The 71541-nt window shown below is 33.8% G+C and overlaps 6 protein-coding genes across 8 annotated transcripts; 1 reads left to right on the forward strand and 5 right to left on the reverse strand.

Annotated features, from left to right (window-relative positions):
* Positions 1-11762: 11762 nt before the first annotated feature.
* On the reverse strand, positions 11763-12624 carry LOC117908145 (tabersonine 16-hydroxylase 2-like). Its single transcript, XM_034821809.1, has 3 exons — positions 12493-12624; positions 12258-12432; positions 11763-12070 (listed from the first exon to the last, which is right to left on the reverse strand). The coding sequence occupies exons 1-3, from the start codon at positions 12622-12624 to the stop codon at positions 11763-11765; spliced, it is 615 nt and encodes a 204-aa protein (XP_034677700.1).
* Positions 12625-16690: 4066 nt separating this feature from the next.
* LOC117909369 (serine acetyltransferase 1, chloroplastic) lies at positions 16691-18140 on the reverse strand. The gene has a single exon (XM_034823387.1). It carries the CDS (start codon positions 18036-18038, stop codon positions 16905-16907), a length of 1134 nt encoding a protein of 377 aa, XP_034679278.1. The 5' UTR covers positions 18039-18140; the 3' UTR covers positions 16691-16904.
* Positions 18141-26630: 8490 nt separating this feature from the next.
* On the reverse strand, positions 26631-30604 carry LOC117908389 (30S ribosomal protein S10, chloroplastic). Its single transcript, XM_034821965.1, has 3 exons — positions 30308-30604; positions 30075-30134; positions 26631-27199 (listed from the first exon to the last, which is right to left on the reverse strand). The coding sequence occupies exons 1-3, from the start codon at positions 30554-30556 to the stop codon at positions 26888-26890; spliced, it is 621 nt and encodes a 206-aa protein (XP_034677856.1). The 5' UTR covers positions 30557-30604; the 3' UTR covers positions 26631-26887.
* Positions 30605-36648: 6044 nt separating this feature from the next.
* Positions 36649-38598, forward strand: LOC117908988 (pectinesterase QRT1). The gene is made up of 5 exons (XM_034822867.1): positions 36649-37161; positions 37329-37524; positions 37629-37832; positions 37946-38181; positions 38255-38598. Exons 1-5 carry the CDS (start codon positions 36866-36868, stop codon positions 38400-38402), a joined length of 1080 nt encoding a protein of 359 aa, XP_034678758.1. The 5' UTR covers positions 36649-36865; the 3' UTR covers positions 38403-38598.
* A 190-nt stretch (positions 38599-38788) lies between these two features.
* LOC117908987 lies at positions 38789-45040 on the reverse strand. The gene is made up of 6 exons (XM_034822866.1): positions 43813-45040; positions 43076-43170; positions 42879-43001; positions 40991-41815; positions 39836-40052; positions 38789-39723 (listed from the first exon to the last, which is right to left on the reverse strand). Exons 1-6 carry the CDS (start codon positions 44105-44107, stop codon positions 39197-39199), a joined length of 2082 nt encoding a protein of 693 aa, XP_034678757.1. The 5' UTR covers positions 44108-45040; the 3' UTR covers positions 38789-39196.
* A 2206-nt stretch (positions 45041-47246) lies between these two features.
* On the reverse strand, positions 47247-58770 carry LOC117909559 (DNA-dependent metalloprotease WSS1). 3 transcript variants are annotated; one of them, XR_004650392.1, is made up of 6 exons: positions 58372-58766; positions 55158-55353; positions 49239-49671; positions 48944-49068; positions 47618-48285; positions 47247-47521 (listed from the first exon to the last, which is right to left on the reverse strand). XR_004650392.1 is itself a non-coding variant. In XM_034823604.1 (5 exons), exons 1-5 carry the CDS (start codon positions 58524-58526, stop codon positions 48094-48096), a joined length of 1101 nt encoding a protein of 366 aa, XP_034679495.1. In that variant the 5' UTR covers positions 58527-58766; the 3' UTR covers positions 47247-48093. The 3 variants fall into 3 exon arrangements, 2 of the variants coding, with proteins under 2 accessions (XP_034679495.1, XP_034679496.1); XM_034823604.1 differs by having other exon boundaries at positions 47247-48285; XM_034823605.1 differs by lacking the exons at positions 47247-47521; positions 47618-48285 and adding an exon at positions 48305-48477 and having other exon boundaries at positions 58372-58770.
* Between the last annotated feature and the right edge of the window lie 12771 nt (positions 58771-71541).

The following is a 71541-nucleotide window of genomic DNA, read 5'->3' on the forward strand; positions in this document are numbered from 1 at the left end:
CACACCATTCGCACACCTGAAGGGGGTGTGCGAAATTTTCGCACACCATTCGTACACCTAGAGCATTTGTCTTCCGAAGGCCATAACTTCCTCGTTTCAGCTCCAAATCGTACACGGTTTGAAGCGTTGGATTCTTGACTTCTTGAGCTTTGAAATGATATATAGAATGTAAAAAATGGACTTCAGGAAGTGCTCCAAAAGTGCTAAAGAAGACTGCAGCTGCTGTCCTCTGATTTCCCCCTTGCTTCTCTTTGCTTTTCTTTGCTTTTCTTTGCTTCTCTTTGCTTTTCTTTGCTTTTCTTTGCTTCTCTTTGCTTTTCTTTGCTTTTCTTTGTTTTTCTTCTTTAGTTGGCTTGTCTTAATGATCCAAAAAGATGTCAAAACACTAAAACTAGCCACAAATATGATTAGAAGTCATTGCTAGGTCCTTAACATGCCAATTGGAATAAAGATGAAGAATTACTACACAAAAGTGCTTAAAACATAATGACTTAAAGGTGTAAAATAGCACTTTTTGGGTAGTAATCACTCCCCCCAACTGACACATTGCTAGTCCCTAAGCAATGAAGGAGAGAAAAAGAAAGAAAAATAGATAAAAATAATTCACAAAATCATGTTGATCACTCCAAAAAATAATCAAGTGGCATGATTGGATCAAACTCTCACATGGCAAGTCAAGGATATAAAACTCAATCATCACTAAGAGTCATCAAATAACTTACCTATCACAACATGCAAAGAGCGGGCATTATGCAAATTTGAGTATCAAAATAATTTCCACTCCCAAAGGACCAACTCTTAATCTTCCACAAAAATCTATGTGTTAAGGTGCTTAGTTTCCAATTATAATATGTCAAACTATATTCTCCCCCCAACTAAGGTTTTTCTCTAACTTTAGCAACACTACTCATATATAAAAGGCTAAGAACGCACCCATTTTTCTTCTTTTTTTTTTCTTTTTTTTTTTAGCAATATACTCCACCCATCCACTCATGTAACGAGCATTGAGGTCGGTGAACTCCCAACCAGTAAAGGCTTAGGGCACCAGGCTTTAAAGATTTTCACCATATACCCCTCGGACCTTGCTCGGGTTTCAAAGAAAGTGAAGCAAAAATTATTTTCATAAGACACATTGGCCTTTTATAAGGTGTCCCAACACTAATAGAATGAGGTCAATGGCACCAAGTCGAAAATTTCCTAAGTTTAGGGGGTGAGAAAGTTTTTCATCTTATAACTGGAATCTAATGTGTTAAGTGTGTGAAAAGATTAGAGTGGAAGACTTAAGATTGAAAACAAAAGGAGCTTCAACAATTTATCAACTTTAATAAGCATAATACAAACTCTGAGACTATGGCAATAAGATAAGAATTTAATTTCTCCCATTTACTTTTGAGAATTTATCTTTGAGAAAACAAAGAGAGTTTGCAAAAAATTTTGTTAGCAAAATAATTTAACCAAAAATTCAACAAATTACTTCCTCAATTCTCCCCCCAACTAGGATGAACATTGTCCCCAATGTTCCAAAAACAAGCGATAATATAAGGGAGGAAGTGATACCTCCTGATAGTAAGGGACTCTGAATGAACAGGAGAAACCACATGTTGCATAAGAAAAGAAAAATCATAAGATTGATGAATAGAGGAAATAAAATGGAATAGCTAAAATACGCAAAAAGAGAAGATGTCTATATAAACTGAGAGAGTACAATATACAAAATAAACATGGAATACATCCAATCCCAGTATAAAAGTGGTCCAAAAAATATAAAACATCTAAAAACGTAGCATATAGATACAAAAAAGGAGAGAAATGATCATATGATCAAGTAGTAGGCTCCTCTGGTGGATAGGAGGGGTCCTCTGCTGCAACTGTAGAAGGAACCGCTACAGGTGGAGCTGGTGGTGAAAGACCGAGGTGCTGCTGAATCTCACGGAGAATGAGAGTCTGCTGGTCCTGCTGAAGCTGGAAGTGGTCCATGCGCTCCATAATGGCCGTCTGAGTAGTGGTCAAAGTCTGGAAAGAAGCGAGCAAGGCACGATACTCTACACCAGGGATAGTAATGGGCGGCTCTGATGTAGGAGGGACAGCAGGTGGGGCATCAGATGATGCGGCCTCTGGTACTGGCTGTGGAGGATCTGAAGTGGACGGAGTAGGAGGGACTTCCCTTGGCTCGGGAAGTTCTGGGGACTGGCGATGGAGCCATATCTGAGCCCATTGGTCAAGAGAGAAGCTCTCTCGACAATGGCGGCGGGTCTCAGAGTGAGGGTCTACAGGAAAACCCATATGCGCCAAAACATGGCATAGCAGCCGAGGGAAAAGTAAAGGAATGGAGTCTGCCCTCGCAAGACGCCGCGTATGCACCTTCTCCTCAAAATAGAGGAGAGCGGCCATAATCAAATGATGAGGGCCAAAGTAGTAGCCCTCATAGATACGGAATAATGCCTCCATAATGGCCCCTCGCCTCTGCACTTTATGCTGAAGAGGAAAAAGATTGGCGCGAAGCACCACATCAACTAGGAGCATCTCTGGGGGAAGCTCTCTCCTCAAAATGGTCCTTTGAGAAGATGTCCCTCGAGATAGGATACAAACCATGTCCCACTCAGAAAGTGGGGCCCAGCGTCTAAATGCAGCGGGATCTGCTGGTGCATAAGGGATATGGAAAGCATCGGCAATCTGTCTAGCCCCCAAAATACCCTAGCGTCCATCAATGGTAAAAAGGATCGAGGCTAGTACCGGGACGCCACAAGTAGTCATAGACTGGTAAAAGTCTAAAGCTACTCGAGGATAAAAGAACTGGGGCAGAGTCATAAGATATATAGCATGTAAAAAATGGACTTCGGGAAGTGCTCCAAAAGTGCCAAAGAAGACTGCAGTTGCTGTCCTCTGATTTCCTCCTTGCTTCTCTTTGCTTTTCTTTGCTTTTCTTTGCTTTTCTTCTTTGGTTGGCTTGTCTTAATGATCCAAAAAGATGTCAAAACACTAAAACTAACCACAAATATGATTAGAAGTCATTGCTAGGTCCTTAACATGCCAATTGGAATAAAGATGAAGAATTACTACACAAAAGTGCTTAAAACATAATGACTTAAAGGTGTAAAATAGCACTTTTTGGATAGTAATCAATAAAGTATTACTCTTTTTCACTTTGGAGGTGAAAGATAACTCTATGGAAAAGCTATGAAAACCCTAAGTCTTAAGAAAATATTTATAGAGTTGCCCACTAACGGCTTAGGCCACTTAACCTAGCCTAAAATAGATCCTAATTAATTAATTAACCCAATAGGGCCTCTAATTAATCAGTTAGTTCAACCCAAAGACCTTGTTCACTTACCCCTATGCAACCTTCTGTAATTACCAAAATGTACTTATACATTAAAGTGAACCTAGAGTCAATCCAACCCTCATAAATCATGACAACAAAGTACATAAGCTTGAGTAGGGACCACTAGGATAAGAGTACTAGCTCCCTTAAAATCCAATTTTAAAGTTGATTCATCATCTCACGACAAAGAATCAACTAAACTCTAGTATCTTATATCCTATGTAAATAATGAGACACCATATGCTTGGGTCTATGACCTGTTATCCATTTTGTTCAATCTCCTCATGAACTGGTGTCTATAGTCTAGTAAGGTGAAAAGTATCAACTTTTCAATACTACCTCTGCTATCCTTGAATTATAGATCATTCTACTATGTGTACAACTAAAATGTCTTAGCTTTCCAAGAGCTAATGTCAAGATCCACTTAAAGAACTACTATGGTCATAGTTTTCATGAACACATCTCCTTAGGATCACCCAATGGGACACTCTATCTCAATCCCATGAGATATTGTGGTGCCTTAATTGAGAATACATATTTCTATAATCTTTTATCGATTCATATGGAATATATGCTCAGTTTACGATCTCACTCATAGGTCAAAGTCATTGTTAACTTTAGCACAAGCTCAATATTCTCTCAAAGTTGAAAAACAACACAATGAAGCAGTTTAATGAGGTCATGACCATTTAATAGCCTTAAGTCATGACTCATCGTAGGTCATGTCCAATGTGTAACCATACACACTAATGCACTCACCATGGGATACTCATCCCAATAGTTAAGTCTAACCATCCCTCTAATTAGAAGGTGGTGCTACAACCTATAATAGGTTGTCTAGACCCATAAATTGGTTTTAAACAAGTCATCTATTTATAAGGAACTCATGACTTGGATTTTTTGTGTAACTCCTAATACAGCCAAATCACAATGCAAAAGATGATAGGTGAGAATGTTTATAAAGTGTAATGCATGGAATAAGAATAAATAAAAGTGAAATTAGAATATCATTAAATAAATAATGAATTCCAAATTTGTTACATCATGTCATACTTTCAAGGGCTCTAAGTAACAATATCGCTTAAATGAAATCTTTTTCCTTAGATGTCTAAAAAAGTAGTATTGAGAAAAGGTAACTCCAAACCTAAAGAGTAACAAACCCTTCTTAGAGTCTTGTGATAAAAAATAAAAATTGTTTGTTGGGATAACTCTCAAAGAGCCAATTTTTGTGTGTTTGAGGCATATATGACAGGCTCACTCCTTGAGCTTGCCTTAAAAAAATTCATTTTATTGTGAGAATTTTATAGGACTAAGGACTCTTTGCACACTTTCCAACACTTCATGAGCAGATAATAGATAAGTAAGGGATGCTATCACCAATGGCATACTAAGTAAGAGCTTGAAATTGTGCACTAAGTAGGGATTAACAAGAATAGTGCACCCTGAGGGCAGTAAGCCATAGTGAACACTTGGAGAAGTGCTCTAATAGCACAACGTTAAGTGGTGGTGTGGATTGCACACTTAAGGGGGTGTGGATTGCACACTTAAGGGAGCACTATTTTTCTTGCTTAAGGCACCCTTCTCAAATTATGCTAGGGTCTAATAATGCACTTTCCTTATACCATCCAACAGTGGAGCACTTCCTATTGCATACCAAAGGAATTTCCATCAAATTGTACACCACTCAAGCATATCGAGAAGTAAGCACATTTTATCCCAACTTGCACAGTGTTTAAAGAACCAACAACTCATAAGTGTGTTATTCATTCCACAATAAATCAACCACACATCAAACATCATTGTACAATTTTTTCAAGCAATAAATCAACGCACTACCTTCCTTAATAAAGCGTCTTTTTTTCTTCATCATAGAGCCCATGTTAAAGCTTAACTCGATACATTGCCTTGATCACTTCACTTGCGTACAAGTTATATCTCCCATCTTTGTGCACTCATCAGGTTGCACACCAAATATCACTCTTAAAGCTCTTAAACATTCCATCATTCGTATCATCATGTTGTCACATTGAAAAAATAAGAGGTGTAGTCACCACTCACACCAAGTTGACATCTTTTGATTAAGGCGACCACACTATTACATCACCAACATGGGGAAGAGGCGTAGCATAGAAGGGATGGCTTTGGAGCAATTATGAAGAGAGAGATTTTTTTGTTTATAAATAAAAGAATTGTAAATAGTAAAGTTCTCTTTTTCTAAAGGAGTTTTCTTAGAGATGACACCCTGCCTCTTAAATGAGAGAGACAATCTTTTCCTCTGGAGTAAAGATGTTAGGAAAATAAGTTAATTTGTTTTTATTATTGTTTTTGTTGTTTCTTTTCTTAGTGTAACTTGTTTTTAATTTTAGTAAAGTTCACATTTCAATTTTTATGTTTCTATCTTTTAGTTTATGTTTCTTTCCTATTTTTTTTTTTTTTATGTTTCCGCTTTTGAGTTTCTAGAGATTGTGATCTCCTACCTTAGTTTGACGCACCATGGTTTAGTTATTTATGGTTGAAAAAAACCCTATCGAGGTTTGTGGTCACAATAACCAAAATAAGCCTCCATGGGCTAAAGTTAGTGGTTACGAGAACCAAAAAGAGTAACCAGAGTTAGTGGTTACAAAAACTAAAATGAGTAACCATAGTCATGAGTCTAATAGACTAGAAACAGGCTTTTTGACTTGAGAGTAAATCCATCTAAATTATCTAATTTCAAATACCAAAAAAAGCAATTAGACTAAGTTGAGCTTCCATTGAAGTGGTTGATTCTCTTATTGATTGGTGCCCTACTGTTGGTGTAAATCTCCCAGTTGATCTAGAGGCCAATAGCACTAGATTGGGACCAAGCATCTAAGTTGAGCCTGAGAAAAGAAATTTCAATGACTTTTCTTTTTAGAAGTTTGCATTTATTTTCTTTTCAATTCCTAGGTTTTCCACCACTCTTAAAAAAAATTACAAAAATATGTTTCTTCTCCTACACTCATACCCAAATGTCCTACATCTAGTACTGTTAATCCTAAACTCCCTATGAAGACAACCTAACTGTTATACAACCATTAGTTCTATTTGATTTTCTTTCGTTTAAGAACTAAGAGTGATAACGACTAATCCGGTTTAAAGTTTTGTTCCTATAAAACCTCATTGTTAAAATTAATTTTAGATTTTGTTTTAAACCAAAGAACATCAAACCATCCTACATCATGCACTTAACTAAATGCTTGTCAAAATAGCTAACATAGCACAATTTTCATATTTTTGCAGCCCTTAAGGACTTTAAACCTAAGAATGTATCATGCCCCTTCTAGATTTTCACCTAGAGCTAAGTAGACAACTACATCTTGACTAATGACAATATCCCTACATCATTCTCAATGAATAAATTATCATCCACCCACAATGCTTTTTGACACCCTCTTGAACACACAAAACCTTTTTGCTATCAAAATATCTAGTTGCATCATATAGATGTTAACATCAAGATGCCTATTCAAGAACTCCATCTTAATATCTTATTGTTATATATAATAAATAAGATACACTACAATGGATAGGAGTACTATGATGGATTTTTTAGTATGGCTATGGTGAAAAGGTTTCCCATAGTCAAAACAATGTTTTGAACTATAACCTTTAGCTACAACCTTAGTTAAATAAGTCCCAAACCTTCCATCTACTCCTTTATTCCTCTTGTAGACCAACTCACACCAATAAGTTTTATCCTTTAAGGTGCTTTTATAGGAACTTAAACTATGTTAGAATACAAAGATTCTAACCATCCTTTCATAGCTCCTTGCCAAGTATGAGCACAAACACTGCTCATTGCTTCATCAAAATTTGTAGGATACAAGTTTTCCACTATGATGAGACATTTGTGCACTAGAAGTATCAAGAATGGCATGTGTTTATACCTCTGGATCCATACTATCACGTGTAATATGGGACCTTCTAGTATTCTCCAATCTATATCACTTTTTGTAACAACCAATACCTTCTAATGATCCTAACTATAAAGTTAATAACCCCAAAATCCTTTTGGATATCCTATAAACTGATATGTCTTTGATCTTACTTACAACTAGTCTACCTTTGAGTTTAGTAAGAATGTGTGGTATTTCCATATGTGAATGTCATAAACTAAGTTTACAACATGTCCACATCTCTTTAGAAGTCAAAGATGCCAACCTAGTAATGGAGGTAAGATACAATCACCAAGGCATACTCTAAATGGATAATGGTAGTGATAAGAAACCAACCATTAATCTCACTATATTATACATTCATCAAAGTTCTATTTCTTATTTCTATTATTCCATTTTATAATGGAGTCTCTAAGGATATAATTTCATGCTCTTATTAAAAAAATCGAAGATGGTAAACACTTTGCCTCAATCTAATTGAAGTGCATTGATATGTTTACCCAATAAGTTATTTGATTTCATCTTAAATTCAATTAATTTATCTAAGGCATTGGATTTCCTATATGCTAGATGCACATATCCAAACCTAGAGTATTCATCAATTAAAGTGATGAAGTACTCATACCTTCCCATGTATGAACACTAAAAGGTTCACACGCATGAGTATGCACTAACTTCAAACATTTCTTGACTCTATGTGTTTTAGCAATAAAGGGTCTCTTGGTCATTTTACCCAATAGACAATATTTACAGGCTGGAAGATCCTTTGGAATCAAAATGTCCAAACTTAATCGGTCTTTGGATCCTGTTTAGATCAATATAACCAATACTTTAAAATCCAAATTTTTAATTAGTGGGAAGTTTTCTCATTTAGTAAGATCTTACTATTCTCATTACTTGAAAAAGTGAGAATGGAGTCTCACATAAAAGAAGTAATACCTCATACTAGCTTGTATAACTAACCTTGCAATTAAAGCTAAGATGAGTACAATCTCATCATATAACTTTTTCACTTGTTGAAAACCCTGTAGAAAACTACCAATAGTGGATCTAGAATCTATCCACCATAATTGATGAAATCCACCCCTACATTTTCAATAGTGAGAATATGATGTATATCTTCATTTCCTTAGGTAGTTTAGGCATTCTTTTTCAGTATCCCAATAAAGATTACAAATGAATCATTGCCCCTGAACTTGCTATCCCATTCCTTCTCTTGAACTTTCCTTATTTTGCATTGTTGTTCTTCTTCTTAGTAAAAGAACCTGAAAACTATGAACACCCTCCTAATCTTTGAGAATCTCCTTAGCTATCTCTAAGGAATCTAACATAGGAATGGAAATTTCATGGGTTTTTCGACTCACCCGCCCCTATTAGAACGGGTATGAGAGCATAGAAATCGAGGATGGGACGGGTTCAAATTATTTTTTAAAACTCGAATCGGGTTTGGGGTGAGATCGGGTTTAGTAATAATATGCCCCACCTCGACCCGAATATGAAATTACAAGTTTACCCCTCACCTATAAATATTTGCTTCTTTTGATCCTTTTCGGTCTTCCTCTCTCGTTTTAAGGTTCTCGTTCCTCTCTATCATTAGGGTTGTTGTTCCTCCCACTCAATATAGAAATCCATCAGATAATCCATCCGAAAATCCATTCAATAATCTCATTTCCTCCATCTCCTCTTGATTCATCCTTGTTTATCTCATATTCACAACCACTAGCAGTCTAATCAGTTTATGCTACTGCCATTTTTTCCGTTGGAATCGTTTTAGGTATTTTTTTCGAATGTTGATTTGTTTGGTTTGGGGTGTTTCTTTGTCAGTTTCTGAGCAAAAGATGAGAGATTTGTTGGTGATATTTGGGATTATCCTTCTTATTGGGATCATTGTAATTACAGCTTAATCAGAAAATTTGGAAAGTCCAAACGTACAACAGATCTGTAATCTGGTGGCAACAAGGTGTGATATTTTTGCTAATTTTTTTTTTCTCATTTCAGCATGTTGCTCATGTGGAACTTAGTAGCTGTCAAGTCCCAAACCCCAATAGTCAAGAATACATGCATACACAAGGTGCTCAGTTCAAGTTTTTTCCCCTCTTTTTGGGCAACACAAGGTGCATACACATACCCGGGTCAGGATGGGTCAGGGATGAGATTTTAATTATAACTTCAAAACGGGGATGGAAGTGCATATCCCACCCCCCTTGGCCCTGGGTTTGGGACGGGATGGGAAATAACCATATATTTTGGGACGGGAATGGGATAGGGCTGACCTGTCCCAAACCCGCCTTGTTGTCATTCCTAATCTAACAAGGCCTCTAAAATCACATGAATCTTAGTGTTCATAATCCTAAAGGAAACTCAACTAGTTGACTTGCCCTTATCACCAAATAATCTTTGCAATTTTAAAGGGAATATCATAGTCATGACAATAGACATGTGTTGTTATTCCAACACATTATGCAAAGATCCAAGTATGAGACGCTTAGTTTTCTAATCCATCTTATACCATCTTTGATCTGCCTCTCTTCCTTTCTGTTAGGCTTCTCAATATAATTTTTGCAAAATACTAAAATGTAGTTGACTCTTTGTAATGGAATGTTGAGTCAAGTTCAGAATTGGATTTTGAATGAGTCAATATTTTCATATGGGTCCAAGTGTTTCATACTTGAGCTCACATTACTTGGTGACACGTTACTTTAGGCTACATTTGGTTGGCTAGATTAGAGAAAGGATAGGATATAGATATCCTAGGATATTATTTCCATAGGATATCTTATCCTATGCTAATGTTTGGATATGTCAAGGAATTAAAGGCCAGATAAGATAACATATTCATTCTAATGTTGGGATATGTCAAGGAATTAAAGACATGATTATAAATTATATCAGTTTTAATGTTTAGTTACTTGATGTAAGGATTGAACATGAATATAATATTTTTGAAGTTTTTCAATTATATCATTTTTTTAAAAAAAAAAAAATATTTGCAATATCATCCTTCTAAATATAAATAAAAATATATATTATATTTAATAAAAAAATATATATTCAAATATGAAATTTCTCATAAAAAAAATTAATAAGTCAAGAACTACAGTTTCATTTTCTCAAAGCATAGATACTCTGTTTGCAGTATAGAAAATGATATAGAAACACATCCTTGAGAATATGGGTTACAAACACCATTTTTTTTGTTTTCTATTTACAGTATAGGAGTATATTGTAGCACATCATTCTAAATCCAAGCGAAACACCATACCTTAATTGCGGCTACCAATTGCTATTGTCGCAACTTTGACAATCTAATGGGAAGACTAAATTGGATGCATAAAGCTTAAGCACACTATATATCAAAGCCATTATATCAATGTATATCAATTGATATATCAAAGCTCAGTGTTAAATTGGCAGCCTCCCACCATCAACATCAACATTATCTCTGGCCCAAGCACATTGAGCTTTGATGGTTGTTTACATCAAAACAAAGGAATGGGAAGCAAGAATTCCATGGTTGACCCATCTTTTTTCATTCCACAAGTGATCTCGCAATTGATATTAATAAAAATAACATATCAATCAATTAATCAACCTTAATAACAATTCAATCTAAATGGTTGTTTCTTCAGCAAATGTTGTACTTAATATAAGATGAAGTTCTTCACTTGGAAAGGAGGTTCTAAAACCAGGCTGTCTTGACTTTAAATACCTATTATCTGTTAACACACCAAAGGACTAAGTTAGGCTGAGGGCCAGTAGGCATCTTGTTTATGTCTGCAAAAACCACTTTCTTCGCTCCGGATTCTTGGAATGAAAATCTCTCGGGATGATCTTTTATCATTATATATTAAATTTCCTCTACCTCCTGCACCTCTTCTGCTTTCTCGTCCACTTCTACCACCTCAACTTGAGTTAGCGCTACTTCTATTGTTTGAAGAATTCTTTTCAGCATTTTTAGAATTGAAATTCATCTTAAATTGAAAGCCACTTTCAACAGAATTTTCAGAATGTCTCAACAGTCTCTGCTCGAAGGATTTTAGAGATGCAAATAACTGAGAGAAACCATTTGTTTCTTCAATTACAGCAACAATCACATAAAATTTTTCCAGAGAACTAACCTAGATTTTCTCTGTCACTAATGTCTTCTCAGTAAGTCGTCATCTGATTTATTAACTCTAACAATTTAGAAAAGAACTCTCAATTAGAGTCTCATTCTCCTTCATCCTCATATTCTCTTGACTCCCTCCTTAGAGTTTGTAATTTCAAAAATCTTGTTTTTTGATCTCCTTGGAACTCTTGTTGAAGATGTTCCAAGCTTCCTTAGCCTTTGAAGCCTTCATGATTCTTGGAAAGATATTATCTCGTTGAATGAATAGAAAGGCTTCTGAATCCTTTTTTTCTATACTCTTTTGGTTGTTCTTTTTGAGCTAGAGTCAGGGTTCTGAACCGAATGGAATGTAATCAAAGTTAGTCCCCTTGTGATCAACTAAACTTTTAAGGAATATCTCTCTGGGTTGAAGCTGTCAGGTTGAGTTCAATGCCTCCATCTCTTCCAGTTGCCCATGCAATAACAAAGACATTGGATTTAATGGTATCTCATCACATCCATTAATCTCAAATCTCTCTCCACATTCTCTTGGAAGCAACAAAGGAGCAGGAGGGTGCAATCTTGGAGTCTCTTTGACAACTAACTTCAAGATTTTTAATTCATGAATGCCTATGTCATCAACTTCCCCTTTTGTCTCAAAGGTCTGCCTCACCTCAGCCTGGGCCTTTTTCATTATTTGAGGGTTTTTCAGCATTTCTGACATTACCCGATCTACCATTGTTCCTGAAATCAGGGTTGATGAACTCATATTAAAACAATTACTAAAGAATAGTTTTAGTACAAGCAACAGACAAGAGTTCAAGACGATAAAAATAAAGCTTTTGGAAGACGCCTTATAAGTGATCATATATATATATACACATACATACATATAAACATGCATGCAGAAACAGCAAGTACAAATACTAACCAAAAACCACTTTTATGTTGTCAGTAAGAAAAATTAATGGCGGATTGGAAGTGAAAAGCTCCTTAGCAAGATTGATTGGCGACCTTATGTTCAAAGAGATTGATCTAACAAGACCTGATACCTCTTCTTCCCTGATGGATTGGAAGAATTGGACAGATTTTGCAGTAAAAAGCTCCTATATCCAAAATTTTCAAACATGAGGCCTTTGAGAGATGATGATTTGGGTTTTGATTACCCCTTTGGCAGTTTCTGGGGAAGAAACAATAATGGTGGAAACTTCACCAAGTTGTAAGTCCATCAAAGGTCCATGTTTCTTAGCGAAGTCCCTCAGGGCATGGTGGGGTAGGTAGCCAATAAGTTGGTGCATGTTTCCTATTAGCAAGGTGTAACCTCCATGGCACAGGAGGTAAATTTGGAGCCAAATTATTGGTTTCGAATCCCTTCCGTATTTTTAGTACAAGATGAAGGAGAGGAATGTGGATTAGAGTCCTGTTATGGCTGAAGCTGCATTCATCAGCTTTTATATGCCAGTTTTAAAACCATGGAGTTTTCAAATGCAAGATTCTCTTTGTTTGTGGTTTCTAGTTACCTAGATACACAAGTAAGAGAGGGGTTCCAGTTTGATGTTATCCCCAGATATGAGAAGATAATCTGAATGCAGAAAGCCATAAAGCCAGCCTATATTGAACATTAACATGGAAAGCCTGAACTAGAGTTGGCACTAGAATTAGAGTAGCATGGATTTTAAACTGTGGTAGGATAACAGAAGGCATGAATAGGGCAAGGCAAAGAAACGTGAAGAATTTAGATGTGGAAACCTTGAGGATAAAGCTTGGAGTTGGCTCTATGATATAAAGTTGAGATAAAAGACAAATAAGCATGAAGAAGCTACAAGAATTCAAAGGATGGTGATTTACCAAATGGGTCTCACCATTTCAAGGGCCAATGGCTCCCTATCAATGAGCCAAGTCTGAGATAGAAAAAGATATCAACAGATTCAAAGCAGAGTGCTTGCATAATTTCATCTTCTTAGTTTAATATATACATTAAAAAAAAAAAAAATCACAAGCTCAGCAACAGCAAATAAGTATTACTGTCCCACATGGACATTGCATTTTAGATACATAAAATTGAACAAACAAAATAAGCATCTTGTGTCTTGTCTTTGAAGCCTTATTCAACAGGCAAAGGGCAATAAGCAATGGAAACTAAGTACAGATCTTCTTGTCTTCAAATGTTGTGCCAAAGCCCTCAATCATCTTTTACCTTGTACCCTGTGCCTTGTTTTCAATCATTCTTGGGTTTTCCAGCATTTTAGCCATTGCACATTCCACAGCTGTAGATAATGTCTCACTCCCAGCAACAAAGAGGTCCTCAAATGGGATTATGTGGTTTGAAACTTTGCATTTTACAGAAATTGAAGTATGTTTATTACTGGAGCTATAAAAACAAGATACAAGTAGAAACTAAGCATGCTAACCATGACAACTGCTGTGATGTTGTTAGTTGCGAAAATTTCTAGTGACCCCTGTTCTGAAATTTTAGAAGTGCATCTATCAAGTCTTCATCTGCTTCACCCTCACAGGTCTATGTTGTTGCATTTCTAGCTTGATGTTCATTGTTGATACTCTCAACTATTCTGCCAATTCTTTTTATGAATGTTTTCAAGTTTATATGTTCCCCCACAGACTACAAGAAGAATTTGTTGGAAGGGAACACATTGGCAATCCTAAAACCCCCTCCTGCCTCTGCAAGTCGTTGACAATTTCTCAGAATGCTTCTTAGTGCTTGCATTTCTAATGGAAAGCTGCCCTCATAAAGATGCTAAAAAAATGTCAATGAGAAAATATTCTAAGATTGATACAGTACTTGCTGCAAGAATAGGACCTCTGGGAAAAGATGAGATCCATCACCTCTTTTCCAATCTCAGGTAAAGAAATGACAGAAGTGGAAACTTAACGTTTCTCAGGCCGTGATGAAGTAGACAGCCAACAAAGTGGTGCATGTTGCCCAGGCCCAAGGGATGAATTTGGCGTCTGAATTGTTGGTTTTTGATTACTTTCCTAATTTCACTTCCATGCGGATAAAGAGCAGGAAGGTGCAAATGATAGGGAAGGAGGGCCATAGGAGCTCCATGAGGAGAATGGAGATCAGTGTGGAGAAGACTCTAATTGGCTGGCTCATTGAAGAAATTAGGCATAGGAGTTTCCCTAGATTCTGTGTCTTATAGTCTTGTTTTCTAGCTGTATGGTATCTCTCTATTATTAATAAAGAAGCCTTGGTTGATAATGTTAACCTATCTGAGATGAAGCAGTTGGAATGTCTATTATTAATAAGATATTTAAAATATAACCAACACAATAATTCTTGCTCATCCCTAAGCAACTTCAAGAAAATTGCCATTACAGCTCGATGGAGCAAAGAAAGAAAAATGGCATTTAGAGTCTATTTAGTAGTGTTTTTAAAAAAAGCACTTCTGAACTAAAAAGTATTTTTGAAGAAAAAATCATGCAATTAAAGTCCATTTGGTAGTGATTCTAGAAAGTACTTTTAATATTTTTAATACTTTAAATTTTTTATCATTCAAGTGTTAGCAATGCTAAAAACGTTTTCTAGAATCACTCTCAAACACACTTTTAGTAAAATTTATAAAACACTTTTAAAAAGTTGAAAAATCACATATAGTACTTCTTGAAGAAATATTTTTAAAGAAAACATTTCCACTGTAAAAATACTTCGAAGAATTTATCAAAAAAATAAAAATAAAAACACTATCAAACGCACTGTTAAAAGATTCACAGAAAATAATTTATCTGGATTCTGAAACTACCCCATATTTTCAGTTTTACTTATTACCTTCTATCTATATAAACTTAAATAGAAGTTAAAAAATAAAATAAAAAAATTAAAGCAAAATGACACGAAAAGGAAAAAAAAAAAAATCACCTAACAATTAATGCAACAAACAAGGAAATGGATTGCTTGAAAGTTCATAAAACAGTTCCAATGAAATAGTATTTATAACTTTGAATATTATTTAAAGTATGAATTGGAACACTGTAGTTGGACGACTTATTTTGGAAGGTTGAGCAGAGGCGCACTCTGTCCACAATGGCAACAAAAGGCTTAATTCCAGTAGATGTCTGCCTAAAATAAAGCTGCTTAAGATGCAAACAAAGATACTCAAACCTAGGGAAAAGCTTCCATATACGAACAGGCTTGGAGCGTGCTGTCTAAGTTCAGCGTATATTATCCTAGGCCTAATCTTCTTGTTTAGTATATATTTCTTTTGTTTTGTCACTTATCAAAATATATATATATATATATTTTCTTTTGTTTTGTTATGAGAAGAGGATAACTTCGCATGGACCCTGTGTTCTTTTCCTCCCATGAATGAAGTTTCGGCCTTTTATTCCAAAAGAAACCAAGAAAGGGGAGGAAAACAGACACAATTGCTCATGCCTTGTTCACATATAAAAATCCAGGGAGAATTGAGAATTCCAGTAGAAATGGTATCTTTTCATCTGCTGGAATCACTCTATTACATAAAGAAACATGCCATCATTTCCATAACTCCCATTGATGGCGATGACTTTACATCAGCAAAAGCTCTAAATCATGAACTGATGGCAATGATAAATCAAGGATTATATACCAAGTTTAGGGATATACTGATTTTTATGTTAATGAAGTCAAGTATCTCTCTATTAAGTTATTTGATGCCTCATTAGGATGACCATGAGTAGCAAACCTTTAGTACATCACTACATTGTTCCATCAATTTCTACAGCAGTTGTCCTTAACTAGAAACAGAGATTTGAATAAATTTTCTATCCCTCTTCTAAATTCATCACCAGATGTCTACTCAAGCTCTTCTTACTTAGCTGTCTATCAAGAAAAAAAGAAAAAGAAGAAAAGGAGCTCTTCTTAGTTAGCTCATCTTACATGATTTAAGAAATAAAACAAAAAATATGACAGAAGACTTCCTCAACTTCCATAATTGAATTTCCTAGAGTTCTTTTACTACCTTCCACCAAGCATTTCACTACCTTTACATCTTCTAGCTACATTTTATACCTTCTCCTAATCAACCAGATCGATTGATTCCAAAGATAGATTACAGTAACCAACCAAAGAATCCCTATAATCAAATTATGACTATAGTCTAAAATTCAACATTCAGCCATCTATCCTAATCAAAATCTTTCCAGGGTTCCTTGGACTCAAATCAGTACATTTATCCTAATACATGAATGCTTGGATCATAAGCACTACAAGGAAGAATGGTACTAACCGTTCTTAAGACAGCAAATCATGTCTTCTATGAATAAAATCTGCTTGATTTTGTTTCCACTCAATCAAACTGGCAGAGGCCCTGGAGGAAGACATAGGATATACTGAAAAAAAAAATAGAGCACAGAAAAAGGGGACGATCAATTCATAATACGAGGGAGTATATATTACTAGATGGCCATAAATAATACAGGGTTGCACTAGTGTCTAATAAAAACGAAAAACAGAACAATTCAAGATAGAAGAGCTTGCTTAGGGTACATAATCATGTCTATTAATGGGAGAACTTCAGTTCTCACTTATAAACACAAACAACAAGCTCCAATCTCAAGTAACTAACCTAAAAAATTGCCTTTAAATAACATAATCAGACCACTCAAAGATATGTGAAGTCTGGTCCATGGTGAAACTGGGAATCTTATCAAGCTTAATTGGATTCTCCTTCCCTCCAACCAACCTTGCGGGGTTCCCAACTGCAGTAGTTTTGGGAGGCACTTCCTTTAACACCACTGAACCAGCACCAACCTTGGCCCCATCCCCAATTCTAACATTTCCCAAAATACAAGTCCCAGCACCAATCAGCACCCCATCGCCAAGCTTCGGATGCCTATCACCAGACACCTTCCCAGTCCCTCCTAAGGTCACATTATGCAAAATCGACACATCATCTCCAATCACCGCCGTCTCCCCTATGACGACTCCAGTCGCGTGATCAAGCAATATTCCTCTTCCAATCTTAGCCCCAGGATGGATATCCACGGCAAAAGCTTCAGACACTCTATTCTGAATCACCAATGCCAGAATTTTTCTCCCTTGCGACCACAGCCTATGTGCCACTCTATGAGCTTGGCATGCCAAAAAGCCTTTGAAATTCACCAGACACTGCACGTAGCTTATGCAAGCTGGGTCTCTCTCCTTGACTGCCCTCAAATCATCTTTAACAGCTCCCATGATTTCCCCATCTTCAACCAACACACCCATAAAGAGATCATAAAGTGTACTGCTGGGAAGACTCGAATTGCTCAATTTGATCGAAAGATGATTGGCTAGGGCACTTTCCAATGATTTATGAGACAGAATTAAGCTGTAATAGTAGCTTGACAAGATGGGTTCTTGCTCAACATCAGACCTAGCTTCGTCTTGAATTTTCAGCCACAAATCAGCTCCACAGAGGTCGTCTTCGACTGTACTTGTGTGAATTCTTTTGCGGCCATTCTGCGACATGGGCACGCAGGAAACAAGATCAGAGAAACTGGGTCGGCATAAATTTGCGAACTTGTACATATGATCATCGAGTTGGGACCCGTTTGGCTCGCAAGAAAGTTGGTTCGTTTGGGCAGTCTCTGCTCTGGAAGTGTCAATACAAGCAGCCATGAAAAGGCGGTGTTTGGGGAGAGAGAAAGGGGTAGTACAACGATGCGGTGGTGAGAAGGGAGGTGGGTTATATCGAATAAGAGATAAGGTTCCAGATGTCGCCTGAAGTTTCATGGAAAATGAAATTTTCTCGGGAAAATCAAAATAGAATTAAGAAAGAGTGAGAAAATGGGCTTGTATCGTTTCCCCGTGTGAAGATTGGCTGGCCTCCAGGAGGAGGGCGGACATTTTTTAAGTACTCTTTGGAGTCTCCAACAATAAAATAATCATTTAATTCCTCTATCCTTTTCACTTGAAATGCGAGAAAAAGCAACAGACATCAAATTTGGAAATTGATTTAACACCTCAAAAAAAGAGAGATTTGGAAAATGTTAAAAATATATATATATTAAAATAAAATAAAATAAAATAAAATTTAAAAATTCAATTAAGATTTAAGTGAAATTTAAAAGTTTAATCTTATATTTTAAATTGGAAAAAGATATAAAGAAGTTTAATCTCATGCTTTATTGTATTAATTATAAATTTTTATTATTGGTTTAAAAAAATTAACATATTTAACAGATATTTATTTTAAAATTTAATTTTTAAATTAAAAATATTAATTAATTTTTATCAATAATCAATAAAATATTAAAAACTAATCTCATACTAATTATCAAATTGGGAAAATAAACTAAACTAATTGGTAACCAAAACACGTGTAAAACATTTTATGGGGCCAAAAAATAAAATAACATAAAAATATAACAAATTACCCAGTAATTGGTGAAGCATTTTGCCCTAACTCGGGAGACAAGGCTGGTCAATCCTCCACTCCAGCATTAAATGGACCGTACACCCACTCTCATCGGACGCTACACGTGGCAAGTACCCAGAAGATATGACCTCAACGATGACCGCACCCTCCAATTATCATAACTTTACCCCACCTGTGCCTTTCACAATGGCCGGGTGATCTACACGCATTCGCCGCCGGACGTGTCGGGCGGATAGAACCCAGGCGAAGAAGGGCAAGTTTGAAAAGGAACAAAGACGTTCGAGGTGACGCGGAGCTCAGCGGACGGCTTTTTTGGCACTTCGATCTGACGGTGCCGATAAAGTCTGACTTTGCTAGTGCAGCGCTGACCGTTGCTTTCGGAGCAAGGAGTTAGAAGTAGTTGGGATTTTTGGTCAAATTCAAATGAAGCTTAGGCTGCTTTTTGGTTTTTACCTCATGGGTTACGTCCCCCAAGGCATAACCAAAGGGCACGTGACTCACGCGCTTGTAAAAATCACACACGGAATTATATTCCTAGATTGCAATTCACATACATTTTGAATTTACGAGCCTCCCAATGTGAATAGGCTTTTTGGCCATTGTGAACAAAATAAATGCCCAAATTAATCTGCCATGGCCACGTGGACATCCTGACGTGGCAAAGTTAATACTTTACTATTAAAAAAATGGGAACACTATTATTGAAGTAACCCAAAAACACCCTTTGAGTTAGAAAGTGTTTTTCTTTGAAGGTTTTTAATGAAAGCCGTAAGTGAGCGGTGCAAGTCTACAAATGAGACTTTCCATCTTCCTTCTTTAGCACTGTTGGAGATGCCCCAAAAGATTTTCTTTCTCAAGATTGAATTATTCGTAGTATAAACAATAAAAAGCAACGTTTATTAATCAATTTCAATCCATGATGATATACGCTTCCTCTCACCCAATCCTTAGAAAATGTTAACTCTTCGCCTTCATCTTTACATTGAATGATTCATTCAATGTGCCATTTAAACACAATTAGTGAGGGTTTATCCCTTTGTAATCTATATGACTTACGTATACAAATATTCAAACTTATTAAGAGCTCGTTTGACAATTATTTTAAAAAATATTTATAACATTTTTAATATTTAAAAAATTTTATCAATTAAGTATTAGAAAAATTAAAAATATTTTTTATAATCACTATTAAACACAATATAACTAAGCTTAAAGCATATGATCAAAGCTCTAGTGGCACACATAACAATATTAAAATTGAATTCTTATTGGTTGTAATGGCAAATTGACACTATTCGAATAGAAAAGGAAGGATTTTTTTTTTAAAAGAAAATATTATAAATAATTTCTTCATATTATAAATAATTTTTCAAATTTTTAAAAGAATTTCTTAAATTTTGTAAAATAACTTAGATTTAAAAAAAAAAAATTTAAAGTTAAAACCACTTTATAGAATCACAATCAAATAGGTTCCAAGAAAACACGGTCATAGTTATGATTATATAGTTGTCTCAAAAACATGGTTATGGGTTGGAGTTTTATCTTTAAAACAAATAAAAATTTATCCCCATGATCATCTCCATCCCCATGTACAGAAATAGATTGAAAATTATTTCAGAGTTAACATAGAAATGGGTTTTAAAAGGAAAATAACTATTTTTGGTGGAAAACTCTCTAAATTTGAGAAGGTAGATCTCAAATCAGGTTTAGAATATTCGGCATTCATTTATCACGGTGATGGGGAAACAGGAGAACAGAGGAGCGACCATCACAAAAAGGCCCCAAAAGTCATGTCTCCATGACCACCCATACCCATATCTGTTATTCCCTCGGCTACTATAATCCTAGAACTCATGGCCACCCGCTCCCACAAATCATGTAGATAACATAAAGCAATTTGATCATGTCGGTAGGGTCCCCCCAACCGCCCGTTCTCGAATCTCAACCTCACTTTTGGCACTTCTTTCTCTGCTCTACCAAGTGGCCGCCTCCCCAAATGCCTGAAAGCCACATTCTATTGACCATTCACACCATACTTGAAACACCCCTAACCCTACACCTACACCTACTCCTGCACCACTTGTCCCATGAAGGGCAACTAAACCATTTCAATGCGAATCGCACACCCGCCTGCTTCAATCACCACGTTCTGGGTCTGGCTTTCTTTGCATATATGATTCCATTTTACTTTTCTAAGGGGACTTGAAGCTGGCACATACAAAATCATTCCCTTGTTACTGACTAGAGTGAATAGGATATGAAGATCTTAAAAGATTCTTCTTTCTTGTGATTTTAATCATATTCTAATGATATGATAGCATTACTATTATTACGGAGAGACGTCTCAAACAGGTCGCCAACAAATATAGTTTAGAAGACAAAGAGACCTTCCTCTCGGTTTCAGTATCTGATCCATTGGCATATTCTGTGACATATGCGCATCACTATTATGTCTTTTTCTTCCTGTTCTTTCTGCGCTGCCGATTAAACCATAGAACAAAAATCAAAGGCTGAACAGAATTCAACCAATGCACCACAAGTTGTTTCTCTGAATCAATAGTGCCAAATCCTTCCTACCTTGTGACCACAATTTTCAAGAAGCAATAAATGTAACTTAGGCATGCTGGGTCTATCTCTTTCACTGCTCGAACATCATCTCTAGCAGCCCCTACAACTTCCTGCTCTTCCATTAGAATACTAGAAACATCAAAGAGTAGCAGTCGGAAGATTAGGACAACTAACTATAACTTATTATCCGTTTGGTAGTAATAGTAGGAAGACTGTCGAATTTTTTTAATATTTTAAAAATAAAAAATTTTAAATATTAGAAAAACTAAAAACACTTCTTAAAATAATTATCAAACATACTATTAAAATATTTTTTAAAATCACTATTACATACACTCTTAGTTTCATTGAGAGATTATTTGCAAGTGCATTGTGCAATGAGTTATTGGACAAGACTTAGAGTCCATTTGACAATGATTCTATGAAGCATTTTTAAACTTTTTGACACTTAAAAATTTTTATCTTTCAAATATTAAAAATATTAAAAATATTTTATAAAATTACTGTCAAACACATTATTAGAGTTCATTTGACAGTAATTTTAAAAAACGTTTTAAAAAAATAGTTATTAAATAAAATTTAGAAAATACTTTTAAAAATCTAAAAAATGATTCTCCTAAAAACACTTAAAAATAAAACATTTTTAAGGGAATTTTTTTTTTAAGTAAAAACACTATAAAAGCAGTCTTATATGCGTAATAATAAAGAAGTGGAGATTGTGAAAATACAGAGAATGAAGCTTTAGAATGGGAATTGATATGTAACTTAGGCATGCTGGGTCTATCTCTTTCACTGCTCGAACATCATCTCTAGAAACCCCTACAACTTCCTGCTCTTCCATTACAATACTAGAAGGACATCAAAGAGGATAGCACTCAGAAGACTTCAATGGAAATTAAAAAAGATCACCCAAAAAGTTAAAAAAAAAAAAAAAAAAAAAAACCCACACACAGAATAAAATGGAAACAAAGGAATAAAGGAGTAGTTAACCAAAAGACAATAATGAACTAAAAGAATTCACCCACCATAGATCTACTCTGAGAAGGAATCACTAAATAGATTAATTTATAAGGACAGGATTATATTGCTAAGGGTTGATATTTTTATCCCTGATACTATAAGAATATTAGTACTTCATTTCCTCTTCCATCATCTCTCACATATAGTTTAAAGAAGTGTAAAAGCAGCTTGATCGCTGAGGAAGTGAGTCCCATTAAGACTATCTTTTACTTTAATCACTAAACAATAATTCAAATCTCATACTTTAAGAACATTATTCTAATAAAAAATCATACTAAGTTGGAAGTCCTATTCGAAGTGACTTCACAATTCACATTGATGTCTATCTCATAGCTTTGTAGACTCTGCATGAAATTTCCTTGTTTCCAAAGCATATGTATAAAACTTCTTGTTTGTAAAACATTTTCTTCTGTGCCGAGTAGGGATGAATACGAAGCCAAAACTTTCACATTCATGAATTTGGAGGAACAGAACTTCTCTTTTCTCGTGTCAATGACTTCATTTTTCATAGAAGACCCGGGACAGTGCACTAGAGAAGGACGCCGCATGCAGACAAGAAAGACCAGGTTGACAAGACTCAGACCTCGGTGGCCGTGGTGTTTCAGTGTTTGTGATGATGTAGCAGTGTAGCACTCAATGGATGCTTCTTGAGACTTTATCGGAAGACGCAAATAAACTTTTGACTTGGTGGGCCCAGTTACTGTTTTACGCAAGCTGACAAATTTGAACCTAGTCGGTTTTCTGGTTAGGTTCGAATGATCTTTTCCTTTCTTTAATGATAAAGAAAGCACCAAAGGAAGAGGTGCACACGATGAATACAAAGAGCTCAGATTCAAATGATCTTTCAGCCACATATCTTGAAGGACTGTAGCAAGCCTATAAAATATGCAACCTTTAACCTCTTCTTTGTGGAGTTTTTTCTAAAAAAGTTGCAACTACATCAAATCGACCCTTAAAATATTGTTGGGATTAGACCGAACTTTGATTAAAATTATAACGTTAGTTTTTATTGCAGTAATGAAGTGAATAGCTCTCTTAAGATGATTACCTCTTAAAAATATGTAAGAGAATCCAACTTTAGACAATGAAAGCTATAGTCACTAGATCTTTTGAATTTTTTTTTTTATTACGTGGATCTCCCAGCCAGCTTACACGCACTAGATCTTTTGAAATATTGTCAACGGGCTTTCTTACGAGATTAATTATGAAAATAGAGTAATTAGTTTTTTTTATTTAATTAAAAGCAATATTTTGATACCAACCAATATAATTAAATCAAACTTATTAATAACAAATTCATTTTAGTTATGTTCATCAATACCAACAAATTACTTTTACCTTAATAGAAAAAGTCAAAAAACAAACACCACCTTAATTTGTGTAAAATGCTATATAGCATGCCACTAAGATTCCCGCATAGTTTATCAACATCCTAAAAGCTTCTAGAAGGTTTTAGAAAAAGATAAATGCTTCATTAAGAGTTATAACGGCATCAAACAACCCTGAACCCTGGTAGGATAAGTCACATTTCAGCATTACAATACACTTAGATGGTGTTTGTTTTTTTACTTAATTCTAAATAGAACCTTAATGTTTAATAGTATTAAATATTAAATTATTTGTTTTTCTAGTATTTTATTTTTATTAAGTATTAAAAAGTAAAGAAACACCAATATGTTATTTTTTCTATTTAGAAAAAGTTACTTATTTTGACTTTTTCTATTTAGTAAAAAGTTTATAATAAGTTATGAAAAAATATAAAAACAATCGACCTAAATTCTGAAAACAAATTGTTTTCAATAAAAAACCAAAAAAAACAAACACCGCCTTAGCCATACACTAAAGTACAAGAAGCTATAACAAGTTTGAGGCTTAAAAACTCTTTTCAATAAAGTTAGTGTCCACATACAAGCTCTTATTCAATTACTATTGTATTTAACATTATTAAGAATCTAAGACAATTTTAAGTCATCAAACTTCCCTATTTATTTCCTATCAGTATCGGTGTGAAGTTTTTCTATGCAAAACTCAAGTTTTAATACCCTTTTTTTAAACCCCGTGCCCCGCACACGCTGCACCCCGGACGCGTCCCATGCCCCCCATGCGGACACGCCCTCCCCCCATGCAACGGGTGCCCTTCCCGCGCACTCGGCCCCGTCCCTCCTCGTCTCGACCCCTCGAACGAGCATGTTGCCTCGGAAAAACATGCCAATGGCCAACGTCGCGGCTCACCCCAACACTACAAAACTAACTTGGAGAAAAATAAGAATCAATTTTCTCCAATCACAGTTGAACAAAACAAAATCATCAAAAGCTCTAACACAAATGACAAGGAAAGTGAACCGAAGGCAAAGTTTGATTTCCAAAATGCAGGAATGGGAATAGGAATGTTAACCTCTTTCCCCAATGTTGCTGCATCATACAAACCAACTTGGAGTTAATTTCCTGTGTCTTTACATAACCAACAAATCTAATAATGAAAACCCGAGTGGGAAGTGGTATTTCTATCATCATGATTCGGATTTTCCATTATGATGATTATAATTATGATCATACCACTAAAAAAATCTTCATAAAAAATAACAAGTCTCAACTATATCCTAAAACCAATACATCAAAGATTTATAGTTACAACCATCCAAATCCATACAACCTAGACTACTAATCTCAATTGGACTACAAATCAGACTAGTGGCTATCTCAGATCAGGAGAAAGCTTGACTCTATATTGTGCTATGGATTTACAAAATCAAGTCTTTTAAAGAAAGACTAAGGAGACGTTTGTTTTTTTGGCTTAATTCTAAATAGAACTTATTTTTAACTTAATACTAAATAATGCTTAATAGTATTAAGTTATTTGTTTTTTTAATATTTTATTTTTATTAAGTATTAAGTTGTTTGTTTTTTTATATACTAAAAGCCAATATCTTAATATTTTAATGTATTAAAAAAATATAATTTAACGTATTTCTAAAAAGTTCAAAATAATAAAATTGTTATAATAAATAATTTATCATTATCATTCTTACAAAAAATAATTAATATATTTCTTTTTTATATAATTAAAATGAAATATTTAAACTTAATAATATGAACTGACTTTTTCTATTTGGGGAGGTTTCAAAAACTGAGTTAGATGTACTAAATTCTCAAAGTTGACATATTGAGTTAATGGGCTTTTGGACAACTGACTCAACCCAGCCCAACTCAAACTCCGCCTCAAGAATGCACTTTTGGTTCTAGGATTTAAATCAAACAGGTTGTAGACATGTGATTAGTTCACCATCTCTTTTAGACATTAGAATCATTTCCTTAGTTCAACATATTTCCTACGATTAATCAAACAAACAATCAGAGAGGATGACAAACAAAACTACAGAAAGAAAATTTGAAAACATACATGCTGGATCCGTAGGATAGAAACCAGCACTACTCAGTTGCAGGTTGGGGTGTTGGAGGAGGAACAGCTGCCACGCATCAGATGAAACGGGCGTCAGAGGAGGCAACGAAGCATACACTGTGGGGCAACGCTTCATATCCCATGGCTGGGTTTTACGCGGGCGAGTTTTCATGTGGTGCGAAGTTGCCTTCTTCTATGGCCACGACGAACACTATCACCGCCGCACCGCCACCCAATCTCGGGGCTGCCTTCCTCACACCAAACGACGCTGTCGTAGAACAACGGTCGGGTTGAAAATCGTATTTGGGGAGGTTTCAAAAACTGGTTTTTTCTATTTAGCCAAAAATTTTAAAAATTTAGTAATAAGTCATTAAAAATTAGAAAAACAAACAAAAAACAAATTATTTTCAACAAAAAGTTAAAAAAACAAACGCCACCTAAGTTTGAGTTAACCATCTGGCTTGGCCCAAAACCTCTCAAACAAGAAAACTGGGATATCAAACCTCACTTTCCATGCAATACCATTTACACCACTGGAGAAGGTAAAGTTCATCTCATCTCCCACATGGCATCAAGACATCAACAACAGTTATTCACGTCAGATAAAGCCCTTTTTCATCTCTAAGCATTAGCCTATAATGATCACTTCAGATTGCTTGTGCAAAAGTGTAAATGCTTGACAGGCATACAAGTAAAATCACATCCTCAAAAGTTTGAGATCACAGCTTCTGGTACCTTGATGATGTCATGTACAAACTGCTCAGTTAGATGGAAAATTACTATACCTAATTTATCAATGCAAATATCTTGGAATAAGTTTGTTAAAGATCATTTCACTAGTAGTCATTCTCAATATTGGTCAAAAAATGTATATTAACCCCTCAAAACTTGAGGCATTTTATATCATTCAATCAATATATTAGTATTTATTTCATATTCTTCAGGCACCTCAACCACATACTATAGAAACTTTTAAGGGAATTGCAATAGCAGTACTAAACTTCACATCACCGGCTATGAAAGTTGAAATTGCCAAAATAATCAAACCTGAAGAAAGAACAGAGTAAAAAAGAAGTTGCACCTATCTCATTCTTTTCACGCTAATGTTGGAAGGCATTCCACAAAGTCACAAGTAAATTTAAGCCCAAAAAAGAGACAAACTTTAATCACAAAGCTGAAAGTTACTGTGTTCACCTAAGCAGCAGCAGTGCCTCTTCAGAGCTTGACCTCTACATCAACCCCAGCAGGAAGATCAAGCTGCATTAAAGAATCTATAGTTTGGGCAGTTGGGTATAGAATGTCGATTAGGCGCTGGTGGGTTCGGATCTCAAAATGGAACCTGGCATCCTTATGCACATGTGGCGATTTAAGTACACAAAAAATTTTCTTCTTGGTTGGTAATGGCACAGGACCCATGGTCTTTGCGTTGGTTGTTCTCGCAGCTTCCATTATTTGCTTGCATGAGTCCTCTATCAGGGGGACCCAGTAAGACCTCAATTTAATTCTAATTTTCTGCTTCGGTGCCATCTGAGAACAAGAACAAAGCTTGAGTTGAACCAGTGTGCTGCTTAAGTAAGGATTAGCAAAAGAGTTTTAGTATGGTTAAGGATTCTAAGATTAGAAAAGGTTGGTAAATTTTCTTTACTTCCATATATCATGGTTGAAAATGATAATACTTAAATCTTTCAATCAAGGAATGAACATAAAGAAACATTTCTGGGTATCATCCTAGAAACTAGTCGAAAGATGCTAAGATTCCCCCATTCCAGTATATTATGTGTCTCTCTTTGTTGGGCTCTTTTCTATTAATATATTTTCTTTTGGCCTATCAAAAAGGAAAAAAAAAAATCCCATTCCACAACAATCAATCTTTATAAAAGCAGGATATATGATATGTTAAGACTCCACCCAAAAACCTTCCCCTAGCTAAAATCTATCAAAATATTTTTCTTTTGGATAGGTAAATAACGATATATTAAAAGCGCTTGTAAAATGACACATCGGAGTACACACAAAGTATACCTAAAATCTATCAAAATATTTATAAAAAAAAAAAATCCTTATAGGATATATGATATTTCATGAACTCTATCCAGTTTCCCAATTTATTTCATGCCCTTACCATCCTAAGAACTGTGAGATTGAGGTTAGAGAAGATTCAAAGGGATTTTCTTTAGGGAGAAGAAGCCTTAGAGAACAAACCACACTTAATGAAGTGGTCGACTATCTATAAGACCAAGTCAAAAGGAGGACTAGGCGTTTGGTCCCTATCTCTTTGCTAAATAAAGTTCTTCGTTGCACATGATGTTGGCATTATTCGTGTGAAAAGGAAACACTTTGGAAAAAGGTCATAAGGGCGAAATACAAGGAGAAAGAATGGGAGTGGTGGTCATGTGAGGTGAGAGAATCTTATATGCTCAGATCATGGAAAGCTATAAGAAAGGAATGGGATCTCTCTAACACAAGAGTTTCCTATGCAATGCATGATGGGAGTAGTCTAGTAGAGTGAAATTTTGGAAAGATAAATGATATAGTTAAATGTGATATTCTCATCCTTTTTTGCCATAACCAAATTGAAAAAGGCATAGGTAGCAAATTTATGGGAGCAAAAGGGGGAAAGAGAAGAGTGGAATTTCTGTTTTGCAAGGAATCTAAATGACTGAGAGTTGGATATTGTGGAGTGTTTCTTGTTTAAACTCCAAAGATGGTCAATGAATAAGGAGAAGGACAAAGTAGTTTGAAAGGGCGATTGAAAATGAAGGTTCCCTATCAAAGCCCTTTATTCTCTTTTGGAATCAGATTGTCTCATCCCTTTTCTATTAGAGATAATTTGAAAGTCTTGGATTCCTTTTAAGGTGAGCTTTTTCACTTGGAAGGCTTATTAGGGTAAGGTGTTGACTTTGAACCAGCTCCAAAAAAGAGGTTGGTCGTTAGTCAATGGGTGTGATCGGTGCAAATAGGAGGCAGAATCCATTGATCACATTCTTCTTTATTATGCTATAGCTAGGATTTTATGGTAGTTGGTGTTCTCTGTATTCAGTATTCCTTGGGTTATTTCTACCTCAATTAGGAAGACTGTCCTTGGGTGGCATGGTTCTTTGTGGGTAGAAGGTGAAAGAAGGTTTGGATAGCCACTCCCTTACATATTTTTTGGACTTTTTGGAACGAGTGAAGTCGAATGTCAAATCAAAGACTCAAAAGCCCCTTAGCAATCTATCTTTGTGGATTAAAGTGTATATAGATGGAAGCACTATGTCTTAGTTTCATTTTGTAGATTGGTTGAGTTCTTGTTAATGGAGTGAGTAGTTTTTTGTTTTTCCCTCTTTTGTGTTTTGCCTCTTGGTGCCCATTATATATGTTCCATGTACTCTCATGTGCTAGTTACGCTTTTAATACATTCTCTTATTTATCCAAAAAAAAAGAACCCTTACAGGATTCTTCTTCAATGTGACCTAATAAGATGTGAACATCACACCTACTGGTTACTTGCATCCCAACAAATTTTATCATCTGCATACATTCACTTGAATAGTTCTACCGACTCAGCAGGCTCAGGCACTTCCTTCTTCCAGTAAGCATGATTAGCTTACATTTCCATTTTTTTTTTAACCAAATCTCAATTCTTCCTATCTTTTTAAACTAACTGCATTCATTTCCATAGAGAAACCTTAACCAACTAACTTAAACATCAAGAATGTTTGGCAGATCATTTTAACAGCTCAAGCCAAAGTAACTAACTGCACATATCACCAATATGTTGTAAGCCATTTCAAATATATTCAATTTCATACAAAGTGGAAGTTGATGTTCTTCAAACTAACTTACAGTGAACAGCTATAATTCCTTTAGCAATGAAAAAAACAGAATCAAATCCAGGAATAAAAAACACACACACACACGACAGAAACTTTCAAATGCCTGAAAAACTAAAAGGGTGCTTGCTCTAAAATTAAAATTATCATAAAAACTGCATTTAACAATGTATTCCCTTGGTGCAAAATTCATTCAACTCCAAATTCACAAGGAATTCCATATTAACAAAGAAAATGGAACACTAAGGACCTGTGTGGTTGCAAAATGAGAACTGTCTGCTTTCAGAAACATAAAAAATGAAACAAACACTAAAATAAAGTTCATGAGACATTTTTAAAACTACTTTTGACAATATTTCCTATAGACAAGGGCCAAATATCCTTTCACTTGAAAATGATGCAAATGCAAACATATCCATCTTTTTTTATTTTTCAAGTGAAAATGTTTCTGGAAAAAACCATTTTCATCTCTGCTACCAAACAAGCCCTAAAATTTCCATTCAACTCATCCTCTTAACAGGTCGCCCAGGAATTCTTTCCTCCTACAATTTCTCGGAAACCGAACAGAGCATTAGAATAAAGATAAATACCTTATCCGCATCCACACCCATACTCAGCGCAGAAGCCCCAGGAGTTTCAGAACCCTCAACCTAAATCACCCAAATTACTTTAAAAAATTTGAGAAAGACAAATGTAGAAACACAAAGATTCCCCATTTTGGTCCCCAGGAAGGCCTCCACCAACATTAGAAATTCAGCTTTTCCAGGAGTTTCTCGGGAACCAAACAGGCGGAAGAAAAAGCAAAGAAAGAAAAAAAACAAACCTCAATAGTTGCAGAATCTTCAAGGCCATCTGGGGTTTCTTGGGAACTCAAGAGCTCAGGAGCAGCAAAAACCCTGGAAGAAGAGAGAGAGGGTTTAAGGGTTTTGAGAGAGGAGGAGGAGGAGGAGGAGGCATTCGAAAGGAGAGAGAGGGACGAAGGTCTGAGTTTGTGGGAAATGGAGGAATTGTATGTGGGAAGCATTGGAGGCAATCGTGCCGCAGAAGATGAAGTGATAGCCATCGTCGTCATTGTGAGTGAACGAGTGAGCGTGGGATTCCTCTCAGAGGTTTATCCAAAATGTCTTCTTGGATTGCCCTTTTGGGCTCGGCTCTTGGAGTTGGGTATTGTGGGCTGGATTCACCCAATAAAATCCAAAGAAATTGTTAGCCCCCATCCATTCAAAGTTGGCTATGGTTAAAAAAGTTACGAGATAAAGATGATGTAAAGTCTAAAGCGACTTAGGTAGAAGTGTGAGAAAGAATGTGTGATGAAGTAAGGACTCATAGTTCAAGGTGTCTTCCAAAGAAAACCGAATACTATTGGGGTGCAGTAGTGTCTTAAGCCTAATAATGGGTCACTCAAGATGTTAGTAACATTGAATTTCATAAAAGGTATAACTTAATTCACTTTTCATCCATTGGTTTTCAAATAAAATAATCAAAATTCGATCGAAAAATTAATATCAGAGTCGACATCATATTAAGGAAATGATTATTGAAGCGCAACAATGTCTTTCTTAAGTTATATTATATTTTAGTTGTCTCTTTAATATTTCCTTCTTTCTAATAACTTAAAAATGTATGTAACATTCTGTCCTCTTCTTGAGAAAACATTGTCCTCAAGGTTTGGAGGAAGGGAAATACGACTCATAGGTTTCTTTCAATCTTCCCAATTCTTCAAGAAAAGAATGAGACTAATGAATAAGAATTTGGGTCTTGGCGTGGTTCGCATATTTGATAACACACAAAGCAAAAAATTTTGATTCATTCCAACATCATTAATAGGTGGCAGCTTAGGCTCTATAGTGTTTTCCTAGCCGATCTTTTCCTTTAAACAAGATACATGAAGAACATGGTGAATTTTGGAAGTAGAAGACAATTCTAAATAATTAGCTACTCATTTTTTTCAAACCAACAAAATTGAAGAAAAGAATGGATTAACACTAGGATGAATGGTACTAGCTATCCATATTTCTTTTACAATGTTATCATTTTCCTTTTTCCATAGCAAAGGATTAATAATAAGGTCTTAGATTAACTAAATGACTTTCAGCCTTCAAGGGAATCATAGGATCATGAAAATGATGTGGGGACAAGTCTTTTGACCCAACAAAAAACATCTTCAAATTAGGACAAAACATGCCTAAATTCTAGGTTATGAGATGTACACTCAAAATTGGAATGCGAAGCTCTTAGTTGATTAAAGTTTGTTTTGCATTATTGTAACAAATTTTTATTTTTAATTGATTAAAGTTTTATAAAATGGGACTAAGAGTCAGTTTAGTGATTTTAAGAAGTGTTTATAACATTTTTAACACTTGAAAATATTTATTTTTTAAGTATTAAAAAAGCTAAAAACATTTATTAGAATTATTGTCGAACGCATTCTAAAGGTATAAAGTCATTAGACACCCAAAACCATGTCACAACCACCACAAGTCAGTTAATAAGTGAAAATCAACAAAAAGATATAATTCCCTAATAACCTATTCTCACTTATAGAACAATAGATCCTTTTAGCAACATTAAGATCTAAACAATTATGAATTCTACCTTAATCAATCAAAATAGTAATAATTAATAAATCCCTTCATATGCATAGTTTGATAAGAGAGCGAACTTGAAAGTGAGTGGATTGAAATCAATAGTTTGGGAAATTAATCTTATTGTAACAGGCCTGAAAATTGTTGTAGCGATCAAAGTCCACCCTATGGTCATTGCTTTGAAAACTCCTTCAACATTTCAGTCTATTGTTTGATAGCTTCTGAATGTGAATCAAAGCTTTCACATAATAGTTGGATAGCTTCTTCTACTCTGTCAGGCTTCTTGGATTTAAAGCAAAATCATTATTCTGATATCAAAAGATTTTGTTAATTATTGTTGTAAAACATTATATATTAAAATAATGCTTATTTCAATTTTTTATTATTTGAAATCCTTAAATAATTATACTTATTATTTAATAATATTTATGAAAATAATATAATATTCTTAAAAATTATAAAATAATTAGATATACAAGTTTGGACATGTAGATAAACTAAATATTATTTTTCTTTAAAATATTATATATGTTTTATTTAACAAAATTTAAAATATTAATAAATTTAGATTTATCCTTATCATTTAATTTGATAACATCAAATATAAAGAATGAATTATTATTATTATTTAATCTTAATTTTTATAAATAATTTTAATTTTAAATAATATATAAATTAATATCACTACTTCGACCACAGTTCAACCACCGATCTAATTATTGAATTATGAATCAATAACTTTTTTAATTCAATGATCGATTTAAAGAGAGAGAGAGAGACTCAATGAAGCGAAAACCTGTAATTTAAGGTAGAGATATAAGGAGTGGGAAAATATGAAATGTTTCATGGTCGAATAGTACTTATATCCAATTTATAATATTATTTATAGTATAACAAAATATTTTTTTTAACCATGAGCATAGGTATAATTAATCAAATTACGTTAAAATATCAGGTACCTTTGGTATAGTTAATTTGTTGAACTATGTTAAAATATCATGTATCTTTGTGTATATATTGTATTACTTTTTTTATTCTTTCACTATATAGATTATTTTATCTTTGTATTATTATAATAATATACTAGTATTGAAATTTTTGTTTGCATTATTTAAATTTTATTTGAATGTCACTACAACAAAAACAATTTACATTAACAGTTTTTCACTATCAAGGTAGGTTAGCATTCATATATTTCGTCAATGTCAAAAAAAGATTAAATTTAACATAACATATATAAGGTTATCTCCATTTTTACTTTTAAATAGTACGATCAAAATTGGGTTAAATATGTATTAAGTTGTTTGATCTTATGTCAACATTGACTTCTCCAATCGAGGTTAGACCTAAAATATGTCAAGGTTAAGTCAAACAAACACCAAAGTTTCTTGTAAAAAAATTTTATATACATCAAGGATAAATTTTTTGCTACCAAGGTTGAACTACTCATATCTCAAGGCTGGATTATTCATATGTTAAGGAAGGTTGTTGCATATGAAATATGTCACCAAATATACATGCGAAGAACCTATATATGATCTTGTACTCACATAAAATATATAGAGATAAAAAACTATACATATTGAGAAGAACCTATACATGATCTTATACTCTAATCATATATAGGTAAGTAGCTAAATATATCAAAATATTTTATAGTTATACATGATAAAAAGAAGTCATACATGATCTTGTAATCACGCAATTGCTACTTGCACGTGTCACCCCGATTCCAAGTAAGAAAAAAGTTGGCTAAATTAACTTAAATTTTTTTTAAAAATAATAATAATAATTATATTCCCTTTTCATTCTTTTGTAAACCCTATTTTATTTTTATTTTAACCTTTTTTAAAAAGCAAAATGGAGGAGAAGAGAGAGTTAGGATTTGGGTAATTAAACTTGAAGTTAAAAAATAATGGGTGAGGGATAATATTATATTTTTATTTTTTTTAAATAAAAATAAATTTATTTGTTTATATAAAAACTATATGCTTGGAGGACAATAAAAAAAATGTGTGAGATTTGGGAAATGCTATTTATTTTAAATTTGTCGAAGTGTATGATATAACGGATAGATTCATCATCATCCTTCTACACTATTGCTATGATCACGACTACTCATGGAATATAGGGTTGAACACCAGATTTAGGCAAAAACTCCCTGCAAGATACACACGGAAAAAAAAGGGTTTTTTCTTTTCTCTTTTCCTTTTTCTTTTTTTTTTAATCATCACATATAGAAAACGTTAACAAAAATAAAAGTAGCATTTTTAAGAAAATTAAAGTACTGTTATAACTATAAAAAATAGTTTTTAAAAATTATTTCTAATGTTTTGTAAAACAAAACTTTGTTGAAAACTTGAAATGTTTTTACCCTATTTTTAATATTTTTAAATATGTTTTAAAAATCATTTTTATGTTAAAACTTTACTTTTAATTATTATAATATTTATATAATTATTTTTTAAAATAATGCTTAAATATATATATATTATCTGAAATTGCTTTATTTTTTATTATTAAGAACAAAAAAACATAAAACAATTTTCTAATTTTTAAATGTGTTTTCCAAAATTTTTATTTTGAAAAATAAAAAACTATATATTGTTGAAAACAATTGTCTAATAGGCCCTAATTATTTCACATTTTTTTAAAATTATTTATATTCCAGTTAAATTATGATCATTTGAAAATAATTCTTCATATTCTATTTTTTTTAATTATTTTATTATATTAATGATTGAAAAAAAAAATATATATATATATATATTTATATTCTTGATATAATGACAGTACCTAAAAGGTGTATTCTTTGAATTAATATTTTATTACATATTTTAGAGTTGTATTTTTATATTAATTCTTTAGAGAAAGCAAAAATCATATGCAAATATAAATAAAATCAATAAAAAAATCATCTAACCGTTAAATAATCCACTAAATATAATAAAGTGGCATATAGTTTTACCTTATGGAATGTGCCTACCCCTAAAGTCTTATAGTGTCAACACTTATCCACGTTCTTGACAAGGCACTCCCCTAGATTTCTTAAAGTCCTTATCAAAGTTAGGCTAACCTTTGTTATAACCAAAGTTGTTCTCGAGAAAGATTTTCAAAGCTTGAGAGTTGAAAAATTAAACTTTTGATGAATGACTATACTTTCTACATGTTAATAAAACTCCACTACCCCTTTTAAATAAAATATATCTATTTATATTTATAAAACCCTTTTTAGAATTACGAAAAAGTTTTCTAATTTTAAAATATTTTAAAGATTCTTTTTAGAATCAAATATCAATTTAGAGATAATCACAATTTTTAAAATTACTAAAAAAAAAATTAGAATTAAAAATATAGTAGATATCAAATTATGAAATAAAAAGTATTTTCTTCTTAATTTCTTGTATTACTCATTCTAAAAGCTTTATCAATCTTAAATATATACTTATCTTAAATTTTATAATTCCGAATAACCCGAATCTAAATTTGATGAAGTTCAAGTTGTTTTGACACAAATAAAACTCAAAAAAGTAAGTTACGTCCAATTAATAAGAAATGAACAAAATTGTCAACTAAATAAAATACCAGAACAATAATAATGAATGATAATCATTCTACAACTCTCTAATTCACTAACCTAATTGCATTAGGATGATCGAGTCCAATAAGTGAAATCTTAATTTATATTTTGCTTCAAATTAATGGGTCATACTTAGAATTTTCAGGCTTTATTCGATTTCCCATAAGTATCAAGAAAAAAATATTTAAAAAAATTATTTGCTTATGTTTACTTTCACGATGGAAAATATGAAAATCAGTAAAATTAGTTAAAAAAAATATTTATTTTTAAATTATTTATTTTTATATAAAAGAGAAAAAAAATAAGTGAAATGAATTTGAAATATATACTATATAAAAATAATTTATTAATTTTGAATTTATTTTTTATTTTTCTTCATTTTTTTATTTTTTCTTTTTTCTTTTTATTTTCTTGATTACCTTAACATATAAAATAACTGAAAAACAAGTAAGATGAACTTGAACTAACGTACAAAATCTAGTTAAATTACAAAACCAAATGACATTGAATCAAACTCATAAATTCTAACTCAATTAATATTCATGTTTTCATGTGGGGTAAGATGATGATTTGATTAGAAAGAAAAAATGATAATATTGAAAAATTCCAATTCTTTGTTATTTGGGTATGGCCCTAATTTATCGGAGAATTCTATATATTTTCCAAGACATAATCTTTCCTTGAATCTATGTTGGTGGCGAGAAAATGGATGCATGAAAGACAACAGTTACTTGTTTCACCCACTACTTCTCATGTTCGAAAAAAAAAAAAAAAACACACCAATGGAAGGAGAGGGAAGGCCTAAATTCACTGGCATTGATTATGACAAAGGTGGTCAGTTTCAGCTCAAGAAAAGCAAATAACTGTAGATTAACTTGAGAGTTTCTTAACTACTCATCAACAAACCACCTTCTCCATTATCAAAACCTCCACTCCCATTAAAACTGTTCTTTATCAGTTCTTAGATTTCATGCTTTCTCCACAAAACTCTCATGACTGACCTTTTCCCTCTTCCAGATCTCTATCTCTCTTCCTCTTCTTTACCTCAATCTCCTTTCTGTTTTTTCTTCCACACTCACTGTATAAGTATGCTCATTTCTTCTTCTCACATGTACAGGCTTTGAAGCACCATTTCCTTCCTTTGTGTTCAACTCATCTGTTCAGAAAAATCTGAGACACCCAGAAGGGAAAATATTGAGATTTGAGGGAGGAGCATATGGGGTTTTCTGGGTTCAGTGCAAGCCTTTGTGTTGTGGGTCTTATCTTAGTTCTTTCAGGTGGTGGTTGTGAAGGAAAGGCAAACGACAACCTGAGATTCATTACTTGGAGTGATTTCACAGTGCGGAGGGCTAGACCCTTGTTGACTGTGAAATGTCGGAATAATACAACCAAAGTTATCGTTGTGGACAAGAATGGAGGGGGTGATTCAGACACAGTTCAAGGTGCAGTCGATATGGTTCCCGTGCAAAACAAACAGAGAGTGAAGATTCAGATTCGTCCTGGAATTTACAGGTCTGTAAATGAAAAGGTTGTGCTTCTTTTTGTGTTTCATTTCCTCAAGAAGGAGACGAAGAAAAAAAACAGTTTGTTTTTCAACCTTGCAGTTGTGTTTTGGGATCTAGAAACATGGGTGTGGAGGTAGTTATTTAACTGCATGGTCTCTCTTCATTTCTGTGCAGAGAAAAGGTGTATGTACCTGCATCCAAGCCATACATTTCATTCATTGGGAGCCAAATTCGGTCTGATGATGTGGTGATTACTTGGCACGACAAAGCATCAGATTTGGACTCCAATGGGTTTCGATTGGGAACAGTCAGAACAGCTTCTGTGACTATAGAATCTGATTATTTCTGTGCAGCAGGGATCACCATTGAGGTTCCTTTGATACAATGGCTAGTTTTCCAGTAAAGCCAAATACTACTTGAATGACCCTTTTTTTAATATATATAACTGATATGCGAATACCGTACTGCTTGCAGAATTCAGTGGTTGCAAGGCCTGGAGTGCCTGGAATGCAAGCAGTGGCACTCAATATAAACGGTGATAAAGCCATGTTCTACAATGTCAGGCTCTTGGGAGCACAGGACACCCTCATGGATCTGTCTGGAACACACTACTTTAACCAGTGTTACATCCAAGGAAGCATTGACTTTATCTTTGGTGGGGCAAGATCAATCTATCAGGTAAAGGGGTTGATCTTGATCATTTTGATAATAGAATTTACTGTTATTGCTTCAATCCAAATGTTGGGTATTTCTGTATGATTCTGATACTTGAAGTTGCTGTGTTGAACTAGGGATGTGTCATTGAATCAATAGCGACAACTTCAGGAGCAATTGCAGCTCATCGCATGAAATCACCTGACGATGGCACAGGATTCTCCTTTGTAAACTGCACAATCATTGGAACTGGAAAAATCTACCTGGGAAGAGCTTGGGGTAAATATTCAACAGCAGTTTACTCAAACAGCAGGATCGCTGATATGATAACTCCTAGCGGATGGAGTGACTGGAACAAGCCAGAGAGGAGAAGGTATGGATATCAGAATCAATACAACTAAATTCTCAATGATTTTAACCAAGGTATTGGAACTGTGCAAATGCAGGACTGCAATGTTTGCAGAATTCAACAACACGGGCAAGGGAGCAGATAGAAGTGGAAGGGTTAAATGGTCCAAGTCTCTCAGCCTGGAGGAAGCCATGCCTTTTGCGGATTTGAACTTCATAGCAGCAGAAAAATGGCTTAGACTATAGAGATCTTGTCTCTAAAACTCCGTCTATTCCCCTATTCTTTCAATTTTTTTCTTTTCCATTATACACAAGGGGCAATTCATACCGTCTTACCGGCAAAAACATGCTTTGTTCAAGGGAGTATTGGTGTGGCTCCTATAGGAATTAATATGTTCAAACTGAGCCTAATGGCTCTATAGTGAAATACGAAAGAGAGAAACTTTATATTATTTTTTTTTGATAAATTAGAGAGAATCTTTATATTATGATAAATGGGTAATGATACATCAACCTGCTAGTTCTTTTTATGAGACAAACAGGAGAAATAATTTCTCCAAGGCTTGTACATGGATAGGGATGTTTTTATGCACTTTTGAAACACTTCAAATAACTATCATGCAGCAAAATGGAACCAAAAGAGTGGTTGTAACATTTCAAATGACTATCAGAGTGTGTTCCAGAGGTCCAAGGAAAAAGGGAAGCAAAAGAGACTAATTCTAGCACTGTAGAATGTAATTTAAATTTGTTGGTACAAGGAAACAATCAAGAAGAACATTAGCCAGTCACTAAATGAAAGCCTTGAGAGATTTTTACTCATCAATGGGCTTCTAGGTAACATAACAACAGAAACATCACAAATAAAATTCTAAATGGCTTCTGTACACCTACAAAGTCCCCTAAGTCATCAAAATGAAATAAACTCCCCTCCAGCGCCATCAACCAACTATTGCTATTTACAAAAATCCAAACCTCCAAAATATGAAGCTCCTTCCCAATATCAACCACCACCACCACCACCACTTCCATAAGTTGTTGGGTTATGCCACCATTTCCATGAGCTCCACTGCTACACATTTCTGCCGAGCAGTTTCAAAATCCTCCAGGTCTAACTCACAATCATTGTCATCACCATCATTGTGGTCATCTTCATCATTGTTATTGTTCTCGTCATTGTCATCACCATGGGCTTCATCTAAATTGTCATTATTATGACTATCATTGACATGATCAGCATCATTTCCACCCCCTCCATCTTCCCGTGATGGCTGCTTCATTTCATTAACACAGTCCATGTCTTCAGGGAAGCCATAGGAACTGACTGGAGCAGCTAAGTCCAACTTATCTTCAACAACATTTTGCATGGTACTAGTGGGAGCTATAGGACACAAGACAGCAGCATCCTTACTATTGATCAAGGAGGTGGAAATCTTTGCATCTGGGCTAATAGCTGCATATATGGCTGACAGTATATCAGGCTTTGCCTCAATATCAATCCACTGGTTTCCTACCCAATCTCTAGAAATTCTTAAATCCTTGCTGTGCATATTCAAGAACAAGTTTTCACCTAATTTCCCCATAAAAAAATTACATTAGAAAGAGGTAAGAAGGGACAAATAGAAAAATGGAGAAAAGAAAGAAAAGAAAAATAATTGCATAAGATTTCCCAACAAGCATACCAGGGATGTAAACTTGCAGAGGACCATCTCCTAAGTTGTTGGCTTCAGTTATAACGCCCTCCCACCAGCCATCACTCCACCATGCATCCACTGGAGTCCCAACCTTCAAAGCAACATCTGTTTGAGTGCTAGAAGGGGCTGGTCGAATTGTTGGGCGGCCCAAGCATCTCATGCCAAGTTTATCAGGGGCAGCTAGCTTGAAAATTGAGGTCCATTCCTACACAAAGGAAAATGAATCAACTTACTTCCCCAGGGAAGAGTTTTCGATTCATAACAGAATTTGAATGCATAACCTAGACTCATGATATATATTCTTCAAGCAAAATGGTTTCTTTCTAAGTAAACCCCAACTCCCCCCAGTCCCCCCCGCTCCCCCCCCCCCTTCCCTTTTTTTTTTTTTTTTGCTAAAATGCCTGTTTTGTATGACCCACAGCCAGAACAAGCACCAGATTTTCTGGTTGACAATGCTGAGTGCTGACACTATTCACTTGCCAGCCTATATATATATCCAGCCAATTCACTGAATATTCATAAGCAACAAGTAGATACCCCTGTTTAAAACCACACAAATTAAATCCCCTCCCAGAATTCCAATATTGAAGCAAAGATCAGTGTGAAGGGTTCTTCCTAAAAAATTTCTCACACAAATATGCCACAATATATTTCCTTACCATCCCAACTTTACCACCTATATTTCCCAGCACAATATCCAGTAAAGTGGAGATGGACATCAGAAAAAATACATTGATTCCAAAGGGTGAACATGTGTTCAGATGTTCCCAACACATTACAGGCACCAGTAGATAGACATAAGATATCCAATCTTCTTGATGACAAGTCATCCTTGATATGTGAGACTTAAGACTGGATGTTTTCACAACAAGAGGGGGAAAAAAGGAGCAAGTGTGTATTTGGATTTTGGAAATACAGGGTTTATTAAAATAGGGCCCAAGTTGTAACCTGGTATTCCTGAACTAGACATCCCAGACTTGATCCAATTACTGAACAGCTGAAAATTAACATTATTATAGTTCAAAACCATTTGAAATTATTGTGTATGATAAAAATTCAAATGTAAATTTGCTAAACCATATCTAAAGGGTTTATTCAGATGGGGAAATAATTTTAAAAGGTGTTTCAGGCATCTGGGCATACCTCAAGATTGCCACACCCATCTTCATCCTGCACATCAACATATCTAACTTTCATTTGTTTACGACATATCCGTAACACTGTGCACCTGAACCAGCAACCTCGAATGCCACTATCTTGACACAACAATTCTATCTTTTCATCAACCTTAAATAGTGGGTTAGGCCAAGGGTGGGGCTCAACATGTTTCTGGGAAAGTAGCCGCCGACTTAACAAATCATATTTTAAGTTCATGTGTGGAGATTCATACATCATCATCTGGCTCCCTCGACGAGGTATTCTGGCACATGAACGATCATTCACAAACCTTTGACGCCCTCTACAACTTCTAGTCCTCTTAGCTCCCTGCTTTACATTGTCACCGGGGCTTAATTCTTCATCCTCTTCTGCAGTTGGACCATAGCAATCAGAATTGGGCTTCTGGAGAGGATTGAGATCCAAACAAGAGAGAATTGCTTGATCAAAATAGCCACGCAATTTACTCAAATCAAAGGGTTTCACCCTATGGCTTCTAAACTGTCTAAAACAAAGATGAACTCTGGATAAGAAGGCGTGTGGAAAAGCCGCTAAGCATTTCTCATAATGTTCAGGAGTTAAGACTATGGCAGGACCGTCGACACACTCAGCACTGATAACCTGTGCATAAGGCGTGATGAACACTTCTTTTGGGTGAGGATTTCGTAAAGGAATTACACCCTTGACTTCCTGATTATGGTGAAACCACCTCACTCTGACCTTTTTCTGTCCCTTCCGGTCTTCATACATATCTTCCAGATATGCAAGATAGTGATCCTCCTCTTTGGCCATGACAAACACAAAGGATTGTATCTGAATATCAGAAAAAAGAAAAATATTGAGAAATTGGCCACTGAAAGAGAAAATTGTACTAACATGCAGATATCATTACATTTAGATCTCAAATAAGGTTTACACATCAAGGCTTGCCTCAGGCCAATTCATGGGAAACTCAGACTGAGAAAATTTAGGGATTAAATCCCTTAATGTTCATTCTTGAAATATCAAGCCCAGATGGGGCGCAACACTTTGTGCTTTGATGCTCATGTTACATATGAGGCACAAGGCTTGCCTCATGATGATGTTCATGATGCATATGTGCTTTGAGCTTTGATGAAATCACATGCTATCATGGAGCTGCCATTATATTAAGATCTCAAAAAAGATTTCCACAATGAAGCTTGCCTCAAGCCTTTGCATGAGGAGAATATACTGAGAAAGGTCTGGAATGAAATCCCTTAGGCTCAGTTTGGATCTTGGAGAGAGTTTAAGAAAAGTATGAGGAAAACAAATTAGAGAGAAAAAATGGAGGAAAGAAAGTGAGGGGAAAAAAATAGGTTTAAACGTAATAATTTATGTTCTCATGTTTTCCTAAATTAATCTCTTATTTTCTCTCTTACATAGAAGAACTTGAAAATGCATGTTTCTAAATATTTTTTCTCATATTTGATTTTCTCTTCATATCTTAGACGGTAAACAAAATATGAGATTTAGATCACTTCCTAGTTTTTATCCTCATGCTAGTATTTACCAGTATCCAAACATAACCTCATGTTTTAATGTTCATGTTACATATGAGGCACATTATACATTCCACATGGTTCTTTATAATTTCATTGTCATTTCCTCCATTAAATTTTTCTGGAATGAAAAACAGCAATATATAGCTGATTACAACACTAAGTTTTGTTTTAATATGTGGACAACTATAGCAACTAACTTTTTGTATGAAACAATTGCCACAAGAAAATTCTAATGCAGCATTTTTCCTGCTTTTTTCAGTTCATTCTTTTTATAACACAAAATGTGATTTAATCATGAAGCTCCTAGGCTTACATGTCATACTTTCTCTTTTGAGACATTAGCTGATACTTACCACTATTGTAGTCCCATTCCTGCAAAATGACGGGTAATGCTTGAGCTGTTTACCGCATGTCCATGCAACACCTGACCATACAATGTCTGAATCATGTCCTTCCAGGTTCCTAGCAAACCGACCCTGTTGCACAAGTGTCAGATAAAGAAAATATGCATTGATCTGGAGCTAAAACAGAACATAACAGAAATAAGTACCGTGTAATCTGGCATATGGGCCCGTCGAGCACCAAATCCAGTCATTGCAAATTGGGAAGATCCTAAACCTTGTGTCAGATCATTTGATGGTGATTCTGTCATTAAAAATGTTATCAAGATTTAATCTTCATTAAATTCAAATAAAATCTTTGTCAAAGACATGACAGAAAATGTAAATAAGAAATCAATCTATCACAAGAAAGGCAAGGAAGAAAGACAGTATATCACAGACAGGTAAAAAAAAAAAAGTAGCAAGAGGAGCCAACACCCTGGAATCACTTAAAGAAGCAAAATAATTGCGTAAAATGCAGACTGATTAAGCACCAAGAAACATTCTTTCCAGATTCCAATTTTCTCTAATTTAGGAAAAATCAGTATTGCAAAGAATATTCTTCAAAAGACAAATCACAGAGAAATCCTGTAAAGGAAAAGGAGTATTTTTGACCAAGCTCACAAATTTGCTACCCAGGAATCCTCCATGCACTTCTTAACACAGTCAGCATTTTTCTTCTTAATGCTGAAGAGTCTAATGTGTATTGAACTTTAACATTAAAAAATCTTAATCAACTTTCATGGACGTCCTCAATGAATTCAAATCCTAGAAACTGATACAAGAGAAAAATGCAGGACTATTTTGCATAAGGTCATGGTTTGCTTCATAAAAATATTTCTACAATGGCAACTAGACTGAAGAAATCATGAGAACCTGAGCCTGATGAAAAAAAAAAAAAACTTACCCGATCCATCTCCAGGCAAATGCTGCTTTGATAGCATAGATGTGAGCCAATCCACAACTTCCCGCCTGGATCTCCATTTGAAGCCAGCATGAACAGAATTTTCCGACCCGTATGCATTCAAGAACTCATCAGCAACAACGTAGAACATGTGTCTGACACTCCTCTCAGTGCCCACAACTGCAAGGATGAAATTCCCAGCAGAATCCTTCAAGAAATAGTGAACCACACGGTGGCCACGCTCTTGGGAGACAAATTGCTCTTTCCACTCCACAAAACATTGACCATTTGCAGACATTTTTTTTTAACAGAAGTCACCAGAGTGCTTAACAAAACATCAAACCCTAAAAGAAACCCAAATTAGCTAGCTGAAGATGTCCCATAAAATCTGTCAAAGGGGATCAAACTCAACCGATTTTGTTGTCTAAATCGCTAACAATATTACAGAAATTGAGGGAAAAAGTTACAGCCTTGAAACAATTGGGCACCCCAATTGGATAAATCCTAGGAAAACCCATGGGTTATCAGCTCAAATTCAAAGAAACTAGCTAAAAAGAACTTGGTATTTTACAATCCTGAAACACAAGCAGCAAAGACCTCTAAACCTACAAGCAGATCAGAAACCCTAATTACAAGGCAGCAGATAACCCGTAGAAGCAGAAAAAGGCTCCACTATGGCAAAAACTCAACCCTAATTTGCTAACCCTAGGAAAATCAATGATTTCTCAAACCAAAATGGAACAATTCCAACAGACAACAACTGGGTCTTTTGCAAAACACACCAAAACCAAGAAAACCCAACTCCTAAAAATCTACAGGCAGATCAGGCACCAGAAAAACAACCTGGGTCAGACCTAGATACTCCCAACTCTAGAGACACAAAGAAATGATTTTGACTGTCTTTTCCAAGAAACCCACAAAAAAATGAAATGGGCACCTAAGTTTCGAGCAGCAGGTACAAGTTCGCACACCCAAATGGGGTCTCACAATCTTCTGGGACCTGACGCACTTGGTGGTTGCAGTACTGCTTTGAAGGCCTCAAGAAGAGAAAGGCAAACACAAAAGGTGTTCCTTCTGCTTTGGAACGTAGGGGGGAGAACAGAGGAAGAGATGGGAGAAAGAAGAAGAAAGATGATACCTTGAAGAGGCCGTGGAAATGGAAAGTGGAAGAGTTGCAGAGTTTAGGAAGTTCACATCCCATGTAGGTGATGAGAGGGAGGAGTGGACAGGTAGGGGAAGAAAAAGTCCCTTGTAAAGGGGGAAAATCTTAGGTGTGGTTGCTTAGACGTTTTCATTTTCAAATATTATAAAAAAAATATATATATATATATATATATATTTATATATATATATATAAAAGATTAGTTAAAATTTTACCTATTTTAAAATTATTTTATTTTTGTAAAAAAAAATTTGTGAAAATTTTGAAATAATATATAAAAATAATTTATTCAATGTAAATTTTTTCTTTATAATATGAGGGTTTATTTGATGTCAGTTTTTAAAAACAACTTTTTAGAACAGTTTTTGAAAATTGTTATATAATGTTTTATAGAATGAAAATCTGATTTGAAACTTAAAATGTTTTGAAACTTAAAATATTTTGAAACTTAAAATGTTTTTAATATTTTTAAAAATAATCTTTATCTATTGTTTTACATATTTATATGATTATTTTTTAAAATAACTCTTAGAAAAATAAATAAAAATAAACAAAAAATTATTCTTGAAAACAATTTTCAACACAAGGTGAAATTAATAATTTACTTTTTCGAAAAATATTTCACTAATTATTTTCACATGAGTCTAGGTTAAAAATATTTATGAAAATGAATTAAGAGTTATTAATAATATTTTATATTATACTAAATTTTCATAGTGGGATGTTAGGTGAAGTCTATAAAAAGAAAATGAATAAAGAGTTATTAATCCTCTTTCATATTGTACTAAATTTTCTGGGATGTTAGGTGAACCCTATTCAATATATTTACAAAATTATGGGTTTATTTGCTTTTTGAATTAAGTTTTAAAGCAGCTTATTTTTAGATTTAGATAAAATTAGAAAATTTTATCTTCATGGGAAAAAAAAATTAAAATTTTTTGCCTTAATGAGAAAAAAAAATCCTTTTTTCTCTTTTTTTTTCTTTTCAATTTTTAATTTTATTAACACTTAAATATGGTTAATCCTCACATAAAATAAAATAAAATTTATTTTTGAAAATTTTGGATAATTCAAGTTCTTGAAAAAATTAAAATATTTTAATTTTGTACAATTTGGATAAAAAAAAAAAAAAAAAAAAAAGGATTTACTATAAAATTCAACCTCATACTATATGGCAAAATCGAATCATTAATTTCAATGAAATTTTTAATTAGAAATCCAAAACATACTTCACACTTATCTTGATATCCATTAGAATCATCAATTCTAATTAATTTGAAAAAAAAAAATAAAAAGTTAGGATTTATACATATTTGGATCACAAATTTATACATTCCAAGATAAAGCCTATGAAAATAAATGTTAACTTAGAAATTTTTTAATATTTTTTTAGCAACTAAACATAATTAAAAATTCTAATTATTATCTAATTGCCAATTTCCAAACAATTATATACTTAATCATTATAAAATTTTTATTATGAAAGCAATTCTTGGGATATTTGGAAATATGTAATTTTTTTTTCAAATTATTAGGTTTTTAAATAGAATAAAATAATTGATTTTTTAACATGAAAAATAAATAAATAAATTTAACACTTACCAGTATTAAAATCTTAAAAACAATAATAATAATAATAATAATTAAAGGTATCATCTTAGTTCAGTGTGGGAGTAGTATATACATACAAGGATACCTAATACCTAATCAGTCATGATTCAAGCCTCCAATGTTGGTTGTCTGTTTGTATGTAAGAAGTGTGTGTCCAAAGATTGCCAAACCAAAGCCCCCATCAGCTGAAAAATGAGGGTATTCAACTAAGATGTGAAATATTCAACTCTTCATACTCATATCTCCTTTCTCTCTCTCTCTTTCTCAAATTTTCTTTTCCCCTCTTTTGACCCTTATCGCATGGAAAACATAAAATTAATGCCTGCAGTGTTTTGGGGTTGAAGCAAGTGTTTCTTTTTCAAATCTGCGCATCCTCTCATTCCCACAGCTTTAGGTTTCAGCACTTAACTTTTGCAAGTCTTGGTAACCCAAGTGTGATTCCCACTTAGACCAACCACATGCTTCACAATCTTTCTCTAAAGATATTTAGAGGAAAGCCAATTAGTTAAATGACTAAAATTCATCCCATACAAAGCATAGGAGTTAGAATGAAAGTGGGTGATGTTGTTATGTGTGTTATGGCATGTGATTTGCTGGATCCATGGCAGATGATGATGGTGACTTGCATTGCAAGTTGTGGGATTTTCCTTATCTAACATCACCATTTCTGTATATATTTTCTATGATCCCAATCGGGAAAATGTTAAAAGTAACTGAAGTTCAGGAGGGTTGATCAAAAGGTTCATTCTTTATCCAGCTTCTTCACATGAGCTCTGGTTATTATCACTGTCCCTTTCTGTGGTGGTTCAACCTCTCTCACCAAAATATCAGGTGCTGGGCCCAGACCAGGCCCATTCTACTGGCCTCTTTCAATTTGTGGCCCCAGCCAAAAGCCCAAAATTTCTGAGTAGCCCAAATGTGTGCACCTGCTCATGAATCCTGATATCCACCAAACCATATATACAAGGGTATGAAGATTGTTATTGCTCACATGATATTGAATCAAAGCCTTATTCATAATTGCGGAGCACGTACCTCATCAATGGCTTCTTTGGCATGGTCAGTGGCTTTGCTGCATTCCTTTACTTGAGGAACACATGCTATCTGCTCCCTGTATGTGATTATATAGGTATAAAAATAGCATATGGTCTAGCTTCTGAGCAGTTTTGGCTCTCTCTTCCTAGTGGCCAACCTCAACCCCACAGTTGGATCTTAAATGTAAGCCATCAAGCCCACATAATGGTTAGGTACATATCAATTATAATTATGGTAGACAGGATGGGGAACGGTTGTGGGGTATTAAAGGCAGAATAAGGAATAGGTACTTCACAGTAGAACTTTGCTTTTCTCCTCAAGCAACAACTATACTTCTTTGTTCATATTTAAATCCAAAACATGATATGAGAACCATTCTAACCAAATTATAGAGGTAAATATCTCCAAAAAATGACAGGATCATAGTAGCCATATATATGTGCAGAGAGTTTATGGACCATTTTGAGGGGTACCTCTCAAGTGCCAAGATTGGGTGCACGAGTTGACACTGGTGGGCCATGAGAATATCTCCACTGTCCGCATGCACCACATTTGTCTAACTCTACGTTGTTTTCCAGAGTACAGAATTTACATGACCAGACTTTGTACTTGATACCAACATCTCTTGGCTTCTCAGTGCTGCAAACCTTGCATATAGGAGCTAATGGCTGCAGCAATGCACCATCATTTACAAGCAAAAGACACATGAGTTGCAGTGGGAAGGTACCAAAGCAAAGGAAAAAAGTAACTCTGCTCACAAAAACATTAACATAAAGAAAGATGAATCATAGGAAAAGACATGAACCCGGCTTGTTAGAGACTCTAAAGCAAGGAGCAGCGGCAGAGGCCTGGAAATTAATCTGGGGTGGGAGTGCAAGATTTTGTAAGTTTATTTCAGGGGAGGCACCAAAAAAATAAATAAATAAAGCAAAACTACTGACTGTAGCTTAATGGTCAATGCTGACTCCTTTGAGTAGGGGATAAAAAGTTCTCAGAGCGAAACAGGGGGTTGGGGGGGTTTGTTTGTGGTGAGTCACTTGCCCCCTTATCCATCAAGTGGCTCCCGTACTAGCAAGGAGCCAATAGAGTTAATGCAAGTTTTGAATGTCAAAGATGCTATAAACATATCTCATTCACTTCCCCAACCCTAGAGATATGTAGGTTTGAGCCTAGTGAAGCTAGAGTTAGTTATGGAAATAGCCAAATACAATAAGCAAAGTAAAAAAAAATAAAAATTCAAAACATGAGAAAGAGAGAGGGAGAAAGAGTTGAGATCTCCATTTACCAATTAAATAAATTCATGAGTGCAATGATTGAAATACTTACTGGATTCAACAAAGTGCAAATTCCACACTCCCACATAATCGATTTCTCAGTATTGTGAGTTGCATCATGTCCAAGCACAGACCCAGAGGCTGAAGCACACTTGGATAGATCCACAAAACTTGATCCTGGATAACAATTAGAAGATGAGAAAACAAAATATTAATCTGATTCACAACTTTTTTGAACCTTGTATCATGGTTAAGTATGGGGTTCTGAAGTTGAAGCATATCCATGGATAAATCCATGATGCATGTATCTGGATGATTACTAAAGGACCGAGAAAATGGCCAGTTACCAGTTTCATGACTTCTTTTTCGAGATGTCACATCCAAATCAAGTGCACCTCTACCACTACCATGACTTGACATTCCAGCACTTTGCTCCCTATGTACATGCTTGTCAGAGAGATCTGAGCTACTTTCACCACCCTCTGAAGCTTCACAACTCTGGGAGCCACACCAGATATCATCCTGTAATCTCCTTTCTGCAGCCATTGCAGCAGCTTGTATTGGACTAAGTGCATCCATGATACTGCTATCACCTCCAAGGCGTTTAGGACCAGATGGCACTAGAGATCCTAGACGGGCTCTCTTTTCTGCAGCAGCAAGTGCAGTTTGGCGTAGAGATGAAACAGGAGGTTGACGAGAGAAACCACCCAAACGCCTCCCAGGAAGATCAAACCCCTCCCCTGTTCCAGTTATGCCCTTTGCCATCAGCTCCTCACACTCCTGCATGTGGCAATAAGCATACCATAGAAGAAAAAGAAGCAAAATAAAAAGAAAAATAAACAATGTCCAATAATTCTTCAGCTCAAAACTGGTTTTCCCAAAATTTTCATTTGATTCATTCTGAAATAGAAAATTATGCCTTAGTGTATCCAAAATCCATCTCCATGCCATCTACATAATTTCCAAATAGGTATGACTTCCCAACCCCAGCACAAAGTCAACCCTCTTTTGCAAGGCCTAACTTGTGTGAAAAGCTAAGGAAGATTCATACTCAAGCTATCTAGACAGAAATATAACACAGAATAACCAACAAAAAGATCATAAGCTATGTAATCACATACAATATAACTATTCACCACTAGAAAATTGAAAATATTCAAGAAAGCTACAATGGGAATCACATTTTAACTAAGTACTATAGTTCTTACTACAACGAGGTTTAATGGGAAATTTTCTACAACCATAAGTATAGCATATGTTGTAGTGGGAAATCATATAAAATAGTAAGTTGATAATGGACATATTTTGCATGAAAGTTAAATAGACTAATGAGCATCAACAATCAAACTGAAAGCAGAAAGCGCTAAATATCTAGGTCCTAAACTTATCCTCTTTTCTCCATTGACTATTACTACATTTGGGTCTTGGAAGGAATAAAACAATCAAAATACAATGTTTCCTTACGATCTTGAAGCATTTATCTTCAATTTGTCATTCTTACCAAGAACCAAAGGGGCCATATGTAACAATGTTAAAACATTTTAGATATCTCAAAACCCCATTTACTTTCTGGGAAGTTGACTGTCATTCAGAAGTTGAACTGTTACAGTTATCCACATTCAAAGAAGGTAAGAAAAACAGAGGAAATGCAGAAAAGTGGAGACTAAACTTTGAAGAATGGGTATCTATAAATAGGCAGAGTAAACAAAGTAAACCAATACAATACAAGCAGCTGGCAAAGGGATTATTGCAATCTGGCAATTATGCTGCAGGACATGAACCTCTGAATATTCTAGAATAGGCAATAACTAATTTTTAATTTATTATGGAGCGAATCTTGCATTATCTTTAACAGCCCCCCTCAAGCTAAGAGTGGTTGGTGACATCACATTTAGCTTGGCCTGAAGTCTATGGAATATGATAGTAGACAATGGTTTGGTAATGATATCGGTCATCTGATTGGCTTGGCTCATGCGGTACTAATAAGGACTTCTCAAGGGCCTTTTCTCAAACAAAACACAAGTCAAGCTCCATATGTTTAGCTCTGCAATGTAAGGCAAGATTGGCACTAAAGGAAACAGCTCTTGAATTGTCACATCAAAGAATTGGAACTTTGGTTTGCAAAATTCTAAGTTCTTTGAGCAGGGAGTGAAGCCAAACTGTCTCTATTGCAGCATTAGCTAGGCTTCTATATTCGACCTCCGTGCTTGATCTTGAGGTTAGTTTACCTCTTTGAGCTCCAGGTAATAGAACCGTTGCCAAGAGAGATGCAAAATCCAAATGCAGATTTTCTATCATCTGGATCTAATACCCAGTCAGTCTTGTAAGAACAAGTTCAGTGGCTTAGGTTTAAATACCCTTCAATGGATCAGATAATCATAGGATGAACATCACCATGAGCATGAGATTCAGTTTGACTCTCACCAGTTGGTTCAAAAAGGACTAGAGGAATTTTAGGAGTGGCAAAGGTTGATTTAGAGGCAGGAATAGGAGTAGGGATGGCAATGGGGCGGGTTTTTTCGGGTACCCACCCCGCCCCGCCCCTAATGGGACGGGGTTAAATTTTATTAAACGGGTTTGGGACGGGTTTGGGAATGGTTTAAAAAACCCGGAGCGGGTTCGGGGCGGGGACGGGTATTGCCCCACCCCGCCCCGCCCCGATCCTCCATCACACTTTTGCCCTTGAACTCTTCCACCGTTCTGGGTATGGCAGCTTCCTGTCGCCGGAAACCAAAGAGCTTCTTCTCCACTTCCAAGACTCACCGGAGAGGACACGAAGAGAAGAACCAGAAGGGGAAGCTGGGCAGTCCAGGTTGTGATGTCGTCAGATTCAACAATCGGAGATCTGGGTATGGCAGCTTCCTGTCGTCAGAAACCAAAGAGCTTCTTCTCCACTTCCAAGACTCACCGGAGAGGACACGAAGAGAAGAACTGGAAGGGGAAGCTGGCCAGTCCAGGTTGTGATGTTGTCAGATTCAACAATCAGAGATCTGATCGCGGCGGCACTGCGGCAGTACGCGAAGGAGGGGCGGCGGCTGGCGTTACCCAGGAAGATCTGATCGCGGCGGCACTACGACAGTACACGAAGGAGGGGTGGCGACTGGCGTTACCCACGGAGATCTGATCGCGGCGGCACTGCAACAGTACGCGAAGGAGGGGCGGCAACGTTACCCACAGAGATCTGATCGCGGCGATACTACGGTCATACGCGAAGGAGTGGTGGTGGTTGGCTTTACCCATGAGATCTTATCGCGGCGGCACTGCGGCAGTAAGCCCTGTCTCGCCGGTTTCAATGGTGAATTCAGAAAAGGAAAAAAAAAAAAAAAAAAAGTTAAACGGGGCGGGCGGGGCGGGTATAGGAATTTATTGTATCCGCCCCGCCCCGCCCCGCCCTGTTTAAGTTTTTAAATGGGACGGGGATGGGATTTGTTTTAAATAAACAGGGCGGAGTTGGGATGGGGGCGACCCGTCCCGAACCCGCCCCGTTGCCATTCCTAAATAGGAGAACCAACACCAGTTGATGATGGAGAATGCTAATCTAAGGATCAAGAAAGTTGGTCTGGTGTTTGAAGCTTAATTGAGGAGCACGATCTAGAAAGTTGGTCCATTAATTGAAGCTTAATGGACCAAGAAATGAGGTTCCTGAACTAGCAGAAGTTGACTTGGTTTGAAGAAGTTTGATTTGGTGATGAGCAACAATTCAGCTTGAGCCCTAAAATGGAGGAATAATTAACCCACCTCAGACTTACATTTGAGGAAATAAATGTAAGTATAATGGGAATAGACACCAACAAAGCTTACATAATATTTAAACCTATTTGTGCAACACATTGGTGCTGCCCCCTAAATACTAGAGTGGACCAGCTGCAAAGGCTCAATGTAAATAGTATTGAAATAAAAACAAAAAAACAAAAAATTTTCCTTACTTGAGAAGCTAATGCTTTGTTTGGGAAATGTTTTTAAAAACAGTTTTTAAAAACTATTCTTAGATGTTTTGTAGAATAAAGGTCTATTTGGAATTCTAAAATATTATTAACTTGTTTTCTATGTTTTTAAATATCTTTTAAAAATAATTTTTATATGTAATGCTTTATTTTTAATCATTCTCCATATTTGTACAATTATTTTTTAAAACAACCCTAAGAAAACCAATGAAACAACTAAAAAATATTCTTTGAAAACACTTTTTTTAAAAAAAAAAAAAAGAATAAAAAACTGTTTTTTATTTTTTATTGTCAAACATGTTTTCCTGCTTTTTTATTTTGGATAATAGAAAACTATAAACTATTTTCAAAAACAGTTGTCAAACAAAGCATAGACGTTCAGGCTTTTTATGCCATAAATTTAGAACCTTATTACTGGAATTTAAATGAACAATTGATTGATTAACAATTGAAGAGATTGACTTGGTATTGGTCCTAGCTGAATACTTTAATTCACTAGACAAAACCATAAAACTCGAAGTAAATGTTAAACATGGAAGACTAGACTTGATGTGGAGGAATTGATCTTAGATGGTGGAGAAATGGTACAATCCTTCATGGAGCTCCTCTTAGAGCAATGGCATTCCCTATGACTTGTTTCTTCACAAGACAAAAAGTAGGGTGAAGTTCAAAGAAAACTTCATTATCTTTTGCAAATTGACTCTAATAAGTGTGAGGTATATCTAAGAGATTGGAAAGAGTCAAAACTTAAGAAGAATTAGGTAAACAAAGAAAGAAAGACTAATATAATTGATTGTCAAACCTACACCATTACCCATGCAAAATTTGTTTGTATCGTGATACTCAAACCAAAGATCAAACATGCTCAAATCATTGGTTGTATGGTTTGTGGCACCCGAGTATGAGAAACAAGAATTGTTAGTGAGCAAATCAAAGGTGGTGGCCAATGCTGCAAAAGGATTAGTGTTGTTGGTTGCATTCCCATGTTGTTAAAGATGGAAGGCCTATTGTTGCTTTTCAAGCTTGAGAAATTTGGGGCCAATTAATAATAATATTTTTCCTATAAAAAAAATACTAATAATAATAATAATTTTTTTTTTTTTCCCATAGAGTTAACATTGAGGCTTGGAACATTTGTTCCAAGTTATTCCTTAACCACAACCATTGCATCCTGCACTTGGTATTTTATTGGTGGTTGTTCTATTAAAAGGTATTCTTGCAACCATTAAACTCTTCAGTTGATTTTGAAACATCAAATTCATTGTTGGTTGTATGACATTAGCGTTTGCTACAATTTAATTCTCATGGGCAAGAAATAAAGCACCCACATCAGACAATGAGTCTGGTTCCAACCAAGAAGTGATCGAGACAACCACAAATTTGCATTCAATGCTAAGCCCAACTAGTATGTAGAGGATTTGATCCTCTTCTAAGATCAAATTCCCTATCGAAGCAAGCATATCAGCACACAACTTCATCTTTACAAGAACACACTACATTAGCTTCGCTGTGTGTTGTGAGGTAGACTTTCTCTAAGGTGCACCAAATATCACAAGCAGTGCTGCATCCAACCATGGAAGCAAACATGCTTGCAGTCATAGAAGAAAAAATTGATGCCTCCATATGAGAAAATTGTTGTCAATCGAACAATGGCTGACTGAGTTGTTGGGTTTATAATCTGAATGTTCTAGGTATTAATGGGATTGACTGATACAACTATTGGGGTTGTAGGATTTGAGGTGTTGGAAGATTCAGTGGCAAGTGTCATTGATGAATGTTGTGCTCTGATACTAAGGAAAACAGCAGAAATTCAAAGAAGTGGAGGCTAAACCATATTTGAATAATGGATACATACAGATATTTAGGCATAGAATTAACAAACTAAACCAATACAACACAAATAGCTGGCAAAGGAAATATTGCAATCCCTAGGCAATTATGCTACAGGACACGAAACTCTGAATATTCAAGAATAGGACATAACTAATTCTTGATAAGTTATGGAGCTAACCTAGCATTATCTCTAACAAAGACCTACAAGTTAAGTACAAAAGCATAAAACAAGATTACAAAAGCGTCTATAACAGTATAACCCACCCCCAGGTAGAGCTTTTATGCAACTCCAATAACTCAATACATACCTATATAAATAGATTTTTATTTTTTTATTTTTTTGATAGGTATTAAAAGGGCTTGCATTAGAAATGCCTAAAAGGCGGTGAAACAAAATGCATACATATATAAATAGATATAGTATGTGTATATATATATATATATCAGTTATCATTACTTGAAACAAGCTGTGGAGTAGAAGAAAAAAACCTTTCTGATTTCATCCCAAAGCTTGTAGAAATCTGCATTATGAGGACCATGGACATTGTGGCAAAGCTCATGAAGCATGGTATCAAGAATTTGATCAAATGGGAAGAAATCCCAATCTCTGTTGGGCCTCCGAAGTCTCAACTTCACATGAATGCCACCCCCCACATTCAACCCTAGAAGAGCCGGATTGTTTGGGCTGCAATTTCATTTATTCATTTTAATTCCATGGGGGAAGAAAATAAAACGAAAGGGCAAAATGAACAATGAAGTGAAACAAAAACAGCTTGAAAAATCTATTCGGTGGCTAAGAAAGCATCAAAAATTAAAAAGGAACTTCAAATCGCATAAATGACTGAGGTTAGAGTTGTAATGCCAGCATTCCAAATTTTCTACTTACCTTTACCTCAAGTTTCTTGGCAACCAAATGGGATGTCATCTAAAATCCAAGTAAAAAAAACTTAAACCCTTTATTACACATAAAACATAGGAGAAAACAAAAAATGTGATAGAGACAAGAGGCAATCACCTGTAAAAGTTTAACAAAGGCATGGAAGATTAGACTTTTAAGGCCCAAACTATGTTCTGGCATATTTATTAAGCAAAGCAGAAATATTCTACCGATAACAAAGAATGTGATGCACTGGTTCAAACTTTGCGGCACTAGCGTCATTATCTTCTTCCAAAGGTGTTTGTTTTATATTCTGGTCATGAAGCTCTCAAATATCCAAACTCTTGAAGGAATTTTAATCACCAACATGGGAAATGGGTCTCATTTTTATAATAATACCCCTACCTCATTAAGCACAAATCTGGTGTTGTGAACAAGGCATTTGACACTCTTAGCAGAGTGATGTATATTCTTTCTTCCATGGCTGCACAAGTTGTGGGATTTGACTCACTCAAGAGAGCTAATCCTTCTTGCAAAGATTTTAGAATTATATATGCTGCTCTAGTAGCTGGAAATTTGGGAGAATATGCTGATTTTTCATTATATGATGGATATCTCTTCCAAGGGACTCGATGTTGCCTACCCAACACATCATTCCGTGAGCATGTGGTATGAGAAGATCATTTTTGTTGGCCAGGTTTGAAAAGGGATGTGGCTGAGAATGTCCCAAGATGTCAATCCTGCCAAGCAGCCAAGGGAAAAAGAAAAATACAAGTCTATGCATGCCACTCCCTGTGCCAAATGAGCCATAGCAAGACCTAAGCATGGATTTTGTCCTTGGTTTGCCAAACACTATCAGAGGGCTTGATTGCATATTTGTGGTGGTAGATTGTTTCTCTAAGATCACTTTATCCCAAGCTCAAACACTTCAGATGCTATCCACATTGCTAAACTCTTCTTCAAAGAAATTGTCTGCCTTCATGGTTTCCACCGTTTCCTAAAAACCATTATTTTCAATTGGGATGGAAGGCTCATGAGTTACTTTTGGCAAACTTTTGGAAAATTCTAAACACCAAATTGAAATTTTCTTCTGCTTTTCACCCTCAAAAAAATGTCCAAACAAAAGTTATACATGGAAGCTTGGGTGATCTACTTTGCTGCATAGTCGGAGAAGCTGTTACTAGTTGAGATCAAATTCTTCCACTGGCTGAAATTGCATATGATATCTACGTGAACTGGTCTACTGGTTGCAGTCCATTTGAGATTGTAACCTGGATTTCTTCCTATAAAGCCTATTGATTTGGTTCCTTTACTAATGGACGCATGAACTAGTGTTGAAACTGATGCTTTTAGCAGGCATTTGCATGAGATACCTGATGATATTCGACAAAAAATTTGTTTTGAGCCATGAAAATTATAAGGCATATGCTGATGTGACAAGAAAATTTTCTGAATTTATGGAAAGTGACATGGTTATGGTGTGAATAAGGCCTAAACAATATCCTAGAGGTGTCTACAAGAAACTCCACTCCAAGAATGATAATGCCTATAAAATTCTCAAGAAAATAAGCTCCAATGCTTATGTACTTGACTTGCCAGAAAATATGGGCATTAGTAACATTTTCAATATTGAAAACCTCACCCCTGATTCCGATCCTAAAGCCACTACATCAATCAATGATCCAAATGCTCACCTCCCCCCAGCCCCTTGATTATTGAAAGAGAAGACAGAAGATGCAGTTGATCACCAAATTGTTTCAACTGGGGCAGGGTGTTGCAAGGTATCTTGTGAAATGGAGGGGGAGACCACTTTCAGATTGTACATGGACCACAAATAATGAGTTTCATCAATAGAATCATGACATTTATGAGAAATTCCATACCTTGTAACTTGTCAGGGTTGAGCTTCCTAAGTTGGGATAGTTGATGGAGACAAGTGGCAAGCACCAATAAAAGTTTACCAAAGGTGTAGAGTATTGGACTCTAAGGCCCAAACTATGATTTGGCACACTTTGCATGATGATGAGCCTAATTGAGATTTTATGTGATTCAATGTGGATTTCAGCCCATGTTTTGTTTGAGTCTAGTCAAAGGGTCACAAGAGTTCGTATTTCCAAAATCATTAATGTTTCATAGTTTCGTGAGTCTTTCATTGTCCATTTGGATACACTTCTGCTTTTCATTTTTAAAATTAGTAATTGTTATATAAAAGTAAAACATCTCATATTAAAAGTATAGATTTTACCTTATATCTTTCAAAATCACCTTCAGAAATTTCAATGGAAACCTCTTGGAGGTTCGGTATCTTATATAAAAGTAATTACTATTTTCTCATTTTAAAAACAAAAAGTGTATTCACACCAATACTAAATTTTTTTCGTCAACCAGTTCAAGTTCTTTAGTATTACAGTGATTAGTTCACTCTTTAAGGTTGTAGTGAATAAAGCTGGTCAGCCTATTTTCTAAAAGGATAATGAAAACACAAAACCTTCCTGCCTTCAATTCTAGTTTGTATGAGATAAGCCCAAGGTTTCTGAGGGTGATTCGTAGAGTCCCATCATTTTTCTTTTAATTATCTATCTGCATTAAAATGAACTCAAATTTTGCATACAAATCTTTTCGAACAAAACAGTTTGAAAAATAAATTCCCAAAATTCAGCAATCAAACGGATATAATTACAAATTGAAGTCAATCAAAGCTCAAACCTTGATTACCCTTGAATAATAAGAGGAAAGGGCAAAGGAGCGGAATTTCGTTTTCATTTTTCGTTTTGTTTTCCCTTCATATATTCTCGGGAACCAAACAAATGTTGAGAAAAAATTTACCAGAATTCAGAGAGAAGCTTGACTCTCCATTTGTGTTTCCGCATAATGGGTTGGACATGTTTGGCTACCCTCTCCAGAATCTTCCTCGCTTCATCTTCTCCAGCCTTTTTCAGGGGCTTCACTTCCCATACCTTGTTGAGATCGCCCAAATTCATGTTTCAGTAATCCAAAACTCTAGCTTATCAATCTGAGCAGTAAACGAAAAACCCTAGCAATTGACGCGTGGGTTCAGATTTTCACTGCCATCGGCGTTTCGAAAACCACAAGGCGTGAAACTCCAGAGCTTTTTTTCCCCGGAAAGTGCCAGAATGTCTTTTCAGCGTTGGAATTTGAAGGAAAAAGGAAAAAGCTTTTTCATTCGCTTGTTTTTAACCTTCGGCGGGATTTTGAATTCATGGCCGAATGGGAGAGAAGTTTTAAGTGGGAATTTTAGGGAAATGGAAAGGGAATTGGAATTCAACTTTTTTTGTTTTGCACACATTTTTAATTTTCTACTTGAGAGTTGAGAACACTTTAAATAAATTATTTTAATTAAAATTTATTATGGTAACTAATTATTAATAATTTAATGTGTGAAAATAAATAAATGTTAATGAAGAGTTAATATGTGTAAATGGATATATCAATTATATATTATATATGATTATATAAATAGATAATATATCTAAATGTATATTAATAATATAATTACGCTTGTTTGAATTATTTTATTTTTTTTAATTAATTTAATTTTTTATTTTTATTTTTATGGTTGTTTTCAATTATATTTACAATAATATGGATGGGAAATTTTAGTAAAAGAAAGAAAAGTATAATATTCTTTAAATGTTTTGATAATTATTATTTTATTAAAAATCTTACTAGTAAAATTCAGTGGAACAAAATTTGGATGAAAGAAAAACAGAGTAATATATTCATATCAATATTCAGTAATTTAAAAATATTGATAATTTTATTTATAAATTTAAATTTATTTTGCATTAAATTATTATATAAAATACATAATTAAATAATTAGCATTAGTTTATTTATAATAATTTTATTTCAATTAATTTATAATATATAATATATAAAAGATTTTATATGTATACATATATTATTTGTGTATAAGTAAACATCAAAGCTGTGATAAAGGTTGTTCATTTCAATCTCAAGGTTTTAGTTGCTTTAAAAAAGTAATCTCACATTGTTATTGGGAGAGAAAGTAGAGTTGTATTTAATAGGTTAGTCCTAGGATTTTCCACACATGCTACTGGGCTCAGGCGTGTTGGTGTGGCAATGGGTTGCCCCTCGAGGCTAGGCTTCGAACCATAACCTCATGGAGAATTTTGAGAAAAAAAGTAAAATAATTTGTTAGCCTGGTTGAAATAATTGTTGATATATCCGAAATATTGGTGTAATATCAAAATTTCACCAATAGATTCACGAAAAAAAGGGAAAAAATAACAAAAAAGTTTATCATCTAATATTTACAGGTTGATTATCATGTCAGAGTAGACTGATACATGAAATATCAACGATATTTCACCGATAAATCGTGACATTTGCATCCTTGATCTAGAATATGAAATGAGCTATTAATCATTTACAAATTATTTGCTTTAGTCATATTAATCCTTTAGGGATTTGGTTGTTTCATGTATTTTGAATTTTTCGAAGATTTTAAGATATCTATGATCCATATATATTATAAAGTATATAGGAAAAAAATGTGTTTGCATGCACTCATGTAAAAATAATCATAAAAAAAGAATCTTTTAATAATAATTCAAATTTCGTGCACTCACTAGTCAAAGATAGTACCTAGAATTGTCAATGGTAATACCTATGTTATTAAAAGGTAGTATTTGAATGGTCAAAAGTAATACCTTTGACAAAAAAAAAGTGCATGAAGTATTAATTATTTTTAGATAACTACTTGAAATTAGTATTTTATAAATTTGGGTTCCTATTTTATGGTTTATATATATATAAGTGTATGGAAACACACTTTTCCCAAGTATATATCAAGTCCTTCAAGGATTGCTAATCATATGATTAGATCATTAAGGGAATGATACTAGGTCTTTGTAGGAAATCTTATGCTATAATTTTTGCTTTATACCCATTGATATCCAACACTCTTTATGTCTTCAAGCTTTAAACTTCAAGTCCATGTATATATACGGAATCCTAAATCCCTCATTTTCCTATGCTTGAATTAGGTTAGGAGCATGCGAAAATTATCATTGGATTTTATAAATCCTATGTATAATGGAAAAAATGCATTTTTAAACTTTAACAGGATATAGAATGTGCAAATGAATACAATACCTCAAATATGGACAGTCCCAAATCTACACAAAAGTGAACCTAGAGCCAATCCAACCTTCATAACTTGTGCCAACAAGGTATATGAGCCTAGAATGGGGACTATTGGGACCCATAGGAGTATTGACTCTTTCAAAATTCAATTCTAAAGTTGATTTAACATCATACTACAAAGAATCAACTGAACTCTAGTATTCTATGTAAATAACAACGAGACACTATATACTCGGGGTCATGACTTGCTATCCATTGTATTTAGTCTCCCCATGAATTGGTTTCTGTAGTTTAATAAAGTTAAAATTATCAGTCTTTCAAAACTATTTCTACCATTCTTAAGTTACAAACCCTCCTATTGTGTGTTCAACTAACATATCTTAGCTCTCAAAGATCCTATGTCAAGTTTCATTTAAGAAATTACTATGACCATAATTTTCATGAACACGCCTTCTTAGGATCACTTAAGGGGATACTTTGTCTCAATCCCATGAGATATCATGGTGCTTTTATTGAGAATACCTATTGCTACCGACTTCAATCAACAATGACTCAATCCATAAGGAATATATGATCAGTTTATAATCTCATTCATAAGTTAAAACACTGCTAAAGTTAGCACAAACTTAATATTCTCTCAAAGTTGAGAGATAATATAATGAAACAGCTTGGTGAAGTCATGACTACTTGATAGCCTTAAGTTATGATTCACTATAAGTCTTGTCCAATGTGTGAACTACACACACTAGCACACTCACTATGGGAAACCCATTCTGATAACCAAGACCAACCATCTTTCCAATTAGAAGGTGATGCACTACAACCTCTAATGAGTTGTCTAGACCCTCGAACCAACTGTGATTTACTGATCTATTTGCAAATAACTTGTGACTTGGATCTTTCGTGCAACTCTTAATGCATCCAAATCATGTACAATGCAAAAGATGTTACATAAAAATACTCATAAAGTATAATACATGGAATAAAGATGGATAAAATTGAAATTAGAATATCATTTACATTATGTTATGCTCTAGAGGCTATAAAATAGAATTTCGTGTTGACTACAAATAAGTTTCTGCTCTTATTGCAAGACATGGTATAATTTGATTGGTGAATGCATTGGTGGCACTACACCTATGACCTATTTTCCAATTAAATATAAAATCAACATTCCTACAAAAAGACTTATAAGAGTATGAATTTATTGATTCGCGTCCTAGTTGTGTGAAGCTTGGTAATGATCATAAATTGTATAAATTAAAGAATGCCCTACATGGATTGAAACAAGCCCCAATGGCTTAATATAGTTGTATTGATCCTTATTTCTTGAGGAAAGATTTTAAAAAATGTCCATATAAGCATACTTTTTTTAAACACAATTTGGAGATGAAGGAAATATGCTTATTGTGTGCTTACAAGTGGATGATCATATATATATATATATATATATATATATATATATATTGGAAATTATAGAGTCATGTTTTGAAAAGTTTCAACAACCCATAATGGTAAAATTTGACATGTTAGATCTAAGATTAATGCATTACTTTCTTGGCATATAAGTGGCTCAAACATTTGCTAGATTTTAAATATGTTCCAGATGAAGAACTACAATTCTATGAATACACTAATTAAATTGCTTTGATGCTAATTAAAGATCATGAAAGGAAGAAGGTTGCGAACCGACTTTAAAGCAAATTATGGGAAGTTTAATATATTAATAGCAACAAAGCTAAATATAATGTATTCTATGAGTCTCATTAGCATATACATGAAGAGTCTAACAAAGATGATACATCTTTTGGTTGCAAAGAGGATCTTTTGGTACTGCATGAGTGAAGACTAGGTTGTTGATATCTTAACCAAATCCCTCCAATTAGCTGCCTTTAAAGCTAATGAAGCTACTTATAAACTACACTTTGGAGAATCCAATAAAGAACATTTCGATTTAAGGAATGGTGTTGAGACACATGGTTGGTTTTAGTTGTCCTAATGTTTAAGAGTTTGTGAACAATGGGACACTATATTATTTAGCTTTTTATTCTTAGATGTTAATAGTTGATATTTTAGATGTGTTTCCTTGGTCTTGTATAAGGTTGGTTGTTAAATGTTTTTTGTAAATTCTCCGTTTAAGTTGCTAGAGTTATTGAATAAGATGAGTTCCTTTGCATATTTGTTTTTTCTTTATTTTTTATTTTCCTTTGTTTTTAACACTTTTTTTTTTATCACTTTTAGAGTTCTTTTCAACTTTTATTTTTGATGAATTTTCATTTCACAATTTTTTTTTCTTTAGATTTTCATCAAATATTTTTGTATTTTATGATATTTTAATTTTTGTCACATTTTCTTTAACGTTAAAACAATCAATAATATTTTATTTTTAGTTTTTTAGTTTTTATTTTTTGTTTTAATTATATTTAACATTTTTTTATGGATGGATTTTATATTCAATTTTAATGAAAGGGAGTAAGAAAATGATGTGTTTTAATAAGGAATGTTGGATTTGTTGACTTGATATGATCCACTCCATTTATATTTGAGAAAAATATAATAGGGTTAGAGTTGGGTTTGAGTTAGAAAAATACCAATTCAAAACTATTAGAATTATCTCGTGTTGAAGGTCTATGCAACCTATTAAAATCCGAATCAATATATTATTTTTTTATTTATAATTATATAAAACCATAAAAATGATAAGAAAGAACTATAACCTATGACCTGACATTCTATAACCATTTCATTATATTATCTCATTTATAAATCAATTGATGTTCAAAGAAGTATATTAAACTTGTAATTAAATTGAATGTTACCCTTATTTTTAGACCCATCTAGAATTATGATTATTTTCTATAATTGTATAAATGAAATAGTGAAAACTTGAAATAAAAAAAGGGATTTCAAATCAAACGTCATAAATTATCGATTATTATTTGCACATGAACATTATTATTTTAAAGACATTTTAAGATAGAAAAATTTTGAAAATATAAAAGAAATATGAGATTTTCGAATAAAAGAAATTCTTAGAAAAATAAAATAGTTATGTGAGCTAAGATATAAGTAAAACCAAAATTTTAAGTAAAACATTATTTGAAAAAAAAAATATGATATTTATGTAAATTGAAAAAAAAAAGGATAACCAATTAAAAAGGATAAAATTCACTCAATATTGCAAAACTAATCCCTCACTTTTAATAGCCTAAAAAATGACCTAACTCAGACAAAAATACCCCTCAACTATCTCTTCTACCCATTTTCCCTCTAAATCCAATTTTCTTTGTGTTATGTCCTTTTTTACCCTACAAACCCATTTGTTTCATTTGTTACTTTGCAAGAGAGAAATTACAAAGGACTTTTTTTGGTTCACTATAAGAGAACATAAAGCCAGCACAACATGAGGGAAAAATAGAAAGTAAGTTTCATTGTTTTTTTCTTTGATTTCAGTTTTTCGAACTTTGTATATGAACCTTCATCCATGAAGTGAGAAGAAACCATAAGTGTCTTATTTTGGTTCTTTTTATTTAATTATTTTTTAAATCAAACCGTATTTTTCATCTTACTAATATTATGTGTTGATTCAATTTATGAAAATGGTGGAAGAAGAAAATTCGCTGATGAAAAATATGAAATGGAAGAAGTATAAAATTTTGACAAAAAAGAGAAGTGAAACAATGTAATATTTCTGAAACCTTGTCATCGTCATTTAAAAATGAGAAAAATTCAACTGAATCGGTAAGTATTAATTTTCTACTTGAAATTTTGGTTTTTAATTTATCCATTTTAATTGTTTATCCATTTTTTTATGAATTTATTTTTCATGAATTGATAATCTAGTTGAATAAAACTTTTATGGAATTGAAGTTGAAAATTTTCTCTGTGAAGTTATAGTCCAAGGTATGAAGCAATATTTGAATGATTAGAAAAAACTAAACTTAACTACTATCAAGTTCACCATCAAGAGGTTTTGAAAATTTGTGTAATGAAGTTATTTGTTATGAATTGATAACATATTTGAATATAATTTTTATGAAATTATTTTACTAAATATTTAGAATTTTGATTTAAATATATATATATATATATATATATATATTAAGAAAAAACGGAATTTAACTATTATCAAATTCATTGTCAACATGTTCCAGTTTTAAAATGCTTTGATTTTATTTCAAACTTTCAATAAACATTAGAATATTGTTTACATTTTTTTTTAGCTGCAACTTAGTAAAATATAATAGCTTCAATTGCATTAGTAAAATAATATTATTTTATTATTGTTTATTGATAATTATATTTGATTTGAATTTTGTAGTTAACTTTTCATTCACTCCTAACACCCACTTTAGAGGAAGAATAACAAGACTATTACTAGCATGTAGATAAACAAGGAGTTTTAGCAGAAATGTTGCACCAATCAACTGCCTCACAAGATGCTAAAAAAGATGACTTAAAGCATGAAAAGTATTTTTGAAACTGCTGCATATGTTGTTATTGTTGCTATTGCTGCTGTAATGGCAAAACAAACAACAAATGATGCAGTTGATCTATCAATAAAGGTAACTTAACCTAAACTTAACCATCATAAATAAAGCATGCATGTTCCTTCTTTTTTTTTGGGATTTTACTTAATACAAGATGTTTACTCCATAATTAACATGTGGAACCTGACCTTAACAAATGTTAAGTTCATTATAAATAAACTTATAGGAAGTTAAGTCTGCAGAGATCATGAAAAAACCTAAATTTAACAAGTGTGTTATTTGAAAGTGAACAAACTTATCATAATATTTATTTATTTTTTAAATGTTGTTAGTGTTAAATTTTTATTTCATTTATGTGCAAAAATTATGGATGGAGTTTGTGAAATTCAGACAAAGATTAGAGTTAAATTTCAGTCATCTAAAGAAAGAAATTGAATGACTCAACTTGAAGATGGATTAATTGAAACAACTCTTATTAAAAGTTAGTGACATGTTTATTATGTTTATATTTTCTAATACTTCAATGTTTTAACATTTGTGTTTTCTCATTCTTATTATTATTGGGTGGTGTATGCAACTTCAGGTTAAGAGTTCAAATGGGGAACATGTTATGCATGACATTAGATTCACAAAATCTAGTACAAAGGAAAAGAACAACAATATGGGCTTTGATTTCCATATTAAAATTTTTTAGGATGTTACAAATGATGAAGTGGAGATAAATGACATTCTCATGGATGTAATGGAAGCTTTTGGAGACCTTCGACTTGCAAAAAAACATGACTAAAGAATTGAAAGATGATTACTTTAATGATGATTCAATTATTGATATTGCCAAGTTGTTTGGTACCCCAACTATGTCAAGCAAGTTTTCAATATATGTCTATCTCCTACCATTTTTAAGCAAAGATGTGAGATTAAAAAATCTTTTATCTTGTAGCACTTTTTTACAGATCCCACCAAGAGAAAGAAATTAAGGAAAGAGATTGAAGAACCATTAACTTTATTTGATCCTTTGCGTCTAACCTTTGAAGAGGCATTGAAGTCATTTCGAAAGTGGATAAGTCGTGAACAAGGGTGAGTTGTATACATCCATTCTTGTAAATTTGTGTTCTTCACAAGTTATAAAATTTATAATGCTTTCTTCTACTTTCATGTTAAAGGTCTACAATTGACATTGACTACATGCATGTAGATAAAAAATGGTTTCAATCACTGTCTAATTATGGTTTATGGTTTGCTGACATGGTTTGTAAATATTGCAATTTGTTTTTATTTTTATTTTTATTTATTATTGTGTTGAGCTTGCAACCAAATAATATAACTAATTTACTTTATTGTAATTGTTAGCACATTGATGTTGCATTCTTCTTTTTTTGTAAGCGACGAATAGAAAATCCTCATATTTTTTCCCAAAAGTTTACCACAGTGGATACTATGTTTTGGGTATGTGTAGTTTGAATTTTAGTTATCATTTTTAATATTTTTGTAATAATGAATCTTATGATCTTGGTTATTTATTTATGCATGTTAACATTATTCTATGTAGCAAATGCTTAAGCAAAATGGATTAAACATGATAAGAAATGAAACCAACTCAAATTACCAAATAATGACATTCTTATTGATTATGCTAATGGTTCTCAACCTCTTCATTATGTCAAATGGTTTGATGTTGACATTATGTATGTCCCCATTAATGTTCGGGCCAGTTATTGGGTATTAAGAGTTGTCCACCTTCATAAAAAGATTATATATGTATATGACTCATTAATGGGCCTCAATAATAATGCAAGATTGTAAGTTGTCATTAAACCATTAACCGAATTGTTACCCCATATATTGAATGTCATAGCATATTATGGGTTTCATAGTGACACAAAGTTTAATTGCTAGGAATGGGAAATTGAACAACTGCAAGATATTCCTCAACAAGAACATGAGTAACTGATCTTAGATTTACTATCATATCTTATACACTTAATCCTTAATAATAGCTCTAACATTAATTCTTTGTGTATCATGCAGTGGTGACTGTGGAATGTTTGTAATAAAATATGTTGAATACCTAATGCACAACCATCCATTGAAGTCACTAACAAGTGGTTGAATGGACTAGTTTCGGGAAAAAATGGTAGCATAGTTATTTTATATGAAATACTTGTCTATGTAATGAATTCATATTGATATTTCACATTTTGATAATGTAGTTGGATGGTTTGTTATATGTAATTGGATAGCTTGATATATGTAGTTAAACATTTTAATAAATGTAGTTGGAAAGTTTGATATATATACTTTATACATACCTCATCACAATATATATGTACAAAAGTAACAAATATCTCCATTTCCATGGGTGTGGAAAAAAAAAATCATAATTACAATAATCATATGTGCTTATCCCATTATCTTATACAAAAAAGTAACTTATATTTCCATTCACATGGGTACCAAAAATACAAAAAAGATCACTATTATAATTTTCAATCTATGTAAGTTCATAGAGTGCCAAAGCTATCATGATATCAAGGGATTGGTCATTTGTATGTTTTCTGATTATGCCCATATTGACCACATCGACTACAATGAGATGTGCACTTATCCTTTCCACCAGAAGGAATTCTTACTTTCCTTGGTTTTCCTATTGGGCGCCTTGTTTTAGGTGGTTACACAACTTTGTTACTAATATGATTAGGTATTATCCAATCTATTTAATTTCCAATTGGATAAATACACTCTGAATATGAAGATAACAATGCTTTAGTAGTAAAATACTAAAAACACAACGTGTAACATGAAATGTTGTAATATTTACAAGTAGTAATAACATGTGCACAAGATCAAATTGTCGACATGTGCATGTATGAGTGTCTAAATTGACTTGAGCACTAATGTCAGCATATTTAACATTACACTCCTTGGAGTTGATAGGTTTCACTAGATATATTGCTGATATATTATACATTGAATGAAGTTCTCCATCAACCTACATGGTAAGTTCAGTTGACATTAACATTGCTTGTTGTTGATGAGTCACAAACCATTTTTGAAGTAAGTTTCTCAATTCTTCAACCAATTGCAAAATCGGAAGATCTTTATCATTTTTCAACACGACATTAAGACTTTCAATGATCCCTATAGTCATGATATTATATCTTTTTCCAATAGAATATGAATGTGCTCATTGATCAACTCCTACATCCATCAAATATCGTGTTGTTCTTGGGTTAATCATCTCTAGTTGCCTAAATATAAAATTAAACTCTAAAATACGATAAATATGGACAGTATCATGGAACAACTTATGAATTGTAGAATTCTTGAACTTCATCTTCAAATTTTGACCAACGTGATAAGTGTAAACACCATGCTTTGCATGGGGAAATACTTTATGTACTACTTTCTCAATGCTACCATGTCGATCTGATATCACAAACATATCATAAATGTGTCCAATTGCATCATGCAATTTTTTTTAGAAATGACTCCCATGAGGCATCATTTTATGAATCACCAATCCCAAAGTCTAAAGGGTATATTTGATTGTTGTCATCTTTTCACGCTGCAATAAACAAAGTCTCTAATTACGTAGCTTTCAAAAATGTCCCATCAACTGCAACCATAGGTCTTATTGATGTGTGAAACCCAATAAGAGATGCATCAATCGACATAAAAACGTATTTGAATTGATTATCACAATCAATAACTATATCAATAATGGTACCGTGATTTTTTTGCTCTAAAACATAGCAATATGATGGTAAAGTATTATGGGATTCCTCAGGCGATCCCCCAATGGAACTTAGAGTAAGTTCTCTAGCTCTCCATGCCTTATCATAACTAATTTGAATGCCATATTGCTTTTGAATGTTTGCTACAATGTCTTTTGGTCGAAATTCACAACCAGCCCCTTGATATGTTTCTCTTATACTTTCATCAATCAACCAATTACTTGTATGTTGATTGTCACAGGACATCATATCTAATTGAAAAATATGTGTTGAATGGTATTTCATTATTTGAAACATATTAGAAATTCCCAACTTGGTAGTGTAAAACCAAGGTTTGGTTAATCTTGGTTTTGATGATAACAAAATAAGGTTTGAAACTAATTATTATATTTTAAGTGTGATTAGGCAAGACGATTTTCAAAGTGGCAATCACAAAGACAAAATCAAACCAAAGAGAAATTAATAAGAAGAAGAAAACCTCAAAGAGAAATATTTTTCAAGACTTAAGCTTCATAGGATTGTAAAGCATGGGGTATCTCTTAAGGATTATAAAGAGTACTTGGAGCCAAAAGTCCAAGATGGTGGATTGAAACCATAATTCAATTGTGTTACTTGAAGGCTTGGTTTGGAAGCCTTGAAATAATGGAATCTCAAGCTTGAGATCGAAGGTAGAGGAGAGTGGATGTAGGCTAGGTTAAGTCGAACTACTGTAAAAATCTTGTGTTTGCATTCTCTCTTCCATACTTTTTTACTTTATATGCAATTGTCTTTATATTGTTTTATTATATATTTGCATATAATTGTCTCTTACATTCATATGATTTAAATTTTCAAAAAGAAACCATCACCCTATTCACCCACCCTCTAGGGAGATTACCTTAGGTTGGATTAGTCCAATTTTTCTAACAAGTAGCACGAACTCGTTACTTGCATTCTTTATCAAAACATTCAACAAATGGTAACTTAGTAGTGGATTTAGTTGTTTTGAACTCAAACTTCCTTTTGAGAGCCATCATTTACAACTTTCTTTGTAATTCTTTCTTACTTGAGTATATTTAGTGCTCTTCTAGATGGTCATCGATAATTCCACTAACTATAGGTTGTTTCATCATGTTTTGTCCTTCATTTGCTACACCTTTGATTATGGTGAGATTGTCATGTATGAAACCATAATCTATTTCAATCATGGTCAAGATTTTTGCATTTTGAGCTGAACCAGTTCTAAAGGATCCAATTTAGGTCACTTGCTCATCATTAGTAAGGTTAGTATCCATCCTATAATCCTCCCTATTAATTGCAATCTCATTCATATTCCAATCATGAATTTTATACCCTTCAAGTGACTCATTTTGAATCTTAGTCCATTTTCACCATCGACGGTAAGAGTTTCAACTGACTCACTATAAATGTGTCTACTTTTATGCATCAACATTGAGTCCCCATTCAATTCTTTGTCAATCTTAGAAGATATAAGATATTCAAAATAAGAATTATAAATTGATTGATGATTGTGATTATCAATTCTATTTTTAACTATGATGCACAATAGAATAGACAACTTACCATTTGTACAATTTAAATCAATAAAGAATTTCACATCCCCATCATCAATTAGTTGTATAGGACTTGTGGGTATGTTGACATTGAATACATACTTCATTGAAAGATAACAATTAGTTCGATCTAGCTTTAGAATATGATGGACAATCCCTTATAACTCTTCATATGATATAGTTTTTGGGACCTCAATGTCTTTACCTTTACTTCCTTCGAATAGAAAGTGTTTCCATCTCGTACCCATTCTCCTTCATATAAAAGCATTATTCCTATTTCATCAACCATTGAAATAACAAAATAATCCAATTATTGACATCAACATACAATACTAGAATATTTTTGAGTTACATTGGAGCATTACCATCAATAAGTAGACCTTGATGTTTTTGTATAGAAATGATGAAATATTTTATATAGAAATGTTTTTCTAAGAAGAAAGAATTACTATTATTATTATTATTTTTTGTATAGAATGTTTTTCTAAATTGTTATGTATAAGACAAAATGAAAGGATTCCTTTAAAGATCTACATAAATAAAAGAAATAAAAAATAGTATCAGTTAAATCTTTAGGGCTTGCTTGACAATGGTTTTCAAGGATATTTTTTTGTTCTTTAAAATAAAAAACCAAGAAAATCCGTTTGAAAATTAAAGGCTATTTTTTATTTTTTATTTTTAAGAAAAAAAATGGTGTTTACATGAACACCATCTTTTAATTATTTTCATTTATTTTCTAAAAACTGTTTTAAAAAATAATTATATAAATATGTAGAATGATTAAAAATAATATATTAGATATAAAAATTATTTTTAAATATATTTAAAAATATTAAAAATATGTTAAAAATATTTTAAAATTTTAAACTAATTTTTGTTTTATAAATAATCAAATAATAATTTGTGAAAACAATTTCTATTTTTGAAAATAGTTACCAAACAATTCTAATATATGTTCCGTAGAAAGTGCATGTAAAAATATAGTCAAAGAAAGTGGGCAAGATGGACCCCAAAGTAAAAAGCAACTTTTTACCCTACACAAACAAGAGGAAGACATTAAATGCTTCCCGCAATGTACCTCATGGCGGC

The sequence above is a fragment of the Vitis riparia genome, chromosome 19 (assembly GCF_004353265.1).
Source record: "Vitis riparia cultivar Riparia Gloire de Montpellier isolate 1030 chromosome 19, EGFV_Vit.rip_1.0, whole genome shotgun sequence".
NCBI classification, from domain to species: Eukaryota; Viridiplantae; Streptophyta; class Magnoliopsida; order Vitales; family Vitaceae; genus Vitis; species Vitis riparia.

What these genes read in the sequence shown, in the direction of transcription:
- LOC117908389 (XM_034821965.1), bottom strand. Translation starts at nt 30,556, where the DNA reads ATGACGACGATGGCTATCACTTCATCTTCTGCGGCACGATTGCCTCCA. An exon ending in AAGATTCTGCAACTATTGAG is followed by an intron (nt 30,135 to 30,307) that starts GTTTGTTTTTTT and finishes TGGGTGATTTAG; the next exon opens with GTTGAGGGTTCTGAAACTCC. An exon ending in TGGGTGTGGATGCGGATAAG is followed by an intron (nt 27,200 to 30,074) that starts GTATTTATCTTT and finishes TCTTGTTCTCAG; the next exon opens with ATGGCACCGAAGCAGAAAAT.
- LOC117909559 (XM_034823604.1), bottom strand. Translation starts at nt 58,526, where the DNA reads ATGAATTTGGGCGATCTCAACAAGGTATGGGAAGTGAAGCCCCTGAAA. An exon ending in TTTGGGATGAAATCAGAAAG is followed by an intron (nt 49,672 to 55,157) that starts GTTTTTTTCTTC and finishes TGCCACATGCAG; the next exon opens with GAGTGTGAGGAGCTGATGGC. An exon ending in AAAAAGAAGTCATGAAACTG is followed by an intron (nt 49,069 to 49,238) that starts GTAACTGGCCAT and finishes ATTGTTATCCAG; the next exon opens with GATCAAGTTTTGTGGATCTA.
- LOC117908145 (XM_034821809.1), bottom strand. Translation starts at nt 12,624, where the DNA reads ATGCACCAACTTATTGGCTACCTACCCCACCATGCCCTGAGGGACTTC. An exon ending in CCCCAGAAACTGCCAAAGGG is followed by an intron (nt 12,433 to 12,492) that starts GTAATCAAAACC and finishes TTTTGGATATAG; the next exon opens with GAGCTTTTTACTGCAAAATC. An exon ending in CAACATAAAAGTGGTTTTTG is followed by an intron (nt 12,071 to 12,257) that starts GTTAGTATTTGT and finishes CCCTGATTTCAG; the next exon opens with GAACAATGGTAGATCGGGTA.
- LOC117908988 (XM_034822867.1), top strand. Translation starts at nt 36,866, where the DNA reads ATGGGGTTTTCTGGGTTCAGTGCAAGCCTTTGTGTTGTGGGTCTTATC. An exon ending in ATTCGTCCTGGAATTTACAG is followed by an intron (nt 37,162 to 37,328) that starts GTCTGTAAATGA and finishes ATTTCTGTGCAG; the next exon opens with AGAAAAGGTGTATGTACCTG. An exon ending in CAGCAGGGATCACCATTGAG is followed by an intron (nt 37,525 to 37,628) that starts GTTCCTTTGATA and finishes TACTGCTTGCAG; the next exon opens with AATTCAGTGGTTGCAAGGCC.
- LOC117909369 (XM_034823387.1), bottom strand. Translation starts at nt 18,038, where the DNA reads ATGAAACTTCAGGCGACATCTGGAACCTTATCTCTTATTCGATATAAC.
- LOC117908987 (XM_034822866.1), bottom strand. Translation starts at nt 44,107, where the DNA reads ATGTCTGCAAATGGTCAATGTTTTGTGGAGTGGAAAGAGCAATTTGTC. An exon ending in TTTGCCTGGAGATGGATCGG is followed by an intron (nt 43,171 to 43,812) that starts GTAAGTTTTTTT and finishes TTTTAATGACAG; the next exon opens with AATCACCATCAAATGATCTG. An exon ending in ATGGGTGTGGCAATCTTGAG is followed by an intron (nt 40,053 to 40,990) that starts GTATGCCCAGAT and finishes TCCTTTGTGTAG; the next exon opens with GAATGGACCTCAATTTTCAA.